Source organism: Loxodonta africana, chromosome 24 (genome assembly GCF_030014295.1).
Source record: "Loxodonta africana isolate mLoxAfr1 chromosome 24, mLoxAfr1.hap2, whole genome shotgun sequence".
NCBI classification, from domain to species: domain Eukaryota; kingdom Metazoa; phylum Chordata; class Mammalia; order Proboscidea; family Elephantidae; genus Loxodonta; species Loxodonta africana.
In genome coordinates, this window is record NC_087365.1 from 29,379,918 (window position 1) to 29,449,988 (window position 70,071).

General features: G+C 50.7%; 2 protein-coding genes across 2 annotated transcripts; one reads left to right on the forward strand and one right to left on the reverse strand.

Moving 5' to 3' along the window:
- Nucleotides 1-7,412: 7,412 nt before the first annotated feature.
- Nucleotides 7,413-24,468, forward strand: SDCBP2 (syndecan binding protein 2). The gene is made up of 9 exons (XM_023550112.2): nucleotides 7,413-7,537; nucleotides 13,861-13,933; nucleotides 14,600-14,669; nucleotides 15,882-15,964; nucleotides 19,622-19,780; nucleotides 20,401-20,576; nucleotides 20,656-20,827; nucleotides 23,947-24,038; nucleotides 24,265-24,468. The coding sequence occupies exons 2-9, from the start codon at nucleotides 13,880-13,882 to the stop codon at nucleotides 24,317-24,319; spliced, it is 861 nt and encodes a 286-aa protein (XP_023405880.2). The 5' UTR covers nucleotides 7,413-7,537; nucleotides 13,861-13,879; the 3' UTR covers nucleotides 24,320-24,468.
- A 343-nt stretch (nucleotides 24,469-24,811) lies between these two features.
- On the reverse strand, nucleotides 24,812-36,431 carry SNPH (syntaphilin). The gene is made up of 4 exons (XM_023550113.2): nucleotides 35,963-36,431; nucleotides 35,132-35,239; nucleotides 33,273-33,422; nucleotides 24,812-29,696 (listed from the first exon to the last, which is right to left on the reverse strand). The coding sequence occupies exons 1-4, from the start codon at nucleotides 36,142-36,144 to the stop codon at nucleotides 28,517-28,519; spliced, it is 1,620 nt and encodes a 539-aa protein (XP_023405881.1). The 5' UTR covers nucleotides 36,145-36,431; the 3' UTR covers nucleotides 24,812-28,516.
- Between the last annotated feature and the right edge of the window lie 33,640 nt (nucleotides 36,432-70,071).

Below are 70,071 nucleotides of genomic sequence, written 5' to 3' on the forward strand. Positions count from 1 at the left end.
AATAAACTCTATTATGAAAACATTCTGCATCCCACTTTGAAGTGTGGCATCTGAGGTCTTAAATGCTAACAAGCGGCCATCTAAGATGCATCAATTGGTCTCAACCCATCTGGATCAAAGGAGAATGAAGAACACCAAGGTCACACAATAACTATGAGCCCGAGACAGAAAGGGCCACATGAACTAGAGACTTACATCATCATGAGACCAGAAGAACTAGATGGTGCCCGGCTACAACTGATGACTGCCTTGACAGGGACACAACAGAGAACCCCTGAGGGAGCAGGAGAACAGTGGGATGCAGACCCCAAATTCTCATAAAAAGACCAGACTTAATGGTCTGACTGAGACTAGAAGAATCCCGGCAGTCATGGTCCCCAAACCTTCTGTTGGCCCAGAACAGGAACCATTCCCGAAGACAACTCATCAGACATGGAAGGGACTGGACAATGGGCTGGAGAGAGATGCTGATGAAGAGTGAGCTACTTGTATCAGGTGGACACTTGAGACTGTATTGGCATCTCCTGTCTGAAGGGGAGATGGGATGGTAGAGAGGGTTAGAAACTGGCAAAACGGTCACGAAAGGAGAGACTGGAAGAAGGGAGCGGGCTGACTCATTAAAGACTCATTAGGGGGAGAGTAAATGGGAGTATGTAGTAAGGTGTGTATAAGCTTATATGTGACAGAATGACTTGATTTGTAAACTTTCACTTAAAGCACAATAAAAATTATTTAAAAAAAAAGAGCAGCCAAGATTGGGGTGCAGAGCAGGTGGGTGGGTGAGAGAAGCTGGGGGGAGGGGAAGATCCCAGCCCCAGACAAGTCCCTCCCCCCTCTGAACTTCAGCTTCTTCTTCTATAAAATGTGGTAATAATAGCTGCCCTGCTTCTCTCCCGGGGCCCTGAGAGGTCGTTCTGCTCTGTCCTGGGAGGTGTGCAGGAGGCAGGGGACAGGAAAGTGGCCTGTCTTGTGGTGTGGGCAAGTCCCAGTCACTGGAACTAAGTGCAGTGAAGTGTGTCATGGTGGCCAGGAACTCTGGCTCCGGAGTCTGACAGGTTGGGGTTCAACTCTGTAACCTACCACTCACTGTCAGTGTGACCCTGGGCCTCGGCTTTCTCATCTGTAAACTGGGCATTATTATTGTAGGTAGAGATTGAAACTAACAGATGTCAATCACCTGGGGCCATGCCTGGCACATAGTAGGCCCTCAGCAACTGGTCTTCCACCACCCATTCCTGGTCAGAGTGGACATTTGCCACTCTTACCGGCTGCTCTGTTTTTGAACCCCCTTCTCATGTCTGGGGAATCCTCCACCAGAGGCTCCCAGTAGAGTAGCCCTTAAAGCCAAATGCTCGCTTTACCAGCATGCTTTGCAGTGAGGGCCTGGGCCCATGACCCAGGCTCCACCAATCACAGCCCAATCTTTGCAGGAAGCCATGACCCAATCAGGCAGAGACCCAACCCATTCTGGAGGGCCTGGAGCCATGTGGGACAGAGCTCTGCAGGCCATGACCAGAGCCTGGAGCGTCAGCAGGATGACCAGTGTCTACCTGGGCCTCCAAGCCTCCAGGCCAGGTTGTCTGACTCTCCCAGGCTCTGGGGGCTCCCTGCTTGAGTGACCCACAGCCACAAACCCTGGCTGAACCCTCCCCAGGCCTGGATGCTGAGACACTCCTTGTAGGGGTGTCCTCTGAACTGATGACCTCTCACCCCACATTGCTCCCAGGTGTTTACAAGCTTCTCCATGCCCGTGACCAAAAATTCTGGCTGGAGCAACCAACTTTCACCACGGAATTCCAAAACTAGACCCAGGCCTTGGACTAATGAGGGTGGCACAGGCCACATTTAGGGGAGATTACACATTTGCACAGGAGAAAGCAGGCAGGTTCTGGGTTCGAATCCCGCTTCCATGGGTTACCAGCTGCGTGATCTTGGACACAGAGCTTAAGTCTTTGAGCCTCAGTTTCTCATCTGTCCCATGGGATAACACAACCATCTTTTGGGTATGTTTTGAGTATTAAACAAGGTAAACGAGGAAAGCCTCTTGCCCCATGCCTAGCACCTTGCGGGCATTTGATTCAAGAAAGTGGGTCTGGAAGGAGGAGCTGGGCAGTTGTTCTCACACTGCAGTTTGCATCAGAATCATTTGTAGAGGCAAGTCAAATGCAGGTTCTTGGGCCCCACTCCCAGGCAGCTGGATACAACAAGTGTAGGGTGGGACCCTGAATCTGCATTTTTAGCATGTGCCCCAGGGGCCTCTGCTGCAGGCGGCCGGGACAACCACACCTGGAGAAGCACAGGCTCCGAGGGGGAGGAGGACGGAGGTGGTGAGGGGCTGGCTGATGACCACTACATCACGGGGGTCTCTCCTCAGGGCAGCATCTCTGTGGCTGGGAGATTTACAGACTCCCTCAGGAACAGCCCAACTAGGACGTACGTCCCAGAAAGGAGCAGGCGATTTCTATCCGTTTGCTCTTGGATCACAGCAGTAACAGATTTTTTTTGCCACTTGAACAATGCCCGTTGTAAGAATAATAGTTCACATTTAGTGAGTATTCCCATGATCCAGGTGAAATTACTTTCCTCCTTTCACAGGTGAGGAAACTGAGGCCCAGGGCAGGAAAGTCGCTTGCCCAAGGTCACATGGCCTATGTGTGGGGATTTGGGCCCAGGCAGGTGAGACTCCGCAGCCCAGGCTCTACGCTGCCTCCCCTTCAGAATATTGCTTTGGGATACTATGGGGTGGCACAAAGTCCTCTTATGGTATGGGGTCTCTGGCGAGTGCCTGTGCTTCCGGGCCAGGGACATGAGTCTGTGGGAGTGTGGGGTCCCAGCTCCCTGGCTTCTGATTTTGGCTCATCAGGGCCTTCGCTGCCACCCTGGGAAATCTCTGGGACTCCGCTAGAGGGGGATGGGAAAGAGTCCCAGAGCCCAGACACTCCGATCAGTCCACAGCCAGGTCGGCTCTACCACTCCGGGGCTGTGTGGACTCGGGCAAGATGCTTCTGTCTGATTCCAGGGCCAGCTGGGAACAACAGACGGGTCGGGCTGTGCCCATTGTCCCGCAGAGCCCAGCAGGCATCAGGGGCCCGATAAATGGGGCTCTTCCTGTTATTATCCTGTGGTCCGGATGCAGCTGTCTGACACAGCCCTGGACTTGCTCCTGGTCCAGGTTCCACGCAGGGGGTTGGAGTGTATAGCTGGTGTCTCTCTGCTCAGCAGCCATTCCACCTTCTTCCGGTAAGAGCACCCCCACTTTCACATCAAACAGATGAATTGCGTTTCTGTAACTTGTAGCCAAGACTGATAGTATGAGGACGTCAGAAACATTATCGAGCACCAGCTGTGTCTTAGGTGCTTTACGTCGTGATTCATTCGTTTAACCTCCAGGACAAGCCCGTACATCAGGTAGCAGCCCTCCCCTGTGGAGGTCTGGAAACTGAAGCTCAGAGAGGTTCCCAAACTTGTGGAATGTCACAGCTCTGGAACTCTGCTCTGCCTACCACCACAGCCTAGCCCAGCTTTTATATAAGGGTGAGCTTACTTTGGACATGTCATCAGGAGGGATCAATCACTGGAGGAGGACATCATGTTGGGTGATGTAGAGGACCAGCAAGGGTGGGGGAGACCCTCGGTGAGATGGATTGGCACAGTAGCTGCAACGATGGCCTTAAACTTGCCAATGACTGTGAAGATGATGCAGGACCAGGCACAATTTTGCTCTGTTACTGCTTTGTTACTTATCTGTTGTACACAGGGTGGCCAGGAGTCGAAGCCAACTCAGTGGCAGCTATCCATTACATTTATAACTATGATGGACTCTTCTAGCAGAGGCATTCATTCAATAGACATTACTGAGAGCCTACATGTGCCGGTCACAGATCTAGGTCCTAGGGATACATGGTAAACCCAAGGCCCTGCCCTGCTGGGGGGAACCATTCGAGATGGCACAGAGATTTCATAGCACGGGCCGACTCCAGGTGGCAGCAGCTGCCTGTGGCATTATTGTGAGAGGATTCTGGGCCACCTCAGGGCCCAGCTGCAAGTAATGTTGGGTGGATACTCAGGTCTGTCATGGGTGCTGTTAGGGAGTTTCTGAGTGTATGTTGTATGGTGGCCACTCATGTTTTAGACTTTTGAAGGCTGTTCTACAGATAAGTAACAAAGCAGAATATGTCCTGCCCAGAGCACAGGCTCCAATTTTTATTTTGGAAATAGGCTAAAAAAAAAAAAAATTTTTTTTTTTTTTTTAGCCACTATAGACGTCCCTGGGTGGTACAAATGGTTAAGCGCTTGACTACTAACCAAAAGGTTGAAGGTTCCAGTGAAGGTTCTAACCTATCCAGAAGCACTCGGAAGAAAGGCCTGGTGATCCGCTTCCAAAAGGTCTCAGCCACTGAAATCCCTACGGAGCGCAGCTCTGTGTACACACATGGGGTCACCATGAGTTGGAATTGACTCAATGGCAACTGGGTTTTTTTTGGATGGTAAGGAACTTAGGGTGTAACAATTAGCCTAATGTACACATGAACAATACAAGATGGCTGTATCAAAGAAAGGAATGGGACAGTCTGATCCAGAACACAGAGGCGGGAGAGGTCCCATGGATGGGAATGATCAAGGAGGCTCCTTGGAAGGGGAGCCCAGTGGACTTGGTGGGGTAGGGATGAGGAAACGCACCTCAGGGGAGGCAGCAGCCCAGGCAAAGGTGGAGTCAGGAATGCGTGTGCTGTGGGTACGAGGTGGGGTAGGAGTAGGGAGGACTCTGGCCTGGCAGGGGTAGAGATGTTAGAGGGACAAGGTTGAAGAGGTAATAAAGGGGTGGACCACAGAGGCCTCAAAGGTCAGGTCTAGGAGTTTAGTATTGACCCTGAAGCAGTAGGGAGCCATTAAAGACTTCTGAGCAAGGGCATGTGCAATGAAAGATGTTTCTTGGTGGCTGGAGTGATGAGAGAAGTCAAAGAGATGGGCCGTAGCTATAAAAACCACAGAATAGAAAGATAGCCCTGGCATGTAGGTGAGAGTTGGGGGACTTGGGTCAGTTCCACAGGCAAGTCCCTTATCCCCTCTGGGCCTACATTTCCTTCTCCATTTTCTCTAAAGGCCCTTCCAGCCCATGGCTCTATGAACGGAGATGGGGCAAGGGGGCCACTTGGTTCCATTAGGTTCTCTAATTCCTTCTTTGCTTTGGCCTTGGAGACTTGGCCTAAGGTGGGTCCATCACCCATGGTCTACCCAGGGCTTCAAACCAGTTCCTTCCAGTCAGAACCCCTGCTGAGAATTTGCATTTCTAATAAGTTTCTAGGCAATGCTAACGCTGCTGGCTAGGGACCAACTCTGAGAACCACTAGTAGAGCAGCGGTTCTCAAAATTTATTATACATAAAAATCACCCGGGGATCTTGCTAAAATGTAGATTCTCATTCAGTATATCTACGGTGGGAATGCAAATTCTCAGCAGGGATTTGAACCAAAATGAACCAGTTCGAAGCCCTGGACCTACCTCAGGCTTCAGGCCCATTTGCCTTTGTCCCTCAGGCATGTCCCGTGCCTCAGCTTTTGGAAGTAGCATCTGTCTCACAGCAGACAAAACATGGCCTTGGGGCCATTTTCCAGCTGTGTAACTTGAGAGAGGGACTTTGCCTCTCTGTGCCTCAGTTTCTCCACCTGTAGGACTGGTGCTGATCACACATACTTGGCAGGGATGGTACCTTTAAAGCTGCTGCCGGCAGGCTCATGGTGCTCTGTGGGCAGTCGGTGCTGCTAGTGGCAACCTCCTGTTGTGTGTCGTGGCTCCTGTTGTTTCGTGTGTGGGGCTCTCAGCTGTGAGCTCCTCAGAGCAAAGACAGTGTCCCTCCTCCATGGGGCTGACAACCAGCTGGGCCCCGGTCAGGATCTGACGCCCCAGGCGAGTGTAATTCTGCCCAAGCTCGTCATGGGGACAGTGACGTGGGCCTGCCAGGCCCAGCCAGGTGAACAGCCCCGAAACTTACCCCACCCTGGGCGGGTGGCCTGTGTCACTCCTCACAGGACTGACCAGCATACGTTTCCCTAGTCCCTCCCCAAGGCACCAAGTGTGACAGGCACCTTATCTAACCCACCCCACCAGGGTCTAAATGAAATCCCTCTCCCTTTTCTGGTTAATTTTATGGAACTATTTGTGGGATAAATAATATATTCAAATTTTTTATTTTTCAAAATTTGAGAAAGTGTGCTATAAAAAATCTCCTTACGCCAGTACACAGCCCCTTAGGTTGCCTCCCTGGAGAGAAGCAATCTAAATTCCTTTAAAAAGCAGTCCAGTTTAATTTCTCCCCCTACTCATTACAAAAATGATAAGCAATCAAAGCAATACACAAATTAACTTCAACACCACCACCACTTGGGAACACACACAAAAGTACAAACTGAAAACCCCACCGACAACCCCACCACCTCAGCATTTTACAGTAGACTCCCCCAGACTGGTTTCAGTGCACATCCGCTTTTCAAAAAAGGAAAACAAAACACAAGGCCAGACTCCCAGTATGGACTCTTCAGTCAGTTAACAGTACTCGGGAACATCTCCTCAAGGCTTCTTCCTTAAACAACTTTAACAGCTGTGGGATTGTCCTAGATAATGACTTCTTTAACTGGACCCTGGTGATGGATGTTTGGGATTTCCAGATTTTTTTCTACTATAGGGAACATGGAGATGGGTTTGTGGAAGAAGAAATGCCAGGTCACATGTTACGGTCACTTTAAAGACCCCTGGATACCTGTCACCTAACCACCTTCCCCACTCTCAGCAAGACTGGTCTTCAACTCAAGTCTGGATCTCCTCAAGAAAACAACACTTATATTAAAAAAAAAAAAAAAATCAAGATGGAAAGGATTGATATAGATGAACCCTCGAGAGGATCACCCAGAAATGCCCTTTAAACTTGGAACTCAAACCACTCCCAAAAGTCACCTTTCACTCAAATGACAGACTGGCCCATAAAATACGTAATATCACCGATGTGTACTGTGCTTCTCAAAACAATCGTTTAGATGAAACCACATGGTGAACATTTACCCCGGACCAAGATGAGAAGGCAAAGGGAGGGGCAGGGCGGCTAGATTAATGGAAACATGACAAGCAAAAAGGAAATGAGGATGCTGATCTATTGTGAAGAATATAACAAACGTCACTGAACAATATGTATAGAAACTGTTAAATGAGAACCTAATTTCTGTGTAAACTTTCACTAAAAACACACATACGAAAAAAAAAAAAAGACCAAGAAGTCTTGGTACATACCTGTCTCAGCAATAGCTACGTGCACTAACCCCACCTCCAAATTGAGACAAAGGTCAAACCCCTTCTGCCTTTCCTGGGTGGCCAGCCATTCTACCATGAGTCAGCTGATCAGGGGCGGGCACCACCCTGCTCATAGCTGGCAATTAGCCAGCAGGAACTCCAGCTGGGACAACAAGAGCCACCACCTTGCTGGGGGGAAGAATACTCTCAGCAGTTGCTGGAGGACAGAGGACGTGCGGCAACACCTGGCCTGCAGGTAAGACCGGGGCCCTGCCCCTATACTGGCTGGGGCTAGGATGAGTGAGATGTGCTCTGGTCTCCTTCCCTCCCTGCGTCTTCCCTTCTGGGATTTCTCAAGCAGATTCCTCTCAAGGTGCTTTGCCCTTGGTCAGGTTTGAGAGACGAGCGGTCTTCTCTCAGATATCATGCAGTCATGACGTCATAAGACCCCAGGCTCCTCTCACTGACCATGACAGTGCTGGTGGAAGTGGGCCCTCTGAAGGCCAGGGCTGCAGTCCGACAGAGAGCTTATTTCCACAAGGCTCTGGTACTTCCTTCTTGGCCCTAAGCTGGTTCTATCAACAGCTGCCCTACTAACAAGGAAAAACCTCCTGGGGAACTGGGCCAGTACTTTATCTCTTAAGGATGGTTTCCTCATCTGGAGACAGGAAAACTCCTATAGTCGAGAGAGCTGAATGAGCCAACGGACATGATGGGCCGGTGCTGCCCTCCACATGGCAGGGGCTCGGAAAAAGTCCTTAAAACAAGTCTGCTCCATGTGGTAGGTGCTGGCACTGGCTGCTTTACAGACATTGGCCCGAACTAACCATTCTAACAGCATCGCCACTTCTCACCTGGGTTCCCTGCTGTCACCCTTGCCCCCCTCCCCCACCCCCACAGTCTATTCTCTACCTCTGTCAGAGAGGGCCTGTTGAAACAAGTCAGGCCATGTCAGGTCACTCTGCTGCTCAAAATTCTCCAGTTGTCCCCAGCTCATTAGAGAAAATGCTACAAGGTCCTACAGGGCTGGGCCCCTCCAACTACTTCTCTGCCCTCCTCCCCCCACTGCCCCCTTTGATCAACTGACTTCAGTCTCACTGGTCAGCTGTCCTCTGAACACTTCAGGCAAGCTCCCACCTCCGGGCCTTTGCAATGGCTGTGCCCTCAGCCTGGAATGTTACCTCATGATTTCCCCACCTCCTTTACTTTTACTCAAACATCACCTCCTGGTGAGGCTCTTCTGGACCTCCTGGTCCTCTCTACCTTCCTTCTGCCTTTATTTTTCTCCCCAGCACATCCTATTATCTAACACAGCACAGACGCTCCTTACCCACTTCCCCACTAGAAAGCATACACCTCAAGGCCAAAGGTTTTTCTTTTGTTTACTTCTATACTGCTGGCTCTGTCTGTTGAATAAATGACCAATTCAAACCCATCAACTGCTCCTTGGAAACCCTACGGAGCAGTTCTACTCTGTCTATATAGGGTTGCTATGAGTCGGAATCAACTCAACAGTTTTTTTTTTTTTTAAATGCGCTAGGTCCTGTGCTAAATGCTTTCCATACATATCTCGTTTTTAAACAATCTTTTAATTCCCATCAATAACTCTGATCCAAGTATTGTTATCACATATTGCAAAGAAAGAAATGAGGTTCAAAAGGGACCAGGACCTGCTCCTGCTCTCACAAGGAGGCGGCAGCCAGTCTCAACCCAGTCCCACCTGTCTTCAAAGTCCTGCTCCTGCCCCGCTCGTCTGTGCCTGGGTCTGGGGGCATCCGCCTTCCTTGAAAGAGTCAACAGCTTTTCTCCACCGTGGAGTACAGCCGTGGGTGGAAGAGGGGGTACGTGCTGGTGGCCTAGCAACAGCCTCTTCCTTTCCGACTCACCGTATCCCTGGGCTAATTTGGCCTTCCTGGAGCTACTCCTCTGACACTCTAACCCACGCTTCCCTCCCGCACAACTTCTTCTGAAGGATGGATGAGCTGTCCACAGGAACAAGTGGGAGTGCCACAGCTTCAGCTCTGTGGAACAAAGTGTTCCAAAAGAGTGTTCTTGTTTACTTGTTCCAAGTCCAAAGATGGGGGCTGAAGACCCCTTTCAGCCCTGCTGATTTCTGAGGACCTGATTGTTGGTTTGTTGTGGGTGTTGTCATTGCCAAATGAAAAAAAGTACTGAAGCTTAAGGACGGGGATTTTGGAAAATTCTGTGGAAGAGAAAAATTCCTCTGGGAGAAAAGGGTTATCTGGGTTCTTTTCCTTCCAGAGGAGCCAATTACTTTTGGGAAGCCATACATACAGAGCTGAACAAACTCTCCCAGTGTCAGATTGCAAGCGCCAACCTTTCAGGCTACCTCATCAGGGCAGTGTTTTCACTCCCTTTCTAGTCCCAAAGTTGCTCTTCAAAGGACTTTCTACTTAAAGCAATGTGATTGTAAACACACGTAGCAATTGGAAGAAAGGCTATGTCTTTACGTTTTCAACTTCCTTGTGGCTCTGTCTGCTTTTCCACTTCCCTAACAAACAGCGACTGGATGTCTGCTGTGTGTCAGGCACTGTGCTTGTCGCTGGGGATTCAGAAATGGGCTAGATAGCCCCTGACCAGTGTGGGAGACAGGCAAACAAATACAGCACAAAGGAAAACCAACCAAGCAAACGCAGGAGGTCTTGCTCACAGTAGATGCTTAATAAACATTCGTGGAATGAATGACAAATGGGTGAATATATGAGAAGCTGTAATCCAGAGAAGGGAGACTTGTGGTTGGGTGTAGGTATGTCGTGGAAGGCAGCAACTTGAAGGAGAAAGAATTCACCAGATGAACTAGAAGGAGGGAGAGCATGTAAATGGCATTCAGGACAAACGAACCGTGCCTGCAAAAGCACAAAGGCATGAAGTAGAATGAGTTTGAGGACCAACGAGCAGTTTGGAATCAATGAAATGCAGGGTCAGCATCCAAGAGTGAGGAGGTGAGACTGGAGACATTACCAGGAGCCATGTCATGGAGCTTTGAATGCCAGGTTAAAGATTCAGATTTATCCTGAGGGCAAAAGCTGGGAATGACTTCAAGAGGATAGCTCCGAGATTTCCGGCTCAGCCTATGGGATGGATTTTGGTGGGGTCACTGCAGAGAGGCAGCACAGGTGGGGGAAAAAATCGAGTTCAGTTTGGATTACCTGCCAGAGCTGGTAGGGGAACCTAGGAAGCAGCTGGGCTCTTCAGCCTGGGCCTGCACGCTCCACTCCCACTGGCCTGAACCCTCCATTCTTCACAGCCTAGCCAGGGTCTTCAGGAAGCCTTCTTCGTTGCCCTAGCCTTTCCCAAGCACCCCACAGACCCAGCTGCCTGAGTCTCTTATAACAGGCGGTGGGTCCGATTTCGCTGTGGGAAGTCCCCTTCCCTGGGCAGTAGGGGGCCAATCACTCAGTCTCTCTTGGGTCGGACTCCGAGTTGAATCTGCTTGGAGTGAGGTGGTGCATTTTCAGCTCGGTACCCGGTCAGGAGTCAGGGCCACGCAAGGAATAAAGGTGAGAGGGTGGGAGAAACGGTGACATCACAATGGGTGTAGACTCGGAGCCCTGAAGGTGCTTCCGACTCCGTAGGGGGAAAGGGGGTTCCTTTTCAGTACCGCCGTCGAGCAGCGAGGATCGCAGGCGTGTCGACTTTGCTCTTCCTCCCTTCCACACCTGCTTTTGTATAGAATCTAATCTGTCAAGAAGGGTCGGCTCAATCGCGCCCTCTCTCCTCCAGAGGCCGTAAGTGGCCCTTGGGGGTCAGGGGCGTGGGGATGCGGAGGGACACGGGCGCCCTTTAAAGCTCGATCCGAACCGCGCAGCCCTCAATCCAGCAAAGAGAAACGAAGCCCAACCGAACCTTCCCATCCCTTACCCTGCTGCTTTATTTGATCCCGTTTTGTGAATGCCGGCACCAGCCACGGGCGCCTGGAGACAACGTGAGGCTAGGTGGACTCCTGTATCCCACCTGGCTACCAAACCGCACAGCAAGTCGACCGCCATGTTCCGTCAAGTTCCGCGAGGCATCCTGGGAGCCGCCCTCAGTGACGCGCAGGGCAAAGTGGGTGGGACGCATGCGCTCTAGACCCCGCCGCACGCCGTCCCGGCCTAGAGGGGTCTCTGCGCAAGCGCCGTAGCCCGTAGCAACCGGGAGCCGTCTTTCGGCCGGGTTGACCCCCTATTCCCAGAGTGTTGGGTTGGTGAGGGGGCGAGTTGGTGTCCCTTAGGCATCATCGAGCGGTGTGACATATGGGGATACTGAGGCCGAGGTGGAGAATAGGCCCTAGGGACCGCTGGGCCACTCTCCGGTGCCCCAATGCCTGGGGTTTACGCCTGGGTGTTCCCATTTCACAAAGCGAGCAGTTGAGGCCAAGGGAAGGGGCGGATTCATCCGGATGCTACAGCCGAGGCGGTGGTTCCCCCTGGATTCAAAATCATTATGATGCCCAGTCTTCATTGTAAAGGAGAAACGAAAGAAATGAAAGTAACCCGTAATAAAGGGATTTGTATTTCAGTATGTAAATGCACAGACAGGATTACATCAGAAGCTTATACCTAACTTAAAACATATGAGTTTGGGTTTCATAGAAGACAGTATTCACTGAATATTGCCAACATTTTATATTTTGAATTAAATGCTAAACATACACAAGCGTGGAATCACTGTGATGGCTGGTGAGTGAGGTGAACAGTGATTTTCTAAAATGGTAAAACAAAGCACGACTTCCCTCCATCGACCTGGTATCTGTGTTCCTGGATAATACAGTGTATATTAAAACTGGGGAAAATCCCACTGATTTTGTCTATTAAGCGGGTTTAAGATTCAGGTAATTGTAGGTTTTGCGTCTAAATGAAGGTCTGGCAGGACACGTGAAAGTTGTGTAGGACAGAGGACAAGCTGTTGTGGGGAACTGTTGTGTGCATTGCAAGCGGTCCAGGTCCCTGCCCCTCCTCCCTAAACACTAATAGTGTCCCAACCAGTCTTGTGACACCCAGAAATACCCACACAAATTCCCAGTCTGTTCTTGGAAAACCACTGATTTATTCAGTCAGATGATCGTTTTCGCCAACACGTTATGTGTTGGACACCATCTTGGTGGGGAGGGACAGTGTAGTGAACAGGACACAGCCCCTGCCATTGAGAAACATACCCAGGTATTAATCATCCAATATAAGTAGTTTAGCAACAGGGTACAAGACACGACAGGGTTGGAAAACACAAGAGGACCCAGCCCACTGGCAGGGGGGACATGGGGCCTGGAAAATCCAACCAGAGAAATAGTATTTGAGCTGAGCCTTAAAAGAAGACAGAAGGATGGCGTGCCAAGCAGAGGGACCAGCATGACTCAGGCACACAATGGACATTCAATAAGGGTGGTGCATGAATAGACGATGATTGAGAACACAGGGCATATTTGTGGGCAAGGAGCCATCCCCACTATATCATGAACTGCTAGAAGGCAGGAGGTGTTCCTCCTGACTCTTTCAGAGGCTAGTACGGTGTTGGGACCCAGAAGAGGTGGCTGGGGTGAAAGCGTCCCAGACACAGAGAAAGGGATATTATGGTCCTGGCCTAGGAGTGATTCCAGGAAGTGCATCTCAGATTCTCTGCTCTACCGGAGAGCAGATATTAAAAATATAACCACTGCCGCAGAAATGTCAGGCAGGGGTGGCCTCGTTCACATCTGTCATTCATGCATGATCCTGGTCGTAGAGCCCACTTTTGGCAGATAGTAACTGCTGAGGACCATTCTAAGATAAAGATCTCCATTGTGGGCTCAGTGGGGAAGGGTGTGGCAGAGGGTCTCTTCCCCCAAGTGGGCTAAGGAGGACAGAGTCTGAAGCTCGCCCTAGCACAACCCCTGCCCTCTTGAGATGGTCATTTCTGCCCCAAAGGCCAGACCAGGGCAAGGATCTAGAACTGGAAGCCTCCAGGAACCAAGCAGGCAGTGTATTCCACCAAGGGCTGGGTGGGGACTCAGGGGTGTGTGCAGCCTCATGTACAGGTGGGCTGCTGCTCAGCCTTGGCTAAGAGTTGCCATCCACAGTGTCTGCTCCTGTGTTGCCAAATATTTTGGGTTTTTTTCAATACAAGCTAGAAAGAAAGGTTTTTATACCTCTAGATTTTTAAATGTTGGCACTAATTAAAAAAAAAAAAAGCAACTGTGAGAAGCAAACAAAACGCATTTGGGGCTCTGGTCATCGTTCCCATCCCAGTGACGTGGGTGTTCTTAGGACATCAGAGCTTCGCTTTACTAGGAGAAAAGCGGACGCCCAGGCAGAACACATTGCTTCTGGAAATATTAAGTCAGCCACCATGCTAGAGGCTAGAGGCTCCACACCCTATGAAAAGCTCCAGTATCTGCCCTCTTAGAACTGGCAGTCTAACAAGGTAGATGGCCAAGTGAAGAGGCAGCTACAGCACAGAGCAATCAACAGGAGGAAGGACATGTCAGGGGATGGTCAAAAACAAACAAACAATAAAACCAACAGTTATCAAGTCCATTCTGACTCATCTCCAGAGGCTGTGAGCTGATTCCTTATTCCCTCTTCCCTCTCTGTGGCTCTGCAGAGTGTCCCAAGAAGCAACCATGTCTGCCCTGTACCCATCTCTGGAGGACCTGAAGGTAGACCAGGTCATTCAGGTAAGGCCACCCCCAGGCCCATGCTACCCTCGGCTTCCCGACGGGGGCGGTCTGGGTAGCCTGGGTTACTAAGGGAGGGGAAAGCAGTATGCTTGCCTTGGAAGGTGGCTGGGTGTTGGGCCTACTACTGAAAATGTATTCCTTGGCCCCAGGGCAGGCAGGCCCCCATTGCAGGGCCTGCTGGGCTGAGAAGGTGTCCAGAGGCCAAGGGCAGGAGTCATAGCAGGGCAAGCAGCCACAGCCCTTGCTATCTCGTGTCCAGTGCTTCCTCCCTTCCAGTGTGGGCACTTTCAGCTCAGCCAGTAGGGCTGCAATTTGGTCTGCTCAGCCACCAGAAACCACTTCTTCCCTCCATCCCACCACTTTTGGACTGAGTGGGCTTGGAGAATTTGGGACTTGTCAACAAAGAGCTTGGTTGGGAGGTGGGCCTCCATGTCCTGAATGCCCCGGGCAGTAAGCTGGTTGTGACATTTGGTGAGTTGTGGGCCACCAGAAACGTGGCCATCTGCAGAGGTCACAATTTACACACAGCCTGGAGGGTTCGTGGAACCCATCCCTGAGGCCCACCAGCATACCTAATGCCTGGACCCCCAGTCTCAGGGACCTCCAGGCTCAAGGGGTTCTGGGGTCCACCCACAGCTGAGCAGCACTCCCCCCCACCCCCAGGCCCAGGCCAGAGCCGTGCCCAAGATGCCTGCCCTGCTCTCCCAGAAGGCAGCTGTCTCCCAGCCCCCAGGTGAGTGACTGGGGAGGGGACACTCATGGCAAAGATGTCTTGGACTCCAGTCCTTTCTGGGCAGAAGGCATCAGTGCAGATCGGAGGCTCCAAAGCTGTGGAAGGGTCCACGGCCAAGGACTCACCATAGTGGGAGGACAGAGCCCAGGCTCCCAGTTCCTGGCTGACTGCCTAGATGGCCTTTTCCAGGTCACCCAGCCTCCCCGAGCCTCTGTCTATGCTGGCACCTCCCCCCTCACCTGCCTGGTAAACTCTTACTCATCCTTCCGAACCCAGCCCGGAGAACCACGGAGCCCATGACTTCTTCTCTGACTGGCCCCAGCAAGGCCGCCTCTAGGGTGTGATATTACTTGTGGGCACTCTGTTTATAAGCAATTTGAGTCACCCAAAATCATCACGTCAGCACTGTTCTGGTGACACAGTCTCGTGTGATTCCAGGAATGAAATACTGCTCTGGTGAGGGGGAGGCTAGCCTGCCAGGTCTCCCTCCTGGAACCAGGGCCCCTGAGGTAGGAGTGGGTGGCAGTGGACAGAGGGTGCGAGAGTGACCTCAAGAAAGAGGAGGGGCTAGGGCCCCACCCAGACAGCACTGCTGGTTTTGGTGGCGACAGGCATCTAAGGGAATTCGGAAGGTTTCTAGAAAAGTGCTTTAAGGAGTGGGCTGGGCAGGGTCAAGCAGCAGTGCTGGCTCTGAGGACAGTCTCGCCTCTTCTGGCCTTTCCCCGACTTCTCACCTACCACTGTGTGTGCCCATTTCACCTCGACTACAACACTTTGAGGAGGTCACGGAGCAAACTGAGGCTTAGTGAGGGCAGTGGCCACACTGATTTGGGGCCACCTCATTGAGGCCACGTAGGGAGACCAGGATATGAGTGGTAGCCCTAGAGCTGTCTGTGAGGAGTGTCTGGGTGGTGCCATCAGTTAATGTGCTTAGTTTGGAAGTTCGAGTCTGCCCAGAAGTACCTTGGAAGAAAGACCTGATGATGTACTTTGGAAAAATCAGCCATTGAAAACCCAGTGAGCACCGTTCTACTCTGACACACATGGAGCTTCCGTGAGTCAGAGCTGCCTTGACAGCAACTGGTACTTACTGGTATTTCTTCATAAAAATGAGGCCGCCAGCCTCAGTGTGCACAGAGCGCCAGGCAGGCAGGGGTGAGCCTGTGCCCACAGGTAACGCCTTTCTTCTTTCTTTCTTCTCTTCCCCATCAGCTTTGTATCCCAACCTGGCAGAACTGGGGAGCTATATGGGCCTTTCCCTCTTCAGCCCAGAAGTTCGGCAGAATCTGCCTCAGGTACCAGAGGGGAACGATGTACATATTTTTCTCTTGCCTAATGTGGGCACAGAATGTCCCAACCCTTCCTCCTTCTTGGTCCTGCCGTTTGACGACTTCCTTTTCCTCTGTTCTGGAATCCTCTCTGTCTCCAGCATTCTGTGGCTGTCTTTCTTTCTTTTTTTAATAATATTTTACTGTGTGTTTGGTGAAGGTTTACACAGCAGTTTAGGTTCCCATTCAACAGTTTCTACACAAATTGTTCAGTGACATTGTTTACATTCTTCACAATGTGTGAACATTCTCAGTGTTTCTGTTCTGGTTGTTCCATTTCCATTAGTCTAGTTTCCCTGCCCCTTACATTCTCTTATTTGTTTTAAAGTAGTTGTTGACTGTGGCTCTGTTTCTTAATGACACTTTCCATTTTGAGCCATCATTAAAAGAGCAGTGGGGTTTCATGTCTTCCTGTGGACCTGGGGCTGGAGGGCCAGGGTCTGCCCTTCAACTCTGGCTTCAGGATGCTCACCCGAGCCTGGTGGATGAGAAGGGAGGGCACTGATCCCAGCCTAACCCCGGGGGACTTCTACTGGAGGACTGCCTGTGACTTGAAAGCAGCTGTAAGGGACAGGCAGAGCCGAGAGGGGAGGACCTTGTCATCCACTTGTCCCCAAATTAAATATTTCTTGGTCCCCACTCTTCATGGCTTCTTGTTGTTAGGTGCCATCAAGTCAGTTCCAACTCATAGTGACTCTGTGTACAAAACACTGCCCAGTCCTATGCCATCCTCACAGTTGTTATGCTTGAGCCCATTGTTGTAGCCACTGTGTTGAACCGTCTCGTTGAGGGTCGTCCTCTTTTTTGCTGACCCTCTACTTTACTGAGCATGATGTCCTTCTCCAGGGACTGATCTCTTTTGACAGCATGGCCAAAGTATGTGAGATGTGGTCTTGCCACCCTTGCTTCCAAGGAGCATTCTGGTTGTACTTCTTCCAAGACAGATTTGTTTGTTCTTTTGGCAGTCCATGGTATATTCAATATTCTTTGCCAACACCATAATTCAAAGGCGTCAATTCTTCTTTAGTCTTCCTTATTCATTGTCCAGCTTTTGCATGCACTTCATGGCTTAGAGGAGCAAAAGACCCTAACACAAATATCCACTACTGAAGATGTCTTCACTTTTAAAATCAGTCCCCACTCAAACTCCTCCCGTTTGGCTCTAGCATCCTTGGAGGCCATCTGTCAGTGTCTTTGCCTGCCAGCCTCTCCTTGATTCAATGATAATCAGTTACAAAGTGCAACTGCAAACCTTGGTAAGGCTGGAGAATTTCATGAAGTTGATGGGAGTGATGATGGAGAACTGCCCCAGCCGTGTACAAATCCGCTGACAAATGAGGATCTCACAGGGCCAGGCTGGTTAGCAACCCAACAGGAGAAGACAGCTAAGGACGAGGGCTTGTGAAACCCTGAGAAAACCACCATGCTCTGGGTGTTTTTGCAAAATGACCCACTGGATAGTTATGCTATGAAGCACAAACATGAAAAGAAGGAGGTCATGTTGTGTATAATTCAATTTTAATCCATTGATTTAATCATTATTTGTTCCAATGATTAGAACATAAATGCAGTCATTCTAAATTTTCATAAAAATATAAGATAGATACATGAATTTTTTTCTTGACTAATTTTAAAAATTTTATTATACTTTAAGTGCAAGCTTACAAATCAAGACAGTCTCTCATACAAAAACTTATACACACCTTGCTATGTACTCCTAGCTGCTCTCCCTCTAATGACATGGCACACTCCTCCTCTCCACCCTGTATTCCCCGTGTCCATTCAACCAGCTCCTGTCCCCCTCTGCCTTCTCATCTTGCCTCCAGACAGGAGTTGCCTGCATAGTCTTATGTCTCTACTTGAGCCAAGAAGCTCACTCCTCACCAGTAGTACCATTTTCTGTCTTACAGTCCAGTCCAATCCCTGTCTGAAGAGTTGGCTTCGGAAATGGTTCCAGTCTTGGGCTAACAAAGGGTCCAGGGACCATGACCTCCGGAGTCCGTCTAGTCTCAGTCAGACCATTAAGTCTGGTGTTTTTATGAGAATTTGAGTTCTGCACCCCACTTCTCCTGCTCCATCAGGGACTCTCTGTTGTGTTCCCTGTCAGGGCTGTTATAGGTTGTAGCGGGCACCAGCTAGTTCTTCTGGCTCAGGCTGATATAGTCTCTGGTTTATGTGGCCCTTTCTGTCTCTTGGTCTCATCTTTACCATGTGCTTTTGGTGTTCTTCATTCTCCTTTGCTCCAGGTGGGTTGAGACCAATTGATGCATCTTAGATGGCTGCTTGCTAACATTTAAGACCCCAGACACCTCTCACCAAAGCAGAATGCAGAACGTTTTCTTAATACATTTTGTTATGCCAATTGACCTAGATGTCCCCTGAAACCATGGTCCCCAAACCCCTGTCCCTGCTACTCTGGCCTTCGAAGCATTCCGTTGTATTCAGAGAACTCTTTTGCTTTTGGTTTAGTCTAGTTGTGCTGACCTCACCTGTATTGTGCGTTGGAATTTTTATAATTTTTAAATTTTTCATTAATTTTTAATCTTCAAATAATCACAGATTCACAGGAAGTTGCAAGGATAGTACAGAGAAGTTCCTCATGCCCTTCACTCAGTTTCCCCCAATGATTACATTTTACATAAACCCAAACCACCCCCCCACCCCAAAAAAAAACCAAACCTGTGGCCGTTGAGTGGATTCTGACTCATAGCAACTCTATGGGACAGAGTAGAACTGTCCCATAGGGTTTCCAAGAAGCGGCTGATGGATTTGAACTGCTGACCTTTTGGTTATTAGTCAAGCTCTTTAACCACTAGTATAATATCAAACCAGGAATTTCCATTGTTACCGTGTGTGTGTGTCATCTTATCACTTGTATAGATTCATGTAACCACTGAAGTCAAGGTACAGAACTATCCTATCACCTCAAAGATTGCCTTCGTGCCACCTTTATATAATCATAGGCATCCACACCCTTAACCCCTGACTCATTAATTTGTTTCCGTCTCTATAATTTTGTTGTTTCAGAATGTGATATAAATGGAATCATACAGTATGTGACCTTTCGAGATTGGGGTTTTTTTTTTTGGCTCAGTAGAATGCCCTAAAGGCCCACCCAAGTTGTTCTGTGTCACAGTAGTTCAGTAGTTCTTTTCGTTTTATTGCTCAGTAGTGTTCGGTGGTATGGATGGACTGAGGTTTGTTTAAAAATTGAGGGACATCTTGCCAGTTTTTAGCCTATTACACATAAAGACCTGATAGATGTGCATATATGGGTTTCTGTGAAGACATAAGTTTTCAGCTCTCTGGGATAAATGCCCAAGAGTGCAATTTCGGGTCACATGGTGAGTGAATCTTTATTGTGTTTAAGAAATGGCCAAACTATTTTCTGGAGAGGCTGTTTCTAGGGGCTTGGACTTTGCCGCCCCCTAGTGGCTTCCTGGAGCCACGTCCCCTTTCGGCAACTGGAGAAGGGAGTGGTTGGGGGTGGTGGGTCAGTGGTGGGGCGGGGGCAGGAACCTAGGAGCCTCTTCACCCCTCCTCCCTCTCTACGCCCACCGCGGCGACCACTGCCGCACGAGGCCCCAGGGGCCCGGGGTGACCCTGTTCCACCGGTGTTTGCAGACAGCGGCCTCGGGCGCGTCGCTGGGCCTGGTGGTGGCGCCGGTGTCCGGAGACAGCCTGGGTGTGCGGCGCGCGGAGATCAAGCCCGGGGTGCGCGAGATCCACCTGTGCAAGGACGAGCGGGGCAAAACCGGGCTGCAACTGCGGGCCATCGACAAGGTGCGGCGGGGCCGGGCGAGACAAGAGGGCTCACGGGGTGAGCGCGTCGCGGTGGACAACCGGAGTGGGACGCGCTCCCAGTACAGTCGCCCAGCAGCCCCAGAGGGGACTGCGCGCCTTGGGAGGCGTGGGGATGGAGTGTCTTCCCCTCCCCGGGCCCGGGGCCAGCGGACTGGCCCAGTCCGCAAGCTCAGACTCTTCCCCGCCCCCAAGGTCCCAGAGCTGGTGCTGGGTTAGAGCAGGGACCCTTCACCTGCCCCTCGGTGGGCTCCTGTCGCTTAGAACTTCCCCCCTTCTACCAACTCACAGGTATTTGGCGACCAGCTTCTGTAGACAGTAGAAGGCAGGGAGAGCTGGATGCCTTTATGAGAGGCGGGGCCGCATAAAGGTTAGGGGCGCAGCCACCGGCCAGTGTTGAAACCCCGACACAGTGCCGCCTAGCGGCGTGGCCTGGAATATTGCCCTTTCAGGAAACTGGTCCCTGCCTTTTTATCTGCAGTGAAGAGCGGTAGTCCTGATACCCTGCAGGCCCTAAAGTATCAGGAGGACAGATACAGTCAGAGGATGGACTAGGGTCAGAGCTGGGCAAGGTGAACCGACTCGGGGCCTGCCTCCCCCAGGGTGTCTTTGTGCAGCTGGTCCAGGCCAACACCCCTGCGTCCCTTGTGGGGCTCCGCTTCGGGGACCAGATCCTGCAGATTGAGGGGCGCGACTGTGCCGGCTGGAGCACAGACAAAGCCCACCGGGCGGTGAAGAAGGCGCCGGCGGAGAAGATCGTCATGGTCGTTCGGGACAGGTGAGCAGCCATGCCTCCAGAGCCTCTCCGTCCAGCCCCGACCCGTGCCCAGGCCTAGCTCACTGTTCCTCCCCATCAGGCCGTTCCAGCGGACTGTGGTCACGCAAAAAGACAGCACAGGCCAAGTCGGCTTCTTCATCAAGAAGGGGAAGGTGGTCTCTGTGGTGAAAGGGAGTTCCGCGGCCCGCAACGGGCTCCTTACCAACCACTACATCTGCGAGGTGAACGGGCAGAACGTCATTGGGTTGAAGGTAGGCGGTGGCCAGGATTTCAGGGCTGGGAGACCCCGCCGGGGGGTGGGAAGGATCAAGTTGGCGTGCAGGCTGCTGCCCCTCTCTCAGCCTCAGTTTCCTCATCCTAAGGTTGCTGGGGAGACTCAACAAGACAGTGTACACAGAGCTCCAAGCACAGTGCCAGGCACATAGTAAATGCCCAAGAAGTGTTAGCCACTGTCACTCACGGGAGACCTGGGGTGGTGCAGATGGTTCATGGGCTCAGCTGCTAACCGACAGGCTGGGGGCTGGAGCTCCCTCAGAAGAAAGCCCTGGTGACCTGCTTCTGAGAAACCCGCCGTTGGAAACGCTGTGGAGGGCAGGTTCGCTCTGACACACGTGGTCGCCATGAGTCAAAGTCGACGCAACGGCTGCTGGTTTTACTGTCACCAACACAGAGAGGCCAGAGATGTGACAGTAGGAGGGGGTGCCATGGTGTGTGTCAGCATGTGGGCACCCACGTGAGGATGTGGGGGCCCAGGTAGCTAGTGGCTGCAGTGAGGCCTCCTCACTCTCTGTGGCGCTTGTTTGCACACTTAATCATGTTCGGGCAATAAGAAGATTTTTTTAATTGTGATTGAAAAACACATTTGTTCATTTTCCAAGGGGTGTTTGTGGTGAAAGGAGCCCTGGTGGTGCAGTGGTTAAAGCGTTCAGCTGCTAACTCAAAGGTCAGCAGTTCAAACCCACCATCAGTTCTACCAGTGGCGATCAGCTCTACTGCGCCCGGTAGGGTTGCTGTGAATCAGAATCAACTGGATGGCAAGGGGTTTGGGTGGCGTAGGTGAGTTTTTTCTTTAAAATACAAGAAGGAGCGAGTACTGTAGAAACTGTGCTGTGCATGTGGATTGAGGAGTGGGTGCCTTCGGGATGGCTCCTGCCACCTCCTGGACCTCGGAGGCTTTGGTTCTCTGAACACCTGGAGATGGTTTTATTGTGACTTCATGCCTCTTAAACCAAGCAGTGGTTCTCAGTCCCAGTTGAGCCCTCAGCCTCCCGCAGAGGTGGCCTGGGCAGGGGCACCTCCCCTCACAGCTGGCACAGGCCTCCTTCCCTCTGAGGGCGCTCACCAAGCCATTGCTGTCGCACAGGGTCTGATTCTCTGTGCCTGCCAGTCTCTCCCACCCTCCTTGAAGGCTTGCTCTGTTGGCTCATGACCATTGTGATCCAGGGGTTCTTCCTAATGTCTAAGATCCCTCCGGGTACATCCGTTCCCATCCCCTGGGATCAAGCGTGACAACCCAAAGGATACGCATTGTCCTTGAGAAGTAGATACCACAATAACAATATAGGTAGTCCCCGATTTATGACATAATTGAGCTACTACAAACCGGACTTAAAACGGTCTCTTTTTTTTGGGGGGGGTACATTTTATCGTTAGTAATATGTACTACATACAATGTTGCAGTGCTTATTTGCTAATGTCATTGTATCTGTAATGTTTCCAACCCCCAAAGACAAATAAAGATGGGATTTATAAAGATACTGATAATAAAAGGCAGTAATAATGAAGACTAAAAAAAAAAAAAGAGGTATTCGGCTGATGTCAGACCCGACTTACCACGGAGTCTTTGGAACGGAACCCCGTCGTGAGCAGCTGGATTTTCCTGCTATGGAGTGAATTCACCTCTCTTTGATCTTTATTGTTCTGAAGAGCAGTCATTCTAAAACATGCTGCGGGTGGTGTCATCCTCACTGATGGCTCAAGGCATTGACCAAACCATGGGACTGTGTTAGGGACTGGGCATGTCCGTTGACTGAATGTTTCAGAGAGCTATGCTTCTTGAGTTCATTTATCTTTTCAAAGGTTATCTATTTCCTCCCTGTGGCCATCACTAGTCCTGTCTAGCACATCTCTCCCATTTATTTTGGAGCAACTGAGAAAACACATAAGCAAGTCAGATGTATGTGTAAAGTAAAGGTCACTAGGTTCTGAGGAAGGGGCCAAGGCTCTTCTCTGGCCACTGTTTTAGTGTTTGGACACTGACACACTTGGCTTAAAGACTTAGTTCCTGGTTCTCCCCATGATCTGAGTGATTTCTGCAGGCCTTTCTCTTTTCTCTGGTCTCCAAGATGTAAAAAGAAGTCCCAGGTGAGGCCTGGCTCAGGCTGGCTGGCTGACAGTGTCCAGAGGGTGGGTAGGTGTGCCTCCTGTCTCCCTTGTGCTTTGGGGCCAGAACCTGAGCTTTTCTGGGGCCAGGGATCTAGGATAGAAAATGCAGGCCTCATCAGGCTCCAGGAACCCTTTGGGGGAAGGAGGAGAAGGAGAGTAACCTTCATGAGGCCCTGTTACGTGTCAGCCCGTCTGTGATGGTTAAGGTTGTGTGTCAACTTGGCTGGGCCATGATTCTTAGTGGTTTGGCAGTTACGTAATGATGTAGTTATCCTCCATTTTGTGATATAATGTAATTACCTCCATGACATGATCTGATGTGATCAGCCATTCACTTGAAAAGGACTTTCCTTGTGGGTGTGGCCTACATCCAATACGTATGGATGTTCTGGCAAAGCTTGCTGGCTTTTGCTTGTTCTGGATCCTGCATTTGGCTCACCATCATCTGACCTCCGGTTCTTGGGACTTGAGCCAGCGGCCTGCCATATTGCCTGCCAATCTTGGGATTCGTTGGCCTCCACAGCCTGTGAGCCAGCAGCCTGCCATCTGACCTGCCAATCTTGGGTTCGTCAGCCCCTGCAGCTACGTGAGTCAGGAGAAGCCTCCAACCTGACATCTGACCCATGAACTTGGGACTTGCCAACCTGTTCAACCATGTGAGCCATTTCCTTGAGATAAACCTCTCTCTGTATATGTGTATATATGCTTCACTGGTTTTGCTTCTCTAGAGAGCGCCGCCTGAGAACCACCCAAGGAGCCTCATGCAACTAGCCTTCAAGGTGAGGGTGGGGAGTGGCCCACAGGCTGATGCTCTTGCTCAACCAGCACTACCTGGGGGTCTGCCTGGGACCCTCCCCTGGCAGGCTCAGGTCTGAGACAGCCCTGCCCCTGTAGTCAGGTGTCAGTTGGCTTCCTCTGGCAGCGGCCACACTGACCCCTGCACAGAGGTACCCCCAGGGTGACCACTCACTTGCCTCCTTTCCAGGACAAAGAGATCGGGCAGATCCTGGCCACGGCCGGCAATGTCGTCACCCTGACCATCATCCCCACTGTGATCTACGAGCACATGGTCAAGAAGTAAGACTGCACCCTCCCTCCCTTCCCTCCTCCCTCCCCACCTCCCAGGGCACACCTGGGCTCCAGCAGGCCTGTCCGCCCTCCCACCCTGCCCCCTTCAAGGTGGTTGGTGGCTTTGGGTGATTTGAAAGTCTTAGGAATTGAAATGAAAGCCCACACGGGGAGGCACAGTCCTCAGGGGAGAAGACATTGTCAGTTTTGACCCTGTCATCATTTCCTTACCCAGGTTGTCCCCGACCCTGCTCCACCGCACCATGGACCACTCCATCCCAGATGTCTGAGGCCAGAGGGGCAGCTTGGGTCTCTCACCCTTCTCCCATCGTCCTGCTGAAAGGGCTGTGTCCCGGGATGACAGGGTGTAGCTGGCCCACTGCCTTGGGGGGGGGGTGTGCCTGTGGGGTTACTACCTGGGGGGAGGGGATGTCCCAGGTGGAGTGGACATAGGATGGCATGGATTTGTCATTTACACACACAAGCATCCTTGGAACCTCAGAACTCTTAACTGGGCCACGGCTGGGGCAGGGCCCACAGGCTGCAAAGCCCCTGTGCTCATTGAAATGCTGGGCACACCTAGGCCTGGCCAAACACGTCTTAAAGTTGCAGCTGGGCCCCTTTCAGGATGTTTGCCTCTACCAGGACAACAGTGACATGTTTTGAGAGAACAGAAATACATTTCTGGTGAAAATACCTCCTTTTGCCTTTGCTTGATCTTTGTCACACACTGTGTGCAGTTATCATTCTTGACTGTCCTTGGAATAAAGATTTGATTTTAAGTAAAGCTACTTCCTCAGAGGTCATCCTTGTTCCCATGACATGCCAAGGCTGACTGTTTAGCAATGGTGAGGCCAAGGCCTTTCTATGCCTTCCCTCTGGGAGCCATGTCTTGGCTGTGCCGCAGAGAGATGCTGCCCTGCAGGGATGGCTACAGTAGTGGGGAGAGTAGCAGGGCTGGTGGGGAGCACAGCTTTGGAGCACTGCCCTGCTGAGTGACCTTGGCCTGCTTCTGCATCTGCAAAATGGGAATAAGAACCCACTTGGGAGGGTTGGGGAGGATGAAATGTGACATTCCTGGAGTGCCCAGCAGGTCTGACCCTCATGGCTGAGGGGAGGCAGGTCTAGGTTCCTTGCTGACCCCATGGGGCAAGGAGGGCACGTGAAGCTGCAGATCCATGCAGCTACGTGGCAGCGCTGGGACCAGCACGTGGCTGGGCATTGGGAAGGAGCTCTGCCCAGCTGGCTTCTTTCTTTGCGAACATCACGAGGGAAGTCTGAGCGCCCCCCACCTCAGAGAAAGACACAGTATAAAGAAGAGAGGCCAAGGATCTTGCTGTGTTTTCATGCTTTAATTCAGAGCCGTCTGCTGCAGGTACAACTCTGTCTGAACAAAAGGACAAAGGAGACAAGAGTGAAGGTCCCTCCCCGCCCTCCCCCCTTCCCAGTCCCCATGGATTCTCTCTCAGGGGACAGGCTAATGTACGAGTACACTGTGACTCATTTGTGTAGCCCCCTAGGCCTGAAAGGGGTTCACAGTTCACGGGCAGGGGCACCTCAGTAGGCCTTTGCCCCCAAACCTCCCCAAGGTGCTGCCAGATGCCCCTGGGCTTGTGGCAGTTGGGAAGGGTGTTTTGGTGAAAAGCTATTACCCCCGGGAGATGTTTGTGGGACCCTCCACTGGAGGCCAGCTCTCTGCAGATGTCCAGCCCTAGATGCCCATTCCTGCTGGAGCTTGGGCCTCTCTGGCCCCCAGTCCTAAAATTAAGGAGAAGCCATTTCTAGCCACTTGGCTCCAAGGGACCAGCTCCAGGTCCCTCAGGACTTAATCAGCTCTGGCCAGAGGCTGAGGTGAGAGGCCCCAAAGGGTTCTGCTCCAGAAGCCAGGTCAGGAAGGAAAGGTCACAGCCCACCAGGAGGAGGTACTAAGCAGGAAGGAAAGGGGAGCTTTGGAGGGTGAGCACTCTCAACGGGCAGGCCTGGCTCCTGGCCCAGCCCCCAACCCCACACTCAGTGCCGTTGCATAGTCAGGGCTTACAGCCTGAGCCAGCAGGCCAGCCTCTGCCACCGGGGCTGCCCAGGTGGTGCGGCCCCCTTTGCATAGATGCAGATACTGAGCACACACACAAGCACGCATTGCGGGGCCGGGCCTGGCCTGGGACACCCGACCAACGTGGTCCCAGCTTTGTTCCAGGGCTGGGGCAGTGAGCCAACTCCTATACTGACAAGATGAAGAGAAGCCTCCTGAAGTCCTCACCAGACACCCCTAAAAGAGAAGGACCCTCAACACTGTGGGCTAGGGCCCCTGGTGATGCACACAGGCAGGGCCAGAGCAAGGTAGAGGGTAGCAGAGTCCCCCTCCTCTCCCCAGGCCTCCGGCCCACACACAGCTCAGCCCTTCATAAGCGGCTTCGCCAGTACAGGGACAGAGTAGACCATGGCCCTGGCCCTGACCACAGCCACCAAAACACAAGACACAATAGGAAAGGCCACAGGACAGCAAGATGCAAACAGGAGCAGAGGGGCTATGCAGGTCGACTAAATTCCAGTGGTGAAAAATATATAGATTTTATGTTGTCAAATATAGTCATACATTTATTTTCTCAGCAAAGCTTTGAATACTTCTAATGAGACACTACGCAGCTCCATGAGCTCACAGCACAGGAGGCTGGGTCCGGGCCAGTCTCGACTCGGCTTTGGATTGGGTTTTGTCCACTGATCCCTCCAGGTCATGACCCCAGTGTCCCATGGGACAGGTCCAGCCAGCCCCAGGCATTGCCAGGTTAAGGGGGGGCACCCCACAAAGGATGGCTGGCCTGAGGCCCTGACTGAGGGGGGGCTTTGGAGGCACAAAGCGCGTGGCAGGTGGGGCGCCCTGCCCCGATGGCTGGGCGGGCACCCATTCCAGTGCATGCAGGTGCTCCCTTGAGTGGCAGGACACAGTGGCAGGGCCCAAGAGTCAGGCGATGGCTGGCAGAGCAGCAGGGTGGGGGTAAACAACCTTGGCAGAAAATCGGAGTGACCCCCAGGCCAGAGGGGTGAGTAAGACACAGGGTTCCACCGGCCCACCTCAAATGTGGGGCTGCAACCTCTGAATGTGGATGAGATGACCAGATGCGTGTAACCCCTGAGGGTGTGGGGGAGCAGGTTTCTTATAAAATAATAATGGTAATGAACTTCAAATGCCAGCAGCTTTGCTGAAAGACCCAGGTGTGGTCCTGGAATGGGAGGTGGTGACAGGAAACCTTCCAGGCAGACCGGGGTTGGTCTGGGAGCCAGGCAGTGCTGCAGGGCTCCTGTCACCTGTCTCCACCTCCTGGGGAACGCATCCCAGGGGACCCTGCTTTGGCCTGGATGGACATCATGGCTTCACTATCCCCCCTTGTGAGTCATCCTGCCAGAATACCCCAGAGGCATATAGACCTAGGAACCCTCACCCAGAAAGCAAGTGGCCACCTCACCAGAAACCCTGGCATGGGGAAGACCCAAGCCACAAAGGGAACATAGTGCAAAGCAGAAGTTGAGCCCGAGGCCCCTGAGAAGCCCAGTGCAGACTCTCAGGGCTATGGCCTCTGGCTTTTCAAACACGCTGAGGCCTCCTGAGTCCAGCCCTGGTGCCCATTGTAGTGGATCATCTCAGAAGGCTGGAGGAGCCCAGATGCCCAGCCCTTGTCTCCTCTCCTTGTCTTGGCCTAGCCTCCAGACTGGAGCTGGGGCTTAGCTTAGGCAAACGTTCCTACCCCAGCTCCAGCTTGTCCAGCTGCTCTGTCAGACATACTCAGAAGCGCCAAGAGGAAAATGGGTTATGGGGAAGGCCTGGGATGAACAGACAGATGCAGACCCACACTACCCTCTGCCCCCTCCTGCCCCACCACCATCTTTGCTTCAGCCTGTGGTCTTGATCATGTCTTTGAATCCCAAAGTGGGGAGCAGCCTGGGGAGGCTGGAGCCCCAGGCCCGGCAGGTCCAGACCCCACTCTGAGTCCTCGGGTCAGCTGCCTACACGGTGGGCCGCAGTTCGCTCCATCTCAGGAGATAATACTGGCCCCAAAACCTTGGCTGAGGGCAAGGGTGACTTGGAGAGAAGGCATGGAGCGAGTGGGGAATGGGACAGACAATGGGGGGGGGGCGCTCCCCAGATAAATACAGCCAGAGACTTCCTGAGCAGGTCTGCGTATCTGAAGGGCCAGGCAGCCAGAGGCCGGGCTGGGGGAGCCTCACCACCTCGCCCCTCTGCAGCTGGTGTGGTCAGAGTGCCTCTCCCTGCCCTCTGCTCTCCCCACCCCTTTCCTCCTGGCCAAGTTTTGGGATTCCTTTCCCCAACCTCAACTCCCAGCACCCTGACACTTGGTCTACATTCTGAAAAAATATTTCTAAACCCAAAACTAAATAAATAAGATGATGCCCAGGGATGCGTGCGAGAGGGAGAATGGCACCCCTACAATCAGTGGTCAGGCCACAGGAGCCACTGGCTGGGTGAGGCCCCCTCAGAGCTGGGAGCTGTCTGGCCCGCTGGGCCCCAGCTGGCTGAGTGAGCGGCAGCTGATCCTTCGGATGGAGTGCAAGGCCACGGTGCAGCAGCCCCGCAGCAGGGAACTGATGTTGTAGACAGGCTGGCCCTGGCGCCGCTGGGAACGGCAAAGCCAGGCCACCGTGGGCACGGCTGGCACCACCACGGCCAGCAGATCCACGATGTAGTGGCGGCTCCAGTAGCTCTTGGGCTCCTTCTCAGCTGTGGCTGCCGCCTCCTCCTCCTCCTCCTCCACGGGGCACACCACGCTCACCGACGGGCCAGGGTTGGGGTTGGCACCATGTTGGTGTGGGGTAGGCCCATGGGTGATGGGCTCTGGGACCTCAAGCTCGTCACCCACTGTCACCACCACTGCTGAGTTGGGGTCCCTGGGCCCCAGGGGGCAGGGGTCCAGCTCTGAGAGCCTGTCCCCAGACTCGGGGGCTGTCCCGCAGACCTGGGCATTGGTCACTTTCTCCAGGATGGTGTCTAGGTCGGGCTGGTATTGCACAAAGTCCGTCTGGATGGCGCGCTCCTGCATGCAGCTGGCCTGCACACCAGCCTCCATGGCACACAGCAGCTTCTCGTAAGTGTTGCTGGCAGGGAAGCGGGGCCCCAGGCTGAAGGAGCTGTGCAGGGAGGCCTCCTCGGGGCCGCAGTCCACCCCCGATGACAGCAGGCTGCTGGCCTCCAGTGCATCCGTCCGGCTCAGTATGTCATCGGCCACCACAAAGCCACTGTCAACCCCATCCTCGGCGGAGGTGCTGGGAGGATCGCCGGGTGGGCGGTCACCACAGACAGCTGGATCGCTCAGCTTGGTGTAGGTGGAGCTGCGGGTGAGGGAGCGGGCAGGCGACCCACCAGCCGATTCCCCGGTGCCGTCCTCCTTGGCCAGGCCATTCTGGGCTACCTCCATGCTGTGCAGCAGTGTCTCCAGCTTCTTGTTCTGGATGTTGATGTCCACGAAGTACTTCTGCAGCCCCTTGTCCTTGTCAATGAGGTTGTTCCTGACCGTGTCGATGACCTGCTTGAGCTGCTTGATCTCTTTGCGGGCCTCCTTCAGGGCCAGCTGGGCCTCCACGCGGTGGCACTCCTCCTCGATCCAGTCCTCTTGCATGCGTGACAGCTGTGTCTTCAGGTCATCAATCTCTGTGTCCCTGTGAGCAGATAGACAGACACATGCTCACTGCCTGCCTGCCTGGCCCATCATGGCCACCAAGGAGAGGCTGGGGAAAGAGGAGGGGACAGTGTCACCAAGGACAGGGACCCTGTGCTGCTGCAGCTCAGCACTGGAGAACAAAAGGAAGAGGTCAATGCCTCATTCCTTCTCCCCAAGGCCCCATCCTGGTCCTCCTCCGTCCATGGAGAGGGATGAGCGAGGGGTGGCGGAAGGACCTGGAATGATGACAGGGAAGGTCGCCTGCTGGGAGGGAGAAGCATCGTTGACAGGAGACACCACCCACACCCCCACATCTCCACCCCCTAGAGGCTGAAATGCAGATGACTTTTGACACCTGGACCCATCATCTAGAGAGAACAGTAGACAAGGAAGATTCTTAATGGAATCTTCCAATAAGCTACTGCTATGGAACCTAATACATCTCTGCTTTAAAGTCTTCACGTAAAACAACAAAAACTATAGAAAGTCTCTGCTCTATAGAAAGGGACGTGATTTCTACTTAAGCAAGCTGTGAAAATATTAAATGAAGCACTATTTGGCCGAGTTCTCTGGAGAGAGGACAGTGGACTTCTTCGTCTCTATGAGAGGGAAGTTATGGCCTTCGATGTATGTGTGTAGGGGGAGCTGATAACTCTACACCTTCCTTCAAGCAGCCCGGCGAGGACTGGTAGGTGAACCAAAGACAGAGAAGAGGACAGGGTGACTTTCTTTTGTCCATGCTAGAAGTTTCTTCTTCGTGTCCACTGTAAAGAGGAAAGGCTGACAAGATAGATGAAAAGGCACAGAGCTACTCCTGAGAGAAGAGGCAAGTGCTATCAGAAGACTGTTGTCCAGAAACTCTCAGGCTTTTGTAGATCCCTGAGTTGTAGATGAATTTGGGGGGTGGAGGGGAGTGGAGAGAATTAGAAAAACATTCCTTCAAGTCTAGAGGCAAACCAGGGTGAGGTCCAACAGTAATTCACTGAAAGTAGGGAGAAAGGAGGCAAATTGTTCCTGAGACTAAGATCCTCTCTGGGTATTCTGCCTCCAACACAGCGCTGAGTGCTACTGCCCCACGTGGCTGCTCAGCCCAAACCCTACATTCATGTAAATAAAACCTGGAAATGACATGACTGCCAACCTTGGGGTTCCTGAGCCCAACAGAGTAACTGTCCCAGATCAAGCACCACACACTTTTCAAAATCAAATCTGAAATTCAGTTTAGGAAATGGGCCCAAGAATCTCATTACACAATATGCTGAAGGGACTGGGAAGGAGGGGCTGCAATGGCCAAAACGGCCAAAACTGCAAATGGAAGAGGACTGATCTTTCTACAGGAACAACTCAGCAAAGCACCGGGATGGCAGCGATGAATCAGAGGTGCACCGAGTGGCCATACCAGATGTGCCAACAGAGATGGTGTGACACACAACGGGGGCACTGCTTGTTCTCCACTCCTCCTCTTGACTCAGGGTAGGGGCTCACTCTAGGGTAACTGTCTTGATCTTTCTATCTCTCACTCATGCCTCACCCTGGGATAAAGAATTTGGAAGAAGGAACTTGTCCTGCTCTGCATGACCAGCTGGACTGGTCTCCTGCCCCTCTCTCCTTAGAGACTCCAGTCCCCAGGGAGCTATGGCTTCCCAGCCCTGTGTCTGTCCCAGCCCAGCATCTATATCTGAGTGGGTTGCAGGAAAAACTACATTTGGTCACACAGACACCTATGCTAACATCCTCCAATACAGCTTTATCAGTGTTGTTCTTAGCTGCCATTGAGTCGGCTCCTAACTCATGACAGCCCTACACAGAATGGAATTGGGCTGTTGTGATCCATAGGGTTTTCACTGTCTGATTTTTGGAAATAGATCACCAGGCTTTTCTTCCTAGTCCATCTTAGTCTGGAAGCTCAGCTGGAATCTGTTTAGCATCATAGCGACACGTAAGCTTCTACTGACAGACAAGCGGCAGCTGTGCTTGAGGCGTATTGGCTGGGAATCCAACCCAGGTCTCCACACACGGAGGGTGAGAATCCTACCACTGAACTACCAATGCTTGCTCACTGTATCAGTAATAGAGTTGAAATTGGGTCTATTTACTTGATGGTGTCTTTCTCTTAACTGGCTCTAAACTTGGTGTTGGAGGTAGGGGAGGTTAGGGAGAAAGGGGTATGATACGCTGACCTTCTAAAATCCCAGCATTCTGTTTGAAGAGGAAGGAACAATACGAAAAGTTACAGGAAAGAGGTTACACTTGAACTGGGTCTTGAAGGATGAGTTTGCTAAGGAGGCAAGATGGGGGAAGGGCATTTCAGGGAGTGGGGACCCAGAGGGTAAAAGCACGTGGCATCTTAGAGGAGGAGAAGCTAGGCTACCGTGGGAATTACAGATCTCAAGCTATGTATGTAGGGAGTGTGAGGAGTGTGACAAGAAGACACTAAATTCTAGTAGGTAAACAGCTGCCACAGGTTCCTCTAAGAGTACCAGGAGTAACGAGAGGGGCCAGGAGTTGAGGGTCACAGCAGGGCACCCTGCCCAAACCATGCGTGGAGGACGGTCAGCTCTGATCCATGAGGCTGGTCCTAGAAAGGGAGCTGGGGGATGAAGAAAATAGTGCAAACAGCCAAGCAGACCCCAGGCATCACTGGGAAGGCAGCTGAAACAAAAATAGACACCCTTGCTCTACGGATGAGGCCCAGAGAATGCCACCTGCAATCCCCTCCGTTCAAAACCATGACAAATCTAAACTGGATTGGCTACTTGGAAGAGCTCTGGTCAAGAAAGGTGAGACTATGGTGGCCTGCTCTGACCTCTGGTGCCTCGCACAGCACCTTGTCCACCTCACAACAGACTACATGTTTGAAGACAGTCCAGAGAAAGATGGCTAAGATGACAGAAGAGATCAGAGGGCAAACCTGAAGCTTTCATCAAAAAGATGAAGCCACCAGCCTGGAAACGTGGGGCTGGGAGGGTGAGGATTGGGTGCCCCTCCTGGTCCTGAGAATGAGAGCTCAGGTGGGTCCACAGGGGCTCTTGGGAGACCCTGGGCCAGGGAGGAGCTCAACAAAATGTTTCACGTGATCTTACATCATTTATAAGCCGGAAGTAGAGGGGGAGGAAGGCTTCTGGGGCCTGAACTGGTGGGCCAAGAGCTCCCAGTGACTCATCTGTGAGGAAACAGTGGGCGGGATGAGTGGTTGCTTCTCCCCACAGGGACAGGTAAGCCAGAAAGAAGACCCTGTGCTTAACTCCCCAGGTAGAAAGAAGACAGGAAGTGGTCTAAAGCAGCTGCCAGGCTAAACTGGCTGAGCACCTCCTCCTGGAGGACAGACAGGACCTCTCGGGATAACCTGCTCCTGCCTGGTTCCACACAGCCACCTGAGTGGTCAAGGAGAACAGCTGAGGAGAGGGCAGGGGTGGGGAAATGGGCTCAAACAGGGCTTTGCTGTGAAGGAGAAGAGGGGTGGATCCTGGGAAGCCCCTGTCCACTCCTTCCTCTGAGATGCCTCAGGGCAGTGGTTGCTTAGAGTGTGGGGGCAGCAGACTGTCCCCAGGGCTGCCCCTGGTGGCTGGCTCACCGGTCCTGGAGCCGGTCCTGTGTGTCCTTCAGCCGGGCCTTCAGGTGCCGGATGCACACTTCCTTCTGCTGCAGCGGGGTCAGGTACTGCTCTGGGGTTGGGGGCTTGATGCCATGGTTGTCACTGCACAGCGTGTACTTTATGGAGCGCCTGTAAGAGGATGCCCGTCAGTGTGGAGGGAGGAAGAGCTTGGGGACACCAGCCTAACTGTCCTCATCCTATGGCCACCAGATGGCTCCAAGCCAGGCCTCCTCACAGGGCATGGAAGAGCCAGCCATTCTGGAAGGCAGGTTTCATTCAAGTTCTAGGAAAGAGGTTACATTTGAACTGGATCTTGGAGGATGAGTGAAGACCCACAGCGTGGGTGGAGGCTCAGAGCTCCTCTAGCTAGGGCTGGGGAGACACACAGAGAATATGTGCACAAGCCTGGCTCTGTTCCTGGTGCTCTGTCAACGTGTTCTCCTTCAATCCTTACAGCGGCCCTGACGATAAGAACTGTCTCCATCTTTCTGAGGTGCTCCCTGAGTTCAGAGAGGTTACCTATTGCCTAACGTCCCACAGATGGTCCCAGTGGTGCATCGTGGTGCATCCTAGAACCCAGGCTTCCAGCCTCCCAACCTGGAGAAGGAGTTTGGGGCTGGAGGCTGGACGGGGAAGAGTGCTCCCCCACCATGTAATTCTCCCAGGGCAGACTGGGTCTGTGTGATGGCGAAGGACTCCACCAGTCTTCACCGTGGAGGAAGAAATACCTCACAGGGTGCGGTGGAGGGGCAGGGAAGCTCTCCTCTTTGGAGTAAAGAGCCCTCGTGTCCTGAGCTGGTCGTAGGACCAGGGTGCAGGACCAGGGAAAGAGCAGAGTCGTGTGTGCTCTGACGTACTCCTCACCCATCTTCACACACACATGGGTGTGTACTACATGTTTGCACGCTTACTTGGAGTGGACATCTGACACATGGATTCCCCCTCCATTTGCACCTGCAGCCCACATACATGTATACACACCCAGGCCCACACATCCCGCTGCCACCCTCACTGGGATACCAGCTCCTGCACACATTCATACAAATGCATGCAGACCCTTCCATCTGCACATGTACACACACCCACCGGGGGCACACATGACCACTCCCCTTGCACTAGCACACACATTAACACCTGCTGGCTCTGGGCATCGACCCATTAACAGCTGTCCCTCTGAGGTGGCTGCAGGCTGGGCATACACTGTCCTCAACAGCCACAGACTTCCCAGCATGGGGGCTACAGCACATCCGGGTCCTCCCAATGCAAAGAAGGAGGAGCTATGCCCCAGGGGGTGGCCACTGGGCAGGAGAGAGGGCTAGGGCTTTGGCCTTTGAGTCTCACAAGTAAGAAGATCATGCAATCCCACCTATCAGCCGTGGCCCAGCTGCCTTGACTCACAGCGCCTGGTTGTTCCATTCCCAAAGAAACCTCTTTGGATCTTGGCTTAAAACCCTGGGCATCTTCTCGCACAATTAGAGACTCAGAGGGCCTTAGTGCCACCCTACTCTGCTGCTTTAGCGGGTGGGGGCCCCAGGTCAAGGGAGGGGCAATGGAGTTTTATGGGCCAGGAAAAGAGAGGCCCTGGGGAGGCCCATTTGCTGAAGCAGCCAAGTTGGAGGCAGTTTAAAAATGTTTTGGGAGCTAGCTAATGTTTACTGAGGAAAACTGTATTTGTAAATTGTACACCATTAAAGAGAAGGTGGGGATAGAATCTCCAACTAAGCCTCTGATGGAGAGAAGGAGGTGTGATTCCCTTCCACTTACCCGAAGGCGGTGCGATTCTCTTCCACTTACCCCCAGGTGTGACTGGCCTCGCCCAGAGGCGTGGGGCTGCTTACCTGGGTGTGGGGCTGCTGTCGCTGCCCTTGCAGGAGCCAGAGTTGCTGCTGCTGCTGAGGGAAGAGGTGCCGTAGGCATCCCGCACGCTCACGGGCGGAGAGGTGCGCCTGGAGGCAGGAAGAAGAGGCAGGTGCTCATTCTGGCTGGTGGGCAGCTGCGGACACTGGGCAAACACCGCCAGGCCGCTGCGGCCCAGGGGGTCCCCACTTCAGGGTCACCGCAGGGGAGAGAAGCGGGAGGAGAGGGTGCACAGATAGGGGCGACAGAACAGACAGTGCAAATCAAGATGGAAAACTGGAAGAGGCTGGTCCTCCTGGCTCCCCAGGGACAAGAATGGTGCTGCGGCAGGGCTGGGCCATGGGAGGGGCTCCTATCTGTCCTTACCGAAGGTCCTCGACTTCTAGGGTTCCCCCATGCACAAAGCGGGTCAAAGCACCTCCAGGAGCAGGAGTGACAGGTAGGGACGAATGCGGCAGACAGGAGTGGGCACAGAAAGAGAGGCCCATGGGGAGAAGTCAAGGGAAGCCAAATGAGCCTGCATGGAGACTGTGTGGCTTGCCTCCAGGAATTGTGCAAATCAAAACAGTATTGAGGACAAGATTAGTAGGAAATGATGGTTTAAGCCCTCAGAGAACATTCAAAGCCACGGAGTCATTTGAGCCCTTATATAGCTCCGGGAGGAGGCAAGTGTTATCAAGCCCATTTTAGAGATAGGGAAAACTGAGGCAACAACTTGCTCCAAAGCACGCTGCATGCCTGTGGTGGAGCAGGGGCACAGGCTCCACTCCTCCCACCCTGAGGCCAAGGCTCTGGGCAACGGGGAGACTCACCTGCGGGATCCCGCGGAGGCCCGTCTACTTCCCATCAGGGACATGGCCATGAGGCTGCGGGTTCGAGTGAGGGGCAGGATGGGCGGTGTCCCCGGGGCTGAGGAGAGAGGGCGGGTTGGGGGGGCCATGGGGAGGGCCGGGCCGGGCCACGTCGTCCTCTCGCCGGGGCCGCTACCTGGCATGGCTTCTCTCACCCTTCAGCAAGGACACCCAGGACGGAGCACGTGCCAGGCAGGCCAGCTCTGGCCACAGCTGCCTCCAACCAAAGAATTTAGTGGGGCTGGGGCAGGGGCTCGGGCCACCTGACTTCAAATCCTTGTGCCTCAGGAGTGGCCAGAAATCATCAGTCCAACCCCACCTTCTCCAGATGCGTCAATGTGCCCCAGAGAGAGTGAAGGCCTTGCCCAAGGTCACCTGGGCATTGGGGTGACTGCCAGCTCAGCACTAAGTCCTCAATGCTACGAGCCGGCCTCTCCTCCCTGGCCCCTGACACTCAATACCCCCACCCCTCACGCTGGTCAGTCCTCCCTCCTCGGTGAGGGTTGCAGCTGGAGCAGGACCAGGAAACCCAAATTAGGCTGGGCTAGTCTCGCCGACTGTCACCTTCCCAGAGTGCCCGTTGGTGCGTGGCTCGGGGCTTCCCGTCTACAAGGGAGACAAGACAGACCAACAAACCAGCACACATGTAGAAAGACATGGATACACACAAACATGAAAAGGTACAATGTCCCTGACATGCCAAGCTGCACTCATGTCTCAGTGGCCATGCTCCGGTGGCCCCCCATGGGTGCACGACATGCAGCCGGACCCCTGCACATGCAGCTCACGGACTTGCCCACAGCCATCTGTACAATGCGCATGCTAATTCTGCATACACCGACGACTCAGAGGCACAGGTTCAAGGTAAATGACAGCTGAGAGGACGGTCAGGGGAGCCCCCCACCCAGGGGCGTCCTGGAGGGCTGGACCCAATAGAAAGTGCCCAGGCCCAGAGAGACCCATCCTAAGCCCACTGGAAGGGTGGGTGTGCAGGCACGGCCCTCAGTCTCCTGCTCCTTAGGCCCCTTCCCTGGCTAGGGGTGTTGGCTTAAATGGCAGCCCTAGTGGTTGAAGGAGGGGACAGGCCCCATGCTGGACTGTGTTATGGGTTGTAGGGAAGAGGCCTATGCTGGCTGCAGAAGGATGATTCAGCATCAGCCCAGAGCTCCCCGAGTCCGTGGTAGAGGGGGCCCGGCTCTCTGCAGCCAACATGCTCAGCTCCAGGGACCCAAGCTCCCTCCTTCCACACTCAGAGCAAGGACTCAGGACAGTAGACTGGGTTACAGGAGAGGAGATCTGGCCAAGGACACTATGCACTGGACCTCCCCCCATGCTGGGAGAGAAGCGTTCACCGAGCACTGCTACATGTCAGACCCTACGCCAAGCGTATTACGTACATTACGTCATTGATTCCTCCCAACAACCCTATGAGGAAGTGGTGTGATTAGTCCCATTTGCAGATGAGGAATCCGAGCCTCCGAGAGGGAAGGGGCTTGCTCAAGTCACACCAACAGTGTGCAGCAGGGCCAACAGCTGAATGGGGCTGCCTAGTTGCTAAGGAGCTGGATCTCAAACACTGGAGTCCCTGGCCTGAGGAGCCACCCCCTTCCCATGTTGGGGCCTCTTGGGACCCTGGTCATCCTGACCAGTGGGGGGCTGCCTGCTGAGCAGACAAAGTCGGCTACTCAGGTGGCCTGTTTCCTGGCTGTGACACAGAACACAGCCTGTTTCCCTGGAGGGCCTGGACACAGCTAGCATTGTCTGCCTGGGGGTGTCAGGTGCCGGGCAGCAGGGGCTGCCAACACCACGCCTGTCACCTGAGCTGCTCACCCCAGCTTGGCGATGCTTCCCACCTGTCATGCCCCAATCATTGACGCAGAGGCTCCTGGAACCGTAGGGCCAGCCCTCCCAAGGAGGACCCAGGGAACATGGGGCTGGGGGAACTTTGCGGGGGAAGGCAACAGTGTTCTGCATCTCTGCAGACTTTAGTAGGAGCAGGTGTGTGGGGGGTTATAGTCTCCTCATAGTAAGCAAGGGCTTCAAGGATGACCTATCACTGATTCTGCAGCCAGGTGACCATGTTAAGTGCTGTTGTGGACATTGCCCCATTACTTCAAGTCACAATCCTTTAAGGCAGGCAGTGTTACCACATTTGGGCCAAAAACCACAGAGCTGCAGGTCTACAGACCCTGGAGCCAAGTCAGCCTGGCTCCCCGGCCTTCCTCCCATCATCATCCCTCTACCTGCTGGCTTTGAGAGGAGTTCTCAGCAGAGATAGGGTTCGTAGCAGGGGTTGGCCTCTCTCTTCCAAGCCAGCTTGGATAAGTGTTGCTAAGGAGCCAGAAAAGTCCAGGTGGAATTCTAGGCCTGGGTCCTGGGAGGCAGCAGGATGCCTGGTTTGCCTTGGTGCTGCATGTGGCCTAGGTACAATGAGGGCTTTGTCCCTGCTGTCCCCGCTACTATCTTGCCTGGTAACCCCCCGCCCCCCTCCTCTTGAGTTCCCTGCTGTTCTTCTGACACCGCTTCCTTCCTCCCTGGCTCAGGGGTGGGAAGGGGGTGGCATTTGTACCTGGATGGAGCCGGCAGTCTCCTGGGAGGCCAGGGACAGCCATTCATCTGGGACGGAGATGGAAGTGGCATTTCCCCTGCTGGGGTAGGACTGTGAAGGCCAGGTCCCTTGTGGGAGGGCAGAAGCCACCCAGGCCCAGAGGGAGCCACCTCTCCAGGATCCCTACTCAGAAGCCCCAGTGTGCACCCTGTGCTCTCAGGTCCTCCCACTCCTCTAGGGCCCAGGGAAGAGGCAGGTTGCCATGGCCTTTGTCACCATGTCGCCTGCTCTGCCTGGAGTCCCGCAGGTCTGTCCCCAAGTGGCCAGAGGCTGCCACTTGGAATGGAAGGTGGAAAGGAAACCTTTAGCCATGGGGAGCCGGGCTGACAGTCACTCATTACTTCAACTCCGGATTAAACCCAGCCTTTTTTTTTTTCCTCACTCCAGCCTTCCTCCATTTCCCCAACCTGCCCATACCACACAAATCCTGTCACCCACCCTTTTGTTTAGTCCCTCACACACCCAGTTTTCTGAGGCCCAATGACAGGCCCTCAGGATCCAGGGGATACAGGAGGGTCACCGGAGCAGGAGACTGAAGGGTACTAAAGTAGAGTCAGATAGATCTGGGTTCAAATCTCAACTCTTGCCCCCTCCAGCGGCGTGCCTTGGGCAGGTCACGTCACTTCTCTGAGCCTTAGCTTCCTCATTTGTAAGTGGGGGCTATAACAGAATGTACCTGGGGGCTTCTGTGAGAATAACACTGGATAATGTGTGTAGCGGGCTTAGGTCAGCACCCACTGAGTGATGAACACTTAAACATGGGAGTAGATAAATGTAATGCAATGTGAGCTCAACACAGAATCACATTCAGTGCTTAAGAGTGGTCTCCAAAGGACTAGGGAAGGCTTCTCTGAACGAGAAATTTGCACTAGGTCTTGAAGGACGAATAGTTCACCAGGCAGAGAAGGCGAGTGGGAGGGAAGGAGAAGCCTGGGCAAGGCCGTGAGTAAGTAACACAGCAGCGGGCAGCCGCTCAGGAAACTAGAGAGCCTGGTGAGGGCAGAGGCACCACAGGGTGTGGCTGCAGAAGGAGGCAGGGCCAGGCCACATAAACCAAGACCTTGTCTTGTGGGCAATAGGGAGCCACAAAGGGCTTTTAAAAGGGGAAGGACACAATCAGACTTGCATTTTAGAAAACTCCTGGGTAGGGAGCCTACATAGAGTATGGCTGGGAAGGGACAAGACTGGAGGCAGGGAGACCAGTTAGGACATGAGAAATTAGGAGGGCCCGGTCAAGGTGGCAAGGAATGCTGGTGGCACAGTAGTTAAGCGCTTAGCTGCTAACTGAAAGGTCAGCAGTTTGAACTCACTGGCCATTCCATGGAGAAAGATGTGGCAGTCTGCTTCCAGAAAGATTACAGCCTTGGAAACACTACGGGGGCAGTTCTTCTCTGTCCTATAGGGTTGCTATGAGTCAGAATTGGCTTGACGGCAATGGGTTAAAAGGTCAGGGTGACAGCAGGAGCAATGGAGAAGAGGGCCTAGATCCTGCTCAAAATTGATTGGAGGCCCTCATTAAGTAAAAATCACGTCAAAACTCTTGATCCTGGCCTTCAAGGCCCTCCCATCTAACCTTCCAATTCACTGTCTGTCACCTGCCGACCTCCAGGAGAGCCTGTTAGTCACTTCACCCCCACATCTCTGTGTGTGCTGTGGCCCAGCCTGTGGCACCCCCCTGCTCTCTCCTCATGCACAAGTTATGCTCTTCCTGTAAGACCCCTCCCCTGCAGGACTTTCCTCCTGGAACTTCTCCCACCACTTACTGTCTTGACCACTTAGCATGCCATGTCTTGGGCTGAAACTCAGGGAGTGCTACCCCTGGAAAATTACATAAAAATAAATACCAAAAAAAAAAAAAAAAAGTCTGTTACCATCAAGTCCAACTCACAGTAACCGTATAAGACAGAGTAGGACTGCCCTGTAGGGTTCCCAAGGAGCAGCTGGTGGACTCAAACTGCTGACCTTTTGGTTAGCGGCCAATCTCTTAACTGCTGCACCACCAAGGCTATTAGTAACACAGCGGTTTGAACAGGCACATTTGATGGACCCAGGGGTTGGACTGCATGGCCTTTAAGGTGCTCTGGACCTAATAGTCTCTGATTCTAGGTCTGTTAATGAAATGATGGACTCCCAGTTGATGCTTTCTGACCCTTCAATGACTAGGACTCCTGGGTCTCAGTTTCCACATCTGTAAAATTTGGAAGCTGGATTCTTCAAAGAGGCACTATGACATTTTACTGAATCAGCAAGCCTTGGGGGAGAAATCAGGTGCGTGGGTTAGTCTAATAGTCTAGCTAAGCAAAAGTCCCCATATGTATTGTAAGTTATCTTTTTCAAAGAATTAGCCATCAATAAAAGAAGAAAGATACTAAAATCCAAGTGAACAGAACAATCTGTGTCCGATGACTCAAGTCATTGGCAGCTGAGAAAGCAGAGCACTGCAGCAGACAGAACAGAACTCTGGGAGAGGTTCTCCTCTGCCAAGGCAACACTAGAACCAGAACATTCAGCCCATCAAACAGCAGAGCCCCGGGTGCTCCTAGAATGCTAATAGCAGAGAGAAGTGGGAGATGGAAGCCTGGCCAACCACATTCTAAATTCCATAGAATTCATGATACCAGGGCTAGTCACAGTGGGTGGGGGGAGTTCAGTAAACCTCCCACTGACTTCCCTACCTCATCAGCCACTCCATTTCTCTGCACTGACGTGAAACCGAGGACCTTTCTTCCTGGACTTGGGAAAGGAGGCAGAGATGGTATGTCCCCAGTTCACTTCCTGTTTTCCCACACAAATTGCCCTCAGAGCTGGTAACCTCAAGGAGGAGCCATTGGATTCCTTCTTCTCACTGTGGCAACTCTAGCACAGAGGCAGGGCAGACCCACAGCTTGGCCAAATGCTGGGGAGAGGTTCCCAAGGCAACCAGGTTGGGACTTCATGAGGGCTGAGGTGGTAGCTACAAAGGAAGTCTCCAGTGATTAGACTCTGATCCCAGGGCTTGGACAGCATCAAGCCCAGAGGTCTTCAAGCCATGGAGTCTCAGAACTTGCCTCTGGGACAGTTGAGACAGGTGGGCTTGGGTCTGGCTTGGTTCTCCTCTCCCATTTTGGCTGAAGAGACTCCTCTCATATCTGTTCTACATACGTAAAGGGGTTTTCTGGTTAAAAACCTATATAATCTAATCTAATCTAATCTAATCTATGTAATATATACATTTTCACAATAAGATGCCTCTTCACACCCACTAGGATGGCTATAATAAAAAAGACAGACAATAACAAGCGTTGCTGAGGATGTGGAAGAAATCAGAGCCTTCATTCATTGCTGTGGGAATGTAAAATGGTGCAGCTGCTTTGGAAAATGGTTTGGCATTCTTCAGTAAGTTAAGCATAGAATTACCTCGTGACCCAGCAATTCCACTCCTAGGTATCTATCCAAGAGAACTGAAAACAGGTGTTCAAACAAATACTTGTACACAAATGTCCATAGCAGCACTATTCCCAATAACCCAATGGTGGAAACAACCCAACTATCCAACTGATGAATAGATAAACAAAATGTGGTGTAGCCATACAATGGAGTATTATGTAATCATAAAAAGGAATGAAGTACTGATACATGCTACAACATTGGCTGAACCTTGAAAACATTATGCTAAGTGAAAGAAACAAGATACAAAAGGACACATATTATATGATTGCACTTATATGAAATGTCCAGACTAGGCAAAGACATAGAGACTGAGAGCAAGTAGTTGCCAAGGACTGGGGAGAAGGAGAAATGGGGAGTGACTGCTAATGGAGAAGGGGGCTCTTCTGGGGTGATTAAAACGTTCTGGAATCAGAAAGTGATGATGGCTGTATAATTTTGTAAATATATTAAAACCTGAACTGTATACTTTAAAAGGGTAAAATTTATGTTATGTGGATTGTATCTCGATAAAAACAAATTTAAACCATCTCTGTAATACAGATTTGAAATTAACAAGCTCCTCCAATTGAAGGATAAGCATGGTCCAGAAAGGGGAAGGGAATTGCCAGAATGGCTGAGTAAGTTGCAGCAGGACGGGAACAAGAATCAGCCCTCCCCTCCCTGACTTCAGGCAGCTGGGCCCAGGCACTTCCCTGGTATTCCTGACTCTGGGTCAGCCTTGAGGAACCAGGTGACTGAGGCTGCCCCTTCTGAAGTTTTTGCATGTCCACATCTCCATCTGATCCTCCCAAGTTCCCTGTGGAGGGACACCAGGCAGAGGCTATTCCACGTGACACATGGGGAACCTGAAGCCACAAGAGGTTACGAGAGTCACCCAAGGTCACACCCTGAATTTCCAGATCCTGGGCTGTGTTTCTACTGCATCATGAAGGTCTCATAATACAGCGGCCTGAGAAACACATAACATTATACTGCATAAAAGAAGAAAAACCCATTTTCCTGGGAGACTCTATAATGCCATGGCAGAGATGAGGGATTATATCCCTACATCCTAGGTTCCATATGCTTCCAGAAAAGCAGGACATCACAGAAAGAGGAGGTAAACAGAGTACAGAGATTATTAAAAAGAAATTCTTTACACGCCTTCTCCCTAGCCAGCATAAGTCTCTCCTTGTTCCTCAAAGAATCAGCCTTGTGGGCAGAAGAAAAGCCCTTGCCATTAGGACCACTGCTCTGGCCTCTTCCAACAGCTGCTGCATCCTTCCAGCAGCCCAAGTGCTGTTCGAGGCCACCACTGAGGGGCCTTAGCTCCTCCCAGTCACATCACATGGTCACTGCTTGGTTAACCTTGGGCCAATCCCTCGACCTCTCTGAGTACCAGCTACCTTATGCCTTCAGTGGAAATCAGGATATGCGAGAACTTCAAAAGGGGTCTCTTAGGGAAGAAGGAGACCCAGGAATTGGAGGAGGAGCTGGACTGCAGGTCTAGTTGCCTCCATGAACCACTGCCTCCTTTGCCATGAGACCAGAAGAACTAGATGGTGCTCAGCTACCATTACTGAATATTTTGATCAAGGACTCAATAGATGGATCCTGATCAAAGTGGGGGGAATGTGGAACAAGTTTCAAATTCTTATGGAATCCAAACTTACTTGACCCATTGAGACTGGAGAAACCCTTGAATCTATTGCCTGGAGATAATCTTTAAACCTTAAACTGAAGCTATCTCCTGAAATCATCTTTAAACCAAACAACAGTTTAGCCCAGTTAGTAAAGAATGTTTGCCTTGAGCACTGTGCTCTTTTTAAAGAATTATCTATATAAGATCAAACTGACAACAGTAACTCTAAAACATAGATGAGTAGTTTATGGGGCAGTGAGTCTAAGTTAATGGTGGTGAAATAATTTGGGAAGAGACAGCAAGGATGGTGATACAATGTGAAGAATGTCACCAATGTCACTGAACTGTACATGTAGAAGTTGTTGAATGGGTGTACGTTTTGCTGTGCGTATTTTCACCAAAAATAAAATAAATTAAAAAGGACGGGGGAGCTCATGGGGATCCAGTCCAGGTAATGAATGGAGGGATGGGGAAGTTCTTGGAAAACTACAGAGGGCCAAGCATTTATTGCTGTTAATACCACTACCTCTTGACAGTGATCTCTTTTCCCGTCTTCAGAGACAGTCCTTGCTTTATCACCTCAGGGGAAGTCACAGCAGGCCCAGGGGTGGCTTTGACATCACTAGCTCCCTGTGCCAGGACAACTGCCACAGTGGCTCTCCAGGGCAATGCCTGGCAGGCCTCCTATGTGAGAAGAGCTTAGAGGGTGGGAGGTGAACACTGGTTCCCATCCATCCACCATCCCAGCTGCTCCAGCGCTGCCCCTCCGCAGGCATACACAGGGAGGTATGGGGACCAGAGGGGTAGTAATGCCAGCCCCACTCGGCAGCTGCCTGGCAAGTGACTCCTGGCAGAGGGAGGCCCTTCAGTGACCTTGGCTGCAGTGTATGCTTCCTTGGGCTTACCAGCTGATACAGCTGTCAAGCGGAAGCCTGGCCCCTCCTCCTGAGGCTCCAGGAAGTGGAAGAAGGTGGGGTTTACATCCCTATGGATTCTCCCTGTTTTCAGATCTCTGCCTTTGTTCTAAGGAGCCCTGGTGGCTGCTAACTGAAAGGTCAGTAGTTTGAACCCACCAGTTACTCCATGGGAGAAAGATGTAGCAATCTGTTTCCATAAAGATTACAGCCTTGGGAACCCAATGGGCCAGTTCAACTCTGTCCTGTAGGGTCACTATGAGTCGGAATCGACTCCATGGCACACAACAACAACAGCCTGGTTTTTAGGATCCTTGAGTCAGTGTCTCCACACACCCCGTCTTCCATTTATCCTAAGTGCCAACAGGGGCAAAGTGTACCCTCGGAATCCTAGAATGGAAAGGATCTTGGGTAGAGAGAGAAAGCCAAGCCCAGAGAAGGCAGGTGATTTGCCCAAGGCTGTTGAGTTAGTGGGGGACAGATCCTGGTTTGGGAGCTAGACTCCTGACTCTGGGAATGGGACTTCTGCACTACAGCCCTATCCCTTGCCCCCATTCGTATCCAGGCAAAAGTTTAGTAAAGTAAGAACAATGGGTAGCTTGCTTTTTGAGTAAAGGAATCATTGAAGGAAAGAAAACCTGAGCGGTAAGACAGAAGAAGTGGCCAACTTTAAGGCCACTGACAAATGACACATAATGAAATATACATTGAAACCGAGGCCCAGAGAAAAAGGGAATACAGAAGGCTGACCGCAAACACAAACACGGTGGCAATAACAAGGTTCAGATTGGACTCTGTGCTTCCTGGCCACTGATGCAAGAAGAGGAATTACTCAGTTACTTGGGTCTCACAGTGTGGGGAGGGCAGGAGGCAGACTAGTTCTTCAGGAAATAAAGATCTCCCTAAAATGAATGTGGGAGAAAGACCTGGAGATCGGCTTCTATAAAGATTACAGCCTAGAAGACCCTGTGGAGAAAACTCTGTCATGTGGGGTCACCATGACTCAAAAATCAACTCAATGGTACCTAACAACAACAACAAAATGAATGCTAAAAGGAGCATTTTCTCAAGGGATTCGCTGCAAGGAAGAGGACCGTCCATTGGGAGCCTGCAAGGAGCGCTCTACAGTGGAGTAAAGATGGTGCACTCAGAGCTTGCCCGAGTTACCCTGTGTGTGCTGTGCTTTGTTGACGTGAGAGTTGGAGGACCTTTGGAACCCAATGACCAAAGGGCTAATGGGATGTGGAGCATCATCTGATTTGCCTGGGACCACAGTCTCTTTCCATAGCAACAGTCTCCCACCTGGCCTGAGATAGAGAGTTTCCATTTCCCTAGGAGTCCAAAGCAGGACACCACATAAACTCGTGCTATCTCTTGTAGTCTCTCTCCGGGCATTTCATGACAACCTAGTCCAACTGCCACCTTTTCTGAGTAGAAAACTGAGAACTTGTCAAAGTCCACAAAGTGAGTTAGAAAAAGATATGAAGCTGAAAGGTGGCCTAACTGATCCTAATCCCGCCAACTAGTCTGGGCAAGCTGCTTCTGTTGGAAGCCAAGTCTCATCCATCTCCTTGTGGCTTCTGGGGGCTCAGCGTGGAGGTATTCAGCCCTGCTCATCCAACCATTCTTGTTTTGGCCCAGGAGCTATGCCAGTCCCATGTCAGCATCCCTCATCTCTCTTCCCAACACCTCTCCCTTTCTCCAGCTGCCAGCTTCCCTGCCATCGTCAGCAGCTGATTCCCATCCGGCCAATTTCCAGCTGCATTTCCCATGTCATACTGCATTCTTTCACCTTCACTAAGATTCAGGGCCTTTGACAGTGCCACCATGGCTCACTCTTGCAGGGAGAGGGTGGGTGATTCAGAAACCCCTCTTCCAAGAAGTCTTCCCTCTCTGGAGAAGCTGCCTCATCCCTTAATTTAGCCAAAGAGAGAATTTTACAATGCTTTGAAAGGAAGATTCTGCAGAAATCTGTGTTTTTATTTTAAAAAGCCCTTTGTTTCAGAATGAATTTTTCCCCTTTACTGGGAGGCTGACTAACCTTACAGAAACCATGGCTTTAGGCTCAGATATGCCTGGGTTTGAATTCCCACCTCCACTACCCACTCTCTGTGTACCAGTGGGAATGCTGCTTCTCTTCTTTAAGCCTCGGTCTCCTCATCTGAAATGGGGCTAATTACAGTTATCATGCATGAGTATGATCATAGTAGCAATCACACATGCTCAATGCCCGGCAAGAGGCTAGAAGGGAAGGTGCTCCATAAACAGTGTGATTATTTCTTCGCCCTAATATATCCATATATTCTTAACGTTATAAATGTGGTGTGTATGTGTTACAGACAGCAACATGTAAAAGAATTAGCATAGCACGCTCAGGAATACACCTCGCTGTGCAGGGTGCGGTTGGCAAAAAAAAAAAAAAAAAAGGTATAACACGTGAGTTCTTAGTCTGAAATATAATAGTTCGTATCTCAGGGGTCCCTTGCTATAGAATCATTTTGTAGTTACTTAGGTCTACTAGAAACCCTGGTTCTGCAGTTGTTAAGACCTATGGCTGCTAACCAAACGGCTGGCAGTTCAAATCCACCAGGCACTCCTCGGGAACCCCATGGGGCAGTTCTACACTGTCCTATAGGGTCACTATGAGTCTGACTTAATGGCAATGGGTTTTTTTTTAACAGGCAAAAAAGAAAAGAAATTCATAAATCTGTCATTGTCTACCAAACAGTAGCGTTTTAGACCATTACCACTTTGGTCTAATAGACCGCCTCAAAATTAACATGTCCAAAATATGAACTCCTGGTTTTCCTCCTCAGAAATCTCTTTCTCTGGGCTTTCCTCATTTCAGGTAACGGCAGCCCCATCGTTCTAGCTGGCAAGGCCACCACTCTCTCATCTATCAGAAGAGCCCATCGGCTTTCTTTCCCTGTACAGCACATTCAGAATCTGACACCTTTCACCACCTCCACTGCTCCTGGGTCCAAGCCCCCGGCATGGACCCTGGATGATGCAATAGTCTCCTTACCCCCTGCAGTCTCTACCTAACAGCCACAGAGGTCTGTTTAGAACATGAATCAGACCACATTGCTCAAAACCCTCCAGCGGCTCCCACCTTGGAATTGAAGCCAAAGCCTTTCCTCTGGCTGATGGAAAGCCCTGTCCATCCTGCCCGCCCCCTTTATCTCCTTGACCTCTCCTACTGCTCCCCCTCATTCCCTCTGTTCCAGCCACACTGGGCTTCTTGAACATGCTCCCACCTCAGGGCCTTTGCATTGCTGTTCCCTCTACTGGGAATGCCCTTGCCCTAAATGTCTGCCTTCCCCTTCAGGTCTTGTGCAAGTGTCATCTTCTCGGTGAACCTTCCCTGACCATCTTATTTAAAACGCAAGCCCTCTCCCCTGGTACTCCCACTCTTTCTTCCCAGGCTTTATTTTTCTCCACAGTCTATGTCAACATCTAATATATTTATGGATTGAATTGTGTCCCCTCAAAATATGTATTATAAATCCTAACCCCAGAACAAAAGCTGAAAAGAGACAAGGACCTTCCCTCGCGAGCTGACAGAGAGAGAAGGCCTTCCGCTAGAGCCAGCACCTGAATTTAGACTGTGAGAGAATAATTTCTGTTTGTTAAAGCCACCCACTTGTGGTACTTCTGTTATAGCAGCACTAGATAACTAAGACAGCATTTATTATTCGTTTGTTTGTTTATTGTCTCTAGAATATAAGCTCCAGGAAGGCAAGGATATTTGCCCATTTTGTTCTTTATTTAATCCCCAGTGCCTAGATCAGTATTCCACCTGCCTTGAATAAATATTTGCTGAGTAAATGAACAGGTCTCCTCCTGGGTGATGTCACCACCCAAGTAAGTGTGGGTTTCTTAGCAAGTCAAAAAGAAGGTAACATACTTTTGTGGTACTTTGTTTACCTTATTATTATAGTTCTTGCTACAGGTGGTGTCTTATTTAGGTGGGCCTGTCTCTCCAACTAGATTATGAGCTTGAAGGGCTTTATTCAGCTGTGTGTCCTTGGTATCTAGCAGGGACTTGGAGTGAAACGTTTGCAATAAAGGATCTTAAGGGAAAGAATGGAAGAAGCACAGTTTTAAAGCTGCCATTTAATCAGCATTTGCTGTGTGCCAGGCACCGTCCTGGGTGCTCCACATTCCTTCTCTCAGTTCACCCTTATGCCCTCCTGCAGGCCAGGGCATGTCCTCTCCCTCTGACCACTAAGGAAGCTTGGGCTTCAGAGGTCAACCACTTGCACAAGGGCACCCAGCAGGTCGGTGGCATAAGCCTCAGAGCTGATTCCAGCTGCCCCTCCAAATCACACTTCCACACTCAATAAATCCAACCAGGTGTGTCAACAACTTCAAATTCTGACAGCCACCCTCAGAGGAACATGAAAAGTACCCAGTTACTAGGCACAGCGAACTCACAGGTATACATATAGTAGGTCTGGTTGTGTTTCTGTGCAAGTGTGTACCTAGAATCACACCCATCTGTGTGTGCACAGCTCCATGTGCTAAAAATACTATACCAGCACCAGCAGGTCCCCTCCTAGGGACGTAATGACTATATGCCAGGCTCAGGTGTTAGAGGCAGACACTCCAGAATTCAAATCCCAGCTTAGTCACTTGTGTGCTCTCAGGCCAGTCACTCTCAGGACCTGTTTCCTTACATACGTGAGGTTAACCCGCATCGTGAGGATGACGTGAGGGTGTGCAGGTGAAGCTGCCAAGGCCAGCACCTAGTACACAACAAGCCCTCGGAGCATGGTGTGTGTGGCAGCTGCATAGAGTTTCCAGCAGGCAGCAGGGCAGAGCCCTGGAGGCAAAGGTGAACATAGGGGCCCTGAAGAGCCAAACAGAGGGTCTTGACCTCCTCTTCCTCAGTAGGCTGACCTTCCTGCTTTCACAGGGCTGGACCTCTTCTGTTCAGAGCTAGATCCAGCTGTGTTTACGATCCCAGAACTCAGGAACCAGCAGGTCAGAACCAGAAGGCCCTTGGGGGTAGGAGACTCCACATGGCACAAGCTGGCAGCCCCAGGCCATAGTATCAGGCCTGTAGGCCACTTTCCTTTGGCCTGGGTGTGTATGTGTTTAATTTGACTTTACATGTATAAACTGGGGGATTTCGTATAAAAATCTAGCTTCTCAGCTTGTTTTAAATTAAAAGATCTTGCAGCTCTGTGCTCCCATTTCTGCATGGTAACAACCGGCTGAAGCTGAGAAGTGGCTCCTTTTTGCCAATACCATTTGCTCTTACACCTGGTCCATTTTGTTAGTTAGCTGCCTGGCATTGGAGTTCGGGGCCTCTAGTCTAGCCCAGTCCCATTTAATGGGTAGAGGATCTGATGTTGGGTGTGGGGGACACCTGCCCAAAGCCCCACAGTAAATCAGAGGTAGAGCTGGGACTCGACCCCTAGGCCTGCAGCTCTGTATCCAGCGTGCTGGGAGATCACATAGAGGCTGGAAACACAACCTGCAATGAACTTTGGGCTTCTGGTTGACAGGTGAGAAGAACGGGGGACTTGGGCTCAGAGGTAAATCCTGTTCAGGAAAGTGCTGCTGGGGTGGGAGAGGCAAAGTAAAGAGCACCAGCTCTGGCTGGAGTGGGCAGAAAGCTTTCTTCTTCCCACATGTTAACAAACACTGACCTCCCCTACCCTGTAAAAAAAACTCCGGGGAAATGGCTCAGCCTATGCGGGGCTCTGTTGACATAGCGCTCTCAAGTGTCTCTCTCACTGCCCTTTCCCCTGAGCAGACAGTCATCCTTACAGAAGCCCCTGGTGCTGCTTTGTGTCAACAGCAGGGGCTTTGTCCTAAAGCAGAATGGAGCTGCAAATTTAGTTCTTAGTAAAGGACTGACCAAGAACCTCAGCTTCCTCATCTGTAAAACCTCAGCTTCCTCATCTGTAAAGTGGGATTTCAATTGTGAAGATTTAACTGGACAATGTATGTAGAGCGCCTGGCACACATTGCTGAATCAACAGTAGTTTCTTTCCTTTACTTTACAACTCAAGGCCTGGAGATAACTGAATAACATCCCAAGAAGGTTATGGAACTAATACAGGCTCCCTTAGCTCTGACTGAGTAATTCAAAATTTTAAATATAGTTATAAAAGTAATTATATAGTACGAAAGCAGTACCCACTCTTAAAAAAAAAAAAAAAACAACCTTCAGTTTTGCTATTCAGAGAAAACCACCAGTCAATTTGATTAGGTTTTTTCCCAAGCATACGTTTTTGGGGGGCGAGGGTTGTTATTTTTACATAGTCATAACTGTGGTATTTACACAACTTTGTACATTTAAAAGACGTTAATGGTTTAAGAATTGCACAAGGTATGTCATATTCCTTTTTTTAAATTTATTTATTGTGTTTGAGGTGCAAGTTTACAAATCAAGTCAGACTCTCATACAAAAAGCCATATACACCCCACTGTACACTCCCAGCTGCTCTCCCCTTAATGAGACAGCACCTTCCTCCTCTCCACCCTGTATTCCCCGTGTCCATTCAGCCAGCTCCTGTCCCCCTCTGCCTTCTCATTTCACCACCAGCCAAGAGTCGCCCACATAGTCTCATGTGTCTACTTGAGCCACGAAGTTCACTCCTCACCAGCATCGTTGTCTATCTTATAGTCCAGGCCAATCTCTGTCTGTAGAGTTGGTTTCAGGAATGGTTCCAATCCTGGGCTATTCAAAGGTCTGGGGACCATGACTGTCAGTGTCCCTCTGGTCTCAGTCAGACCATTAAGCCTGGTCTTTTTACGAGAATTTGAGATCTGCATCCCACTGTTCTCCTGCTCCATCAGGGATTCTCTGTTATATTCTCTGTCAGGGCAGTGATCTGCAGTAGCTGGGCACAATCTAGTTCTTCCTGTCTCAGGCTGATAGAGTCTCTGGTTTATGTGGCCCTTTCTGTCTCTTGGGCTCATATTTACCTTGTGTCTTTGGTGTTCTTCGTTCTCCGTTGCTCCAGGTGGGTTGAGCCCAATATATGTATCTTAGATGGCTGCTTTGTCATGTACAGTGTTTTATGGGCTGCATGATATTTCATTTAACGGGTCCATCATGGCTAAATTTCTCACTCTGTGGAACTTTTAGACTGTTTCTCACTATTAAAAAGAATACTACAATACATATCTTTGTATATACTTATTCTATATTTAAATTATCACCTAAGTCAATATTTGCTGTGTCCATTGTGTGTTGGGTCCTCCTCTGATGGTCCCAGTAACCAAGTACGTCTCAAGGAAGGGCTGGGCAGAGGGGGAGTGATTCTCTCTGTGAAACTCAGAATGCCCTTGAGCAGGGCTCCAAAGGACGGAAGCATAGTTGTCCTCCAGGCACCCAGGAGCTGTCTGTAAAGGTACATTCCAGATTCAGGGCCAGGGGAAGGTTAATACAGAGTCACAGAGGAGGAAGAGAGCTACAAGGGGTTGGTTACTGATAGACCACAAGTGTAAGGTAGAATGAGGGATTGAAAGGAAGAGTGGCTAGAATGGAGAAGAGAGCCTTTTGAGCCTACAGAAAAAAGTTCCGAGCAGAGGAATGATGAAGCCAGGTTCATGCTATAGAACAGCAACCCTGAACCAGCTCTGCCAAGAATGAACTGGGGAAAGATGAGGAGAAGCACCAGGAGACCAGGTGACCGATAAGGAGTCTTTAGTGAGGGCTGTGAAGCTAAGATGGGAGCAGAGGAGAGGACATGAGAGAAGCAAAAAGGAGAAATTTAGGAGGTAGATTCTTCAGAGCTGGGAAGAGATAGGCTGTGGGAAATGAGAGCCAGGAAAGAGTCTTGACGATGCCCAGGCCTCTGGCTGGGTTGAGAGTAACAGACACTAATCACTCCCTACCCAATATTCAGTGCCCCCTTCTCCCTTAATAACAACACTATTGTTGTTCAGAGGTTGCAACGCCCCCAGCTTAAAACAAACCCACACACCCATCTCGGCATCCAGGAATGCTTACGTGGCAGCTCTGGCCCGTGAATTGTAAGCAGCAACACCCTGGGCTTTAGCCTGTGAGGGCTAAGAGGGAAATGGGCATCCTCCCTTCCAGGGCTCAGAGTCTTCCCAGGCACCAGGAACAGGGCTAGATTCAGAGTCAAGGCTTAGCAAACAGCTGCTGAAGGAAATCAGGCAGCCAAAGAGATGATCTGGGAGTGCTGAGAACCCTACACAGTCAATCCAGGTTCCAGGAAATGGTGTCCTGAGAGAACTCCACCTTCCACCTCTCCTAGGACACAGCCTGGCACAGTACAGAAAGCAAGTACTGGAGTCAGGAGACTCGGCCCTGCCACCAACTCACGGACCTAAGGGCACACTTCTCTTGACCTCTTCGTCCCTCAGTTTCCCCATTTATAAAATGGAGATAACACCACCCACCTCACAGAGCTGTTGTGATGATCTGACCTCTGCCTTCCTTGTCAGCCTTGTCTGCCACCACAGCCTCTTCCCAGCCATCTGCACTGAGCTCACCTTGTGGAGCCACCATGGCTTTGACTATGTAGCACCCTCTGCCTAGAAGGCCCTTCCAAGCCTCCTCAGCCTACTTATCTTCCAAGCTCAATTCAAGCATGGACTCCTGTGTGCAGCTTCATAGGCGGCAGAGTCCATTGCTCCCTCTTTGGTGGCTCCATCGTACACGCTCCTTTCTGAGCACTTCTCACACCAGTAGGACACAGGATGATCACATATCTCCACCTCTAGATCACAATTTCTCAGCTTTTGGGGGTTTCTAGCCTACGCATGCGTGTACATGCTCTCACCTACACACACATGCACACACACACACCACAAGCATTTGGCTTAAGCAGGGTGTGTGCTGCTGGTGAGCTGCAAAATGTTCTCTGGCAGCAGAGAGAACGATCCCCCCTCAGGGCTCCATGAAGCCCAGAGCAAAGAAGAGAGGTTGACAAGTGCTGCTCCAGCCCATGCCTCCCCCAAACCTGGCCCAATGTGGAGCTCAGTAAGCCTTCCTTAAATGAACACATGGCTCCTCCTCTCCTGCCTCCAAAAGGCCTTTTGATTGCAATAGATGGTGTCGACACACACTCCTCAGCCTTGGGGACAGTCAGCAAGAGCTCAGCTCCAGCCTGAGACCAATAAGGAGGCACTGCTGTGCCCATCCTACAGACAAGGTGAAGGAGTCTCAGAAAAGTTAACGGACTCAGTTAGGGGCTCCGGAATAAAGGGCATCAAGGTACTTGGCCATGAGCCCTCTTCCTCTAGAGATGGGAGTTCTGGTGGGCTCTGACACCAAAGCTCCGTGTGATCTCAGGCACTCAGACTCCCAGTTTGTAAACTGAGGCTTTGAGACATGTGAACTTTAAGTACTTTCAGTTATTAACCTGTGATTCTAGGTGGTGGTAGGTAAGAATTTCATTCAGAAGTAGGAGCCTCTCAGGAAATCAGCCTATCAGTCTCTCTTTCTCTAGGGCAAACCACAGACTGGGAGAAAATATTTGCAAAACATTTATCTGGCAAAGGACTTGTATCCAGAATGCATAAAGAACTCTTACAACTCAACAATAATAACAATCCAATTTTTTTTAATGGGCAAAAGATTTGAACAGACACCTCACCAAAGAAGATATGTAGGTGGCAAATAAGCACACAAAAACATGCACAATATCATTAGTCATTAAGAAAGTACAAATTAAAGCCACAAGGAGATACCACTACACGCTTATTAGAATGGCTACAATGAAAACGGCTGACGCAGCAAGCGTTAGCCAGGAGGAGGAACTGGAACTCTCACATACTGCAGGTGGGAATGTAAATGGGGCAACTACATTGGCAGTTTCTTGAAAAGTGAACCATACATCTACCTGATGATTCAACTGTTGCTCTCCTAGGTATTTACTCAAGAGAACGTGGAGTACATGGCAGTAGAGGATATACAAAAATTTATATACAAATGGTCAGAGCAGCTTTATTTGCAATAGACAAAAACTGGAAATAACCCAGACGTCCATCAACAGATGAATGGATAAACAAATTGTGGTTTATCCGTCATCCAGACAATGAAATACTACTCAGCAATAAAATGGAATAAACTATTGATACTCATAATGGCGTGAATGAATCCCAAAATAATTACGCTGAGTGAAAGAAGCCAGACCTCCCCCCACCACGTGAAAAAACCATGTACTGTATGATTCGATTTATATAAAATTCTAGAAAATGCAAACTAATCTACAGTGACAGATAGCAGGTCAGTGGTTGTTGGGGCTGGGAAGAGGGGGAAGAGGAGGCATGAGAGGGAGAAAGTACAAAGGGACAAGAGGAAACTTTTGGGGATGATAAATATGTTCATTATCTTAATTGTGGTGATGGTTTGTTTTGTGGATATACACACATGTCAAAACTTACCAAACTGTACACTTTAAGTACACGTAGCTTTTTTTCATATGTCAATTATACTTCAATAAAGCTGGAAGAAGGAGGGGAAGGGGCAGAGGAAGGAGAAGCAGCAGCAGGAGGAAGAGTCTCTTAGGAAGCCAGGCACATGTATACCTATAGTCACAAACACACATGTACACTGAGTATGAAACTGCCACATGGGTCTCTAGCGCAGCCCCAAGAGACTCTCAAGCCAAGATTCCTCTCACAGGAACACCAAGGCTATTTGTCAGTATCTCAACATTTTTTCCAAGTACTTCCTGTGTGCCTGGCTTGTGCTGGGCATTGGGGATTCAGAGGTAAATCAGACACAGTCCTTGCTCTCTGGAAGTTCAAGCTAACAGCCACAGTGCAACCCTTTCAGACTTTGACCTAAACCTTTAGCCACATGCTCCAAATACCCAACCACGTTCCTTTCATGGGACCCATTCCAGCTCTCCTTCTTGGACATGATTATGTTTCTAGCCTTGTCCCCTCTTGGGAGAAAGCCTTCAATTAGCTCATGACTCCAGCAGAATTCTGTCTTTTGTCAGGCTAAACAGTCATCCAAGCTGAACCCCAACTGATTTCTAATAGTTGACTAATGAGATCTGAGTCAAGTCTTCACAGAAATTCAGGGCAGGAAAGAATCTGAAGATTTCAAGGCCCAACACCCATCTAACTGAGGTTCCATTTCTCTGAGTAACATTTCTGTTCTGGGTCACCCAGGCCCAGCTTGAACACCTCCAGTGGCAGGGAGCTCACTACCACCTGAAGATGTGTTGGAGTTTTGGAAAATCAGGGAAATTATATAAAGTTCTTAGGTACTGGCACTTATTAAGCACCCAACTGAGTTCTAAACCCTTTACTAGGAGCTTTACCCACGTGGGGTTCCTAATTTAGTTTAATTCTGACAATTGTTTTGCTCCTATGAGACCAGGATTATGATTAAGATGCCCCATTTTTACTACTGAGCAAACAAAGGGTCAGAGAAATTAAGTGGCTTACATGGTCACAAAGTAAGTCCATAGTAGAGACTGAGACGACAATCCAAGTGTGCCCAACTCCAAAGTCTGCGCCGTCTCTACTCAACCAGTCAGAGACCAGACAGAGGTATCTGAACACTGTCCAGGCTTCAATCCTGGTCCCCTTACTCTGGAAAGATCCAGAAGGGCCTGCCTGACTAATCTCTAGGATTCCTTACAACACCGATCTCCTGCCAGTGCTAACTCACTCTGAGGCCCATCCACTCTCAGGCAAGGAACCTCCTGGGTGAGAAGCTCCCCTCCTGTGGGGAAGGGCAGGGTTGCCCAGAAGGAAGTCATGAAACAGGGAATTGGCTCAGTTTGTCCTATAGCTCCAATCTGGTCTCTGCCAAGTGGCTCTCTAGGGCGGCCCCAAGGTGGCTCCACCTCCGGTGGCTGTATCTGCAGGGCAGGGAATAGGAGGATGTGGAGTCCTCAGAGGGTTTCCATCCTCTGAGAGCACAGGGCTCAGGGTAGTGACTGAGCGCTTGGGCTCTGAGAAAGAGCTGTAGGAGGTGGAAAAGGGACCCTGAAAGACAGCATCGGAGCTGGGTCTGTCATAAGATGGACATGGGGAGATAGCAGCAGTAATGAGAAGAAAATTTTAGGCAGAGAGACCAGAGTGAGTAAAGATACTGAGGTGAAAAGGAATGACCCTGCGGAGGGAATGCTGCCAGCCTGGGGTGGGACAAGTCCAAAGGCCACTTAAGGACTTTAAGGAAGTAATAAAGCCTCGAAAGGACCTTATCTAGCTCTTTGGCCAGCTCACTCCCAGTCAGGCCCAGGGCTAGCAATCTTGCTGTGAAGCACCCAGGTAAAGGTTGGGGAGGGAGGATCCAAGTCATAGGCCTAAAAGAAGACGAATAGGGAGAAAAAGAGAATGAAGAAGCAAAGGAGAAAAAGGGGGGGTAAGGAGAATTTAGGCTCTGCTGTCCAGCCACTACTTGATAGCTGTGTGACCTTGGACAAGTTGCTTAAATTTCCTGACTTGGTTTCCTCATCTATACAATACTACCTTCCTCAAGAGGGCTGTCATGAGGATGATATAAGGTCATATATCCCTGTGCCTGGCATGTACCGTACTCTAAGTATGGTAGCTGTTATCATTGACCTGGGCAGGAGTTGAAGCTTAGAGGGGCAGAGAAGCCATTCAGGCCCATGGAGAAGAAAGACAGAAGGAAACAGCGTTCGTGGATGTCTCCTGTACACAGAGGATCGCATCAGATCACCCCCATTTCCTTCCAAGGCAGGAATGATAGATCCCTCTTTGGTAGATGAGAAAATGGCCCACAGGGGTGAGGAAATTTGTCTGAAGTCATGGGCTGACAAGTGGCAGAATTGGAAATGAACCAGGCCTGACTTTGAAGCCTGTGCTCACTCTGCGCAGTGAGCGGCTCCCAGGAGGCCCAGCGGCTGCCTCAGTAGCAGAAGCCGAGGCTCCTCCTCCTCTGGCTCTGTGCCCCAACCTTGAGGAAGTTGTCTGTCAGCACCTTAGGCTGCCCCACTGCCTTCGCCTCGCTGCAGAGCGATGTTTAGCACACTTTTCTCCCAGACAAGCTCAATGTCCAAAATCTGCTACTTCTGGGAGGATGGAAGGGAGGTGGGTGGTACAATGGAGAGAGGAGGGGGTGGGGTGGGAGGTAGGAGGTAGGAGGGGGAAGTGGTGCCAAATCAGCTTCCTTTCCGAAATGAGGCTTTGGGAAAGACCGAGGGTTCACTGTGCCTCCGTTTCCACCATTTAAAAAGCCAAAGAGAACAGACGGCTGTCCTTTACTGAGGGGCACCAGCCCTATGCTCCAGCCAAACTGGTGTGCTTACTGCCCTAGGGCTCACATTACACAATCCTATTCCTCTCCTCTCTCTGGGGCCCTGGCTGTGCCAGCCCTGTAGATTCTGCTCTAGTCCTCCCCCTTCCTCTAGGAAGCCTTCCTGGATGGCCCTGCCTACAGGCATTCTTTCTCCTGGGAACACTAGTGGCACCCAGCCCTGTGCTAGAATTCAAGATCCTCGGAACTGCAAGGGACTGTCAAGCACAGTCATTCCAAATTCTGTCCATTTCAAGAATTCCTTCCAGAATATCCAGGCCTGTATGAGCAACCCAGAAAGGAGGAGCTAGCTCTTAAAACACAGTTTCATTGTTGAATGGTTTTTCACATTAGAATGCTTTCCCTTGAACAGAGCTAAAATTTGCCTCCCTGGCACTTGCAAGCACTGGTCTGGAATCCGCCTCTCAGGGCTTTTGGAGGCCTGGCTTTCTTCTTTGAATGTCTGTAGACAATTATCTTTACCCTGAAGACTACTCGTCCATCACTACAGTATAAAAGGCCAAGCCCAATACACCTGGGTTGGGGGCCTGACCCCACCACCTCATGATTATATAATTTGGGGCCAGGATCTTCTTTCTAGTAGCCCCGGTTTCCTCATCTGTAAAAACTCCCTATCTTACCAGGCGGTGGTGAGAATTAAAGATACAAAGCATGCAGACCACTTCGCACTGTGCCTCACCAATTGTAGGTGCTCAACAAATGACAGCTGTATTATTTAGTTCATTAATCACTTATTTAGAGGCAGTGTGGCATAGAGGAAAGAACATATAGCTTTGACGCCAAAAAGACCTGTATTTAAACGTAGGCTCTGCCACATAGTAGCTGTATAACCTCGAACAAATTACTTCACTTCTCTGAGCCTCAGTGTCCTCATCTATAAAATGAAGTTATCCTAGGCATACGCTACGTGGGCCTGAATTATCTTGCTGCTTCTTGTTTTCTCTGACCCATCTGTGTCTTGGCCCTTCTTCTTTGGGTCTGCCCCCATTTCTCAGGTTGACAATAACACAGCTACTTTTTTACTGAGCATCACTACTTGCCAGGCGTAGAGCTGAGTGCTTTAGATGAAGATCTCACTCAATCGCCATTCAAACCCCCTAAAAAGGGTACTATTATGGCTAGCACCTAACACTCAGAAGGCACACAATCAAATGGCAGCTGCTACTAACATTTCTATATGCCAAGTACTGTGCTCCATCCATATGTCTTCCCTCCAACCAGGCTAAAAAGCTTCCTGAGGGTAGGCACCACATCTTGGTGCCTGAATATAGAGTAGACACTCAATAAATATTGGTGGAATGAATGGAGATACATATTTCTTTGCATTCCCCCAGACTGAACAGAATACTCTTACCACAGTAGATGTTTGATAAATATTTGATTAACTGGAGCCACAAAAATATAAACTGTCATCAGTGGCTTTAGTCTGGGTCCCAGAATGCCCTGCAACAATGTCAGTGGGGTTTTTCCTGCTAATTAAGAGTTCCTCTGAGGGTCTTCTCATCAGCTGTCCTGTGAGATTGGGGCTCCTGATGCTCCAGGTTCTCTCTGAACCAGATCCCAGCTTTCCCTCTGCAGGGCTGTACAGCAGGGCTGTATACAGAGAGATCACTTGCTGCCCAGACAACTTCATAAGGTGGCTGGCCCTTGCCTGCCTGTCCGGGATGGCTTCCAAAAAGCAGACACTACCCTCCCAGCGAGGAGCTGCCAGAAGCCTCTCCTCACGCCTATCTCTCAAGGGTGGCTTCTGTGCCAGGCTTCACAGGCCACCAGCCAAGTTCTTTCCTCTGAGGGAGCTGACCAAGCTTCCAGAGACTCCGCAGTAGGGACGCCTGGCTAAGGCCAGCTTCAAGGGGCACAGAGGTGTCTGTAGGCCTCAATTCCTAGTGACTCAACCCAGATAGTGCTGCTGAAAGGGTAGGGGTACAACTAGGGCCTAGAAGTAAAAGATTATAAACTGTCAAATTGAGGCCAAACTCCTTAACCTTGTAGACAAGGCATGTGCCAGCCCAGACCTGTCTTTTCAGCCTTGTTTCCCTTCTCTGCCCTCATCCATGGACCAGCCAATGATTACTAAGCAATATGTACCAGGCAACTAAAACTTTACATCGGAGGTCACACATCAAAGGTCTTCCAGAGACACGTTTTAAAGTGCACATTTAAAAATTCTGCCTAGTTGGCTACATTTAAAAAAAAAAACAGGAGATTTCACAAACAAAAAGCATTCAGACTTCAGTGTTATAAATCAGAAGATCTGACAACATTGGACCCACATTCTTGCATGGTTACAATGGCGGGGACAGTTAGCAGCTGCCTTTTTAAAGCAAACACTTTCCAGTTTGCTATTGTTGTTATTAGGTGCTGGCCGTCAAGTTGGTTCCAACTCATAGTGATCCTATGTACAACAGAACGAAATGCTGCCTGGGCCTGTGCCATCCTCACAATTGTTGTAATGCTTGAGCCTATTGTTGTCAATCCATCTCGTTGAGGGTCTTCCTCTTTTTCGCTGACTCTCTACCAAGCACGATGTCCTTCTCCAAGGACTGGTCCCTCTTGATAACATATCCAAAGTAAGTGAGACAAAGTCTCGCCATCCTCACTTCTAAGAAGCATCCTGGCTGTACTTCTTCCAAGACAGATTTGTTCATTCTTCTGGCAGTCCATGGTGTATTCAATATTCTTCCCCAACACCATAATTCAAAAGCATCAATTCTTCTTCCGTCTTCCTTATTCATTGCCCAGGTTTCACATGCATATGAGGTGACTGAAAATATCACGGCTTTTGGGTCAGGCACACCTTAGTCCTCAAAGTGACATCTTTTCTTTTCTCCAGCTTGCTACAATCCCTAAACAACCCAGCTGACCTATTTTACCTCTGTATACAACTGAGTTTGAAGTCCCTTGCTTCACTCATTTTTACCATGGTATATAGACCTCTTATGGTTGGAGCCCTGGTGGCGAAGTGGTTAAGAGCTTGGCTGCTAACCAAAAGGTCGGAGTTCAAATCCACCAACTGCTCCTTGGAAACCCTGTGGGGCAGTTCTACTCTGTCCTTTAGTGTCACTATGAGTCAGAATTGACTCAACTGGACGGCAGCTGTTTTTTGTTTTTTTGGTTTAATGGCCTTATGAGGTAGATAGCATCATTTTCCCATTTTACAGATGAGGAAACAGAAGCTCTGAGAGGAAAAGTAACTTGACGAGGATTCAAACCCAAGAAGTCTGACTTCAGGGCCAAACACAAGGACCCTGGTCTGTAGCAAAATGAACAAAATATAAGTTATTTTATAAAGCAAAGTGTATTTGATTTGAAGGTATATCCCTTTTTTCTGATATTATGGCCTTCTTATTCTGGGGTGTTGTTGCTGTTATTGTCAGGTGCTCTTGAGTCAGCCCTGACTCTCAGCAACCTCATGTATAACAGAATGCAACGTTGCCTGGTCCTGCGCCATCTTCATGATCATTGGTATGTCTGAGTCCGTTGTTTTGGCTATTGTGTTAATTCATCTCACTGAGGATTTCCTTGGTTTTCGTTGATCCTGTACTTCACTAACTTTGGGAGTACCAAAAACCCATTGCCTTCAAGTCAATGCCAACTCATAGCGACCCTACAGGACAGAGTAGAACGGGCCCATAGGGTTTCCAAGGAGCAGCTGGTGATTTGAACTGCCGACCTTTTGGTTAGCAGCTGAGCTGTTAACCACTGCGCCACCAGTGCTCCTGACTTTGGGAGCAGAGGTGTTAAAATGTTCATTCTCTTATAATATGATAGTGGTTGTAAACAGAACTCTATTTAAGTGTAACTTGAATGTCCTTATCCGGCAAAATAAAAAGTTGGTCAACATGTAACAGATTCCCAAATGTGCTGGTCTTTGAAATCTGCTCTGCTATACAGCTTTTCTGTCCCTAAATGACTGCATGCTTCTGCTACTCTTTTTGGTTAAAAAAACACCTCCATCTATCTGCATCATCCTGTCTTTGAAGAGGTGGCTTTTGAACAAAGCTTTCCCAAGCCCTTTCCCTCTGGCAAACCCACAGAGCCTTTGTTCATGCCTCTTGTCATATTTATCTCATTCTTCCTCAAGTTATAGTTATCTGCATCCTATCTACTTTGTACCCCCAAAGTGGTCACAGAACACAAGAAAGAGTGGCTGAATTGTTAACCAGTCAGAGTTGGAAGGGCCCTTAGAGATCACCACCTCTGGTTCTCTTGTTTTGCAGGTATGGAAAAGCAAAGGGCCTTGCTGAAGGCCACCCAGGAAGTAGACGGCAGAGCTGGGGCGGGATCCCAGTCTCTTGACTCCCTGGTGCTGGCTCTTTCCACTGAGCCAGACTGCTTCCCAAACACTCCCTTTTGGTTTGCTCAGCACCTCAAGTCAGAGGACAGTGTTGAGCATGTGACAAATGCTTCACAAATATCTGTCCATTAAGAGGTGAAAAGCAGCCTGGGAACCACAAGCCTCTCCTTCATCCAAGCCCAAGCTTCATATCACCCACATCCCACCTTTTCCAGCCCCAACTGCCCATCAAAGGAAGAGGCCTGGATGTAAAAAGACCCCATGTAGCTCAGAAATGTAATCCTAACACCTTCACCTTTTGAGGTGTTAGGTGCTTCTCCAGACAGGTGGAATGCTGAGAATAGACATGAAGAATTCTCCTGGTCTACTGGGTGGTTATAGACACTGGACAGGCTTTCTAAGAGGAATTTCATTCTTGCCTCTAGATGCCTCCAAAGACAGGAAAGGTTCTGGTCCACCTGGAACAAACGAGTAGTTCCATTGGGACTGTGCCACAGAGTGAGCTTGGGTGATCCCTTAGACTCTGTGGGCCACCTTCTGGGTTGCTGCAGCCAGGAGACAGCAAGTCTGTAGAACAGTTTAGAAATATCCCAAGCTGGGTAGAATCCTATTATCATTATTATAGGAAAACTCAATCAATGCAGAAAACAAGGAAATGACAATAGCATTAACTCCCTAAAGCCTTCCTGACCCACTCCCTGTTACTCCCCAACTCAGTATGTGTCACAGTCCCTAGACATTTTATCACATGCACATGTTTGGTATCTGCCTCCCTTTGCTTGATATGAGCTTCTTGAAACTAGGGATCACCCCTCACTCTTTCCTGTATCCCCTGTGCTTAGCCCAGGGCCTGGTGAATAAATAATAACAGAAGTTGATCAATGTTTAGTAAGACTAGGCATCTCCTGCAGCCCCCTCTACTGGGACAAGAGTTGCATTTAGGCCTTTTAGAGCCAATAGATGCATCTAGTCCATTTAAGGGACGAGAGTATCAGCTCTCAGAGGGAAACTGGCTTACCCAAGGTTACTCAGTCAGTGGTAGGGCTCAGACTAAAAGCAACCCTTTTGACCAGCACCCAGTCCAGTGCTCCTCCAGGTTCTCTAGAAGATTAGCTGTGTAACCCTGGGCAAGATACTACCTCTCTGTGCCCTGGCCTATTTCACTTGTAAAACAGGTAAAATAATAGCGCCTACATATCCTGGTGGTATAATGGTTAAATGCTTGGCTACTAACTAGAAAGCTGGAAGTTTAAGCCCACCCAGCAGCTCTGTGGGAGAAAAACCTGGCAGTCTGCTTCCCTAAAGATTACAGGCAAGAAACCCCTATGGGGCAGTTCTACTCTGTCAAATGGGTTCGCTGTGAGTCAGAACTGACCCGACAGCACCCAACAACAACAACACAAAGGGATGGGCTGAGGAGTGAACAAATGAACCTCTTATTTAAGTCAATAAGTAAAAAAGAACCTCTTAGATAAGTAAAACAGAGCACAACACATAGCAAGCACTCAAAAAGTGGAGTCTGTCATGGAGCCATTCTCTTAGTAAAGGTACACCTACCACCCATCCACAAAGCAGAGCTCACTGTGACTCACACACACTTCAACCAGCAAGCCCCCTGCAGCTATCACTGGAGAAATGCCTGATCTCTTGTCATGAATCCTTCACCACTTTCCCTTCTCCAAACACCTATGCATGTGTGCAAGTACACACACAGCTCACAGCTATGGCAGCGAGGTATGCGTGGGGAGGCAGCAAGACCTTCAGAACAGCATGCTGTTTCGAGTCAGAAAGACCTGGTATTAGAGAACCATTTCTCCACTTCTTGCTTTGCAATCATGGGCAAGTCACTTAATCTCTCCATGCCTCAGTCTTCTCTTTAAAATGGGTATAATTTGTTATGAGGGTTATTTGAGAAAGGGATGGTCTGTTGTTGTGTGCTGTTGACTTGATTCTGACTCATTGTGACCCTACAGGACAGAGTATAACTGCCTTGTAGGGTTTCCTATGTTGTAATCTTTATGGGAACGGATTGCCAGGTCTTTTCTCCTGTGGGGCAGCTGGTGGGTTCAAACTGCCCACCTTTTGATTAGTAGCTGAGTGCTTAAACATTGTGCCAATGCCTTTGAGTCGATTCAGACTTATGGAACCCTGTAGAACAGAGTAGAACTGTCCCACAGTGTTTCCAAGGCTATAAATCTTTACAGAAGCAGACTGCCACATCTTTCTCTTGTGGAGCGGCTGGTGGGTTCCAACCACTGACCTTTTGGTTAGCAGCCAAGCATTTAACCACTGTGCTTGCCACCAGGGCTCCTGGGAATGGTCTAGTACTCCATAAATGACATTGATAATGATAGTAGTTCTCTCAGAACCAGAAGGAGCCTTAGACATCATCTAGTCCAGAGTCCTCATTATGTAGATGGGGTCATTGAAGCCTTTAGAGGAGGCCTGGTTGTCCCAAGGTCACACAATGAGACAGTGGTAGAACGGGACCTGGGACTTGGGTCTCCTGACTTTCTACTGCCCGTCCATTTTGGCGCACTTGATTCTCCTTATCTGTCCCCTGCCCCCAATCCTCTTCACAGTGATTTTACACCAACCAGCACCATCTGGATCCCTGCTTACCAACGTCGCCACCCTCCCAAGAACATCTGGTGCCTTCAGGCCTAACCAGAGAAACAGGCAACATATCTGTTGGCCACCGGCAATATCAATAATAACAGGATTAGTAATAGCAATAGTAATGACAACCAACAACCTGTACAGTGCCCTACACTTGAAAGTGTGCATACCTACGCCACCACCACGTTTCTGCAGAGCTTCTCTCTAACCTAGTTGGCTCAGGGACATAATTTCCTCAAACTTGTTTGATTCAAGACTTACTGAGCACCTACTCTGTGCCTAGCCATGTTCCAGAGGCTGGGGACACAGAGAGGAAAAAGGCAGGGCCTCTACCAGGAAGGAGCTCACAGCCTAATGGGCTTTTCAGGGCGGAGCGGGGTGGACATGACAACTTCTTTTGGTCCAAATGATGCAGCAACAAGATGTCCTGCCCCACCCCATGGGGAAACTCCTCTGCCATGCTGTCAAGAGGCAGAACGTGTCCATGGAGTAAACTGGAGCGAGAAAGGCCAAGGGCAGGAGGAAAAGGACAGGAGGGTGGGGAAGATAAAGAATAAAGAAGACAGGTACCAAAAACTCAACTGCTGTGTCTCAGGGAGAGTCTAGTGAGAGACTCCAGGGAGGGCAAGGGAGAGCTGGGGGATTCGTGTCAAACCTGGAAGCTTGGCTAATGCCCCCCTGCCAGCACTGGAGATTCTTCTGCTTCTGTTCCCTTACAGACTCCACCCTCAGATGCCAGGACTTTCCAAACCCAGTGCTGGGCTACACATGCCTCCTTGGGATCATCATTTGCTAGAATGATGTCACAGCCCTGGCAGTGGAAATGTCTGTGCCTCTGGTTGCTGCCTAGGCCCTCAGCCCAGTTGCCCAACACACTCCAGCATTCATTACGCCCTGGCAGAGAACCATCCACAGGGATGTGGACAAGACCAGTGGAGTGGGATGAGGGGAGCAGGCGGAAAAGGACTATAAGTAGCCACCCCCTCGTCTCTTCCCCTGTCTATCTCCCAAGCCCAGAGGCCCTCTGGGCAATGTGGCGGGGGGGGGGTGCGGAGGTAGAGAGGGGACTGAGGAAGGAAGTTCCCTGAGAGCCTACTATGTGCCAGGCACAGGCACCGGCACCATTTTAGGTGCTTCCATATACCGCTCATTTAATCCTCACATCAGCCCTCTGAGGCATGTACCCCTCTTCCCAGTTTTACACGTGAGGAGCCGAAGCTCAGGGAAGGGAAGTAACTTGACAAAGGTCACCCCAGAGACGAAGGATTGCCAACACAGGACTGTCTGACGACTCCAGTTCCATGAGGCCCACAAGGTCAATGTTTCACTTGAGAATTCAGAGTTGAAAGAGGTCAACTGAAGAAACCCCAATTACATTATGGCCCAAGTTTAAGTTCTGGGGTGCTTTAGTAGAGGGTCCCCCCGACATGTAAGAGCTGCATGAGTGATAAAATTGTGCAGAGCATCTAACCCAACTCCTGCATCTAAGAGATGAACAGACAGATACCCAGGCCTAATGAATTTTAAGGTGGCTACTAGTGGCCACTTAGCAAGTTAAGAGACTAGTACCCCAATCTCTGGCACTTTTCCTGTACTGTGCTGCCTGCAGAAATCACCTTTTTCTGCGAAGCTCCTCCAGCTCATCCCACACCACCAAATGGACAGAGAAGGCAGAGGAAAAGGCAGCATGTGACCAGGCCTCTCCTTCAGCTTAGAGGGCTGAGGAAGGGAATATGGGGCTCCCTAGGTGAGACGGTCTTCCAAACAGCTCAGCTTCCTGCTGGGGAGTGGAAGGAGAAAGCATCACATCCCAGGGAGCCTGAGGCTCAGATCTCCTACTCTAGGGGGTCACAGGAATTTTTTTTCCAGATGTACTGCAGGGCCCTGGTGTTTCTCAGAGGGGAAGAGGGGAAGGAAGTAGTCACTGGCACTTGACCTTGGGGTGGGTATGGGATTCCATCCTTCTCCTATCCCCAGGTACCCTTGCTTCTCCCCCAAGAAGGAAAGGAGAGAAGCTTAAATGTTTGCCAAATGAGGGAAAAAGAAGACAAATAGGAATGGGGGGGGTCTTAAAACCCCCTTCAGGGCACACCTTGGGCATCTTCCCCGCTGCGGTCGGCAGGCATCCTCTAATTAGTGAGTTTCTCGGTGATGGTGGTGGGGAGGAGGGCGCTGAGGGAGTAGAGGGTGTAGGGGAATGAGGGAGGGTAAGAATGAGTCACGGTTAACCCCTCCCTGGCCGGAGCCCTCCGAAGGATTCTACCGCATTGAGCAAGCTGCCCCCGCCAGCCGCCAGCACGCCCCTGGGAAGCGCAGGGCCCCCCTGGCCCGGCCGCGGCCTCCTCACCTGAGTCCACTCGCCCTCCGCAGCCCCGCCGGCTCGCTCCGCTCCGGCCCGGCTTGGCGCAGCGCCTCTGCAGTCGCTGCTGCGGCCCTGGCCCGGATCAGCAACCTGCAGCGGTGGGAAGAAGAGACAGAAAGGGGCGGGTGAACGCGGGTGGGGACCCCGGGCAGCAGAGCCACCGACCGCTGACAGCTGGGCCGCCGCAGCCTGAAAGCCTGGAGGGCAGGCTGCCGGTTCCGCGCTTCTCAGCTCCTGGGAGCGACCCGCGCCCTCCGCCCTTGGCGCTTTTGGCAACGGCGGGCGCGGCTGGGGCGGTGGGCCCGGAGGTCCCCGGGGTCCCTGTCATCACCTGTGGAGGCTTCCATGGCTTCAGCTGCCGGGTCCGCGCCGGGCCGCGGAGCTGTTCCCCGGAGCCCCTGCAGGAGGCGGCTCGCTGGGTGCTGTCTGAGGCTGGGGCTGCCGGGAGGGAGGGGAGGGAGAGGTGGATGAAGGGGACGAGCCAGTCGGCGGCTCGCCGGCAGCTGCGTAAGCGGCCCGTCTTCACTTTCCTTCTTAAAGAGATAGTTGGCATCTTGCTCCAGGGGGCCCAGGGGTGGGAATGCAAGCGAGCACCGAGTCGGGTCCTCTCCCACCCACCTACCAGCCTGTGCTTGGAGCTGGGCGGTGGAGCATGGTGGAAGGCACGTTGGTCCACTGACAGGCTGTGTGACCCTGGGCCAATCCTTTCCCCTCTCTGGGCCTTGGCTGTCTCACCTGTAACGTGGGAATGAAGACACCAATCTCTTAGTGCCTGACGCTCAGTCGGCTCCCGTCAAATAGTAATTTCATCTGAACTCTTTTAGGAACATTTTCCCTCCCCAAACCTTCGAGAACCAGGGTTACTTAACGCGAACGGCGAATAGCGCTTGGACTACTAGAAAAATGATAGCAGAAGTCTTAAATATCTGAGCACGGAATTTTTTCTTTTTTCCTTGAAGTATTAAGATGGTGAATCATCCAAAAGATGGAAAGATAAGCAACCACAAACTAAAGTGTTCATTATGCCTCTTGTCCCTAAACTGCGGTTTCTGGATGGAGCAAGTGGTTTGTCATGGGCTGCTAACCTAAAGATGGGCACGTGGAATGCCCCCAGGCCACTTCATGTAAGAAAGGCCTGGCAAGCTGCTTCCTTGAAGATTACAGCTGAGAAAACCCTGTGGAGCAGTTCTCCTCTGTAATGTAGGGGTCATCGTGGGTCAAAATAGACTCAAGGGCAACTGTTTTTTTTTTGTTGTTGTTGTTTGTTTACTTAAATTGGCACCTCACTGTCTCCCATTCAACATTACAGGGGAAACAAGGGAATCAAAGAATCCAGAAAACTGGCTTCTTGGCCCAGTTTCTTCTCTGCTCCACGTGTGGGAAGCGGGGTGTAGTAGGAATGGGCCACCTCCTTCTCAAGCAGTCCTGCCTAGCTGATCAGTCATTCCTCTGCTCAAAACCCACCAGAGGATTTCAGACTCACTCTGTGCCATCTGCCGCCCCTCACTCCACCTCTCTGATTGCATTTTGCATAGCTCTCCTCCTCACTCACCTCCCTCCCACCAAACTGGCCTCCTAACTGAGGCTTCCCCTTCTGGGTTTTGCATTTGCTGTTCCCTTTGCCTAGAACACCCCAAATATCCACATGGCTCACTCCCTAACTTCCATCAGGAAGGACTTCCTGGACCATCCTATATAAAACTGTAACTCCCCCCTCCTCCCACCCCTTTTGGCCCTTGTTTGGCTGATTTCATCACTAGCTGACATACTGTGTGTTTACTATTTGTTTATCTGTCATTTATCTCTCCCACTAGAATATACACTCTGTGAAGGAAGGAACCTTGTCTCCTCCCACCCACCCACGCACTATACTCCCAGTGCTTAGAACAGTGTCTAACACACAGGAAGTGCTTGACAAATACTGACTGAGTGAATGACAGAGCAGGCACACATTGTGCCAGGCCCCAGTCTTCTGTAAGGACCTTAGTCCAGATGCCAAGCTAGAAGTCCTTATGTCTTAAGTCTCTTAAGACTCATCGGTCCTTAAGTCTCTGTCTGCTCTTAGCAAGGCTGAACTTGGTATCCTCTACTCTCCAGCTCAAGCTAACTTTTCCAAGAGAAGAATTTTAAAGTGACTTTACTGACTTATGTCATGACTCTGCAGTAATGACCTGGTGAGGAATAGTCAATATTCATAATGCACATGAAGAAATAATTATTTAAACTTACCGTTATTTTTCAAAGTTAGATTTTTTCTGTAGCTCTGAGGTTAGTTTTTCCTTAGATTTGCTGTATGTTCATCACTTTTTACAACAAATGCCTACAATTTTTTTTGTCATTGGTTATATTTCTCTCTCTAATTAAATTGAGTTCTCTTGTAAGATGGCCATCATTATATTATGCTTAGTGGGAAAATATGGTGAAGCAACTGTAGAAACTATAGTTGAAAAAGCCAAGTGACATGAGGAGGCCTGCTGTCTTCAACACTAATGCTGTATTAGTAAGTTAGCTGATAATATGTTTTATCTTCCCTAAGGCCCACCTAAATTACATATATATATATGAAGACATATGAAGATTTCTGGGAGATGTAGCCTTCTAAGTACCAAGTAGAAAAACACAGGAGACAGATAAAAAAAAAAAGTTATAAATGACATGCTCAGAAGTGATCTGGTACTAAACAAACAGAAAAACAGTAATTAGATGTCTTCCTTTAGTTTCACTTTAAATGTTAAAATAGTTACCTTTCTGTATATATGTTGTTGTTAGGTGCCATCGAGTCAATTTCAACTCAGACAGACCCCATGTGACAGAGTAGAACTGTTCCATAGGGTTTTCTTGGCTGTAATCTTTACTGAAGATATATATATATATGTTGTTAGTTGAAGTCGAGTTGATTCCGACTCATGGTGACCCCACGTGTACAGAGTAGAACTGCTCCATAGTTTTCAAGGCTGTGACCTTTCGGAAGCAGAACACTAGG

What these genes read in the sequence shown, in the direction of transcription:
- SDCBP2 (XM_023550112.2), top strand. Translation starts at nt 13,880, where the DNA reads ATGTCTGCCCTGTACCCATCTCTGGAGGACCTGAAGGTAGACCAGGTC. An exon ending in AGGTAGACCAGGTCATTCAG is followed by an intron (nt 13,934 to 14,599) that starts GTAAGGCCACCC and finishes CCCCACCCCCAG; the next exon opens with GCCCAGGCCAGAGCCGTGCC. An exon ending in AGCTGTCTCCCAGCCCCCAG is followed by an intron (nt 14,670 to 15,881) that starts GTGAGTGACTGG and finishes CTTCCCCATCAG; the next exon opens with CTTTGTATCCCAACCTGGCA.
- SNPH (XM_023550113.2), bottom strand. Translation starts at nt 36,144, where the DNA reads ATGCCAGGTAGCGGCCCCGGCGAGAGGACGACGTGGCCCGGCCCGGCC. An exon ending in GCCTCCGCGGGATCCCGCAG is followed by an intron (nt 35,240 to 35,962) that starts GTGAGTCTCCCC and finishes TCCTGCCTCCAG; the next exon opens with GCGCACCTCTCCGCCCGTGA. An exon ending in GACAGCAGCCCCACACCCAG is followed by an intron (nt 33,423 to 35,131) that starts GTAAGCAGCCCC and finishes ATCCTCTTACAG; the next exon opens with GCGCTCCATAAAGTACACGC.